This window comes from Calonectris borealis, chromosome 8 (assembly GCF_964195595.1).
Source record: "Calonectris borealis chromosome 8, bCalBor7.hap1.2, whole genome shotgun sequence".
Lineage (NCBI taxonomy): Eukaryota > Metazoa > Chordata > Aves > Procellariiformes > Procellariidae > Calonectris > Calonectris borealis.
Window position 1 is genome coordinate 23811631 of NC_134319.1, and position 72089 is coordinate 23883719.

General features: G+C 39.1%; 1 long non-coding RNA gene across 1 annotated transcript; it reads right to left on the minus strand.

The window, feature by feature from the left end:
* Positions 1 to 7988: 7988 nt before the first annotated feature.
* Positions 7989 to 38153, minus strand: LOC142085276 (uncharacterized). Its single transcript, XR_012674599.1, has 4 exons — positions 38043 to 38153; positions 35424 to 35505; positions 17071 to 17295; positions 7989 to 8046 (listed from the first exon to the last, which is right to left on the minus strand). It is a non-coding gene; the product is annotated as an uncharacterized LOC142085276 (long non-coding RNA).
* Positions 38154 to 72089: the final 33936 nt, after the last annotated feature.

Here is a 72089-nt window from a genome sequence, read left to right on the forward strand (position 1 = left end):
AATTAATAGATAACCAAGCAATTGATAGCATTATATCATAATTACTAAAATACTCTAAGGCAGAAAATGTTTACATTTTAGAACCCACTCTAATACCATCTTTCATATTATTTTAAACTCTCCCACTCAATAATAAGGAAATGTCCACAGCTCTTGAGTGGCACCTTTTACTGTTTCTGAACATTGAAAATGGTTGTTCTGTCCTTGAATACACTTAAAATCTACACAGAAGGGTAAATATTTAGTCCGGTGCATGGGGATTTAACTGTGTGATTTCCATTTACATTAATAAATACAAATATTTACAGTATATTTCTTCCAGAATGTTTATGCTGAGATCAGGTGGAATAAGAGAGTCATGGGGAATAAAGTACCGAAAAAGTACTCTTCCATAAGAATATCGTCCAATATCTAATGCAAATAAATGTCCCACATGAAAGATCTTAGCCTAAGAGTGCCCTACAGTGCTTTACAATAAAAATATTTCTCGGTATTAAACCAGTAATATCAGAGGAAATGCAAGGAGGAAAGTAGGACTTTTTGCTCCTTCGGAACCAACGCTTCTGTGCCATACAAGATCCTTATTCTATTCACTTTCAGACTAGACCAAAACTTTGCAGAAACTGCAATACAACTGACATAACTGAGCTAGTTTTAAACTAGCCAGCTCAGGTACCAATGGCAACATATCCATGACAACACAGAATTCAATAAGGATAAATTTGTCCTGTACAACCTAATATCATACTGGTAGTACCCAGCTTTCTTAGCAGTTTCTGTAGTCACATACATGACTGTACTGCAGCACAAGTTAAACCTCCTTAGCAGGAAATCTCCTTAGCACATTCTAGGTGTCCATGTTTCAAGAGTTGCCTTTTTGTTGGGAAAGCCAATAAAAAGCATCAGTAGAAAAACATGTATTACTTAACTAACTGCACAGTAGTGAAAAAGCTCAAGTACTTCAAAGATCAGTTCAACATTTTAACACAGCCAACAGTGATAACACTATCTGAATATGAGTACCTTGAGTGGTGGCTCTGGCGCTTCTTCATTGGTGGAGATCTCTAAAGCAGCAACACTTCCTGCCGCACCGTGTTGTGGTGTTGGGTTTGGTGCCAGCACGTTTATGTCTAGTGTCGAGCCATATAGGACTCAAATTTATGTAGAGTTACAAAGTCCTGGTGAGGATGGAACTCTATCTCAGAGACGAGAACTGCTCTTCCTTATACTAGTCAGGTGAACTTGGTTAGTTACCACCATGCCGTATATACTAACACCACAAGAAATGCTGTTTTGCTTCTCCAGACCATACCCTTTGAAAAGGTTCCCACCACAGCCTCCCATCAGCACTTGACAGAGTCGCCTTCAAAGTCACCCAGACCTACTTTAATCTGACATGCATTTTTCTTTTAAAGACTTCCCATGACAGAGACCCTTAGGGAATAATTTTTCTTTCTTCCCAGTGGAATTAATCTATTCAACGTATCACTATCATTTCTAACAGTTAGTTCCTTTTTCATTAAATTTTAAGGGTGGTGGGATTATTTTCACTTGCAATCTGAACTGAAATACTAACTTTTTAGTTAAGCTTATGGCAGAATCTCAATTCAGTGCTAGAAAAATTAACAGTAAGTTAAGAAATTCTCCAGATGACCCTAGTTCCATCCACCAGCCAGAGTTTCACAGTGTCTGCTGTATGTTGCCTCTCCCGCATGCTGTCCTGACATCAGAGGCACTCAGTGGCCATTAGAACTGCATTTAAAATAAAATGCTCACTTTGCCAGCTGTGAACAACACTCGCTGTCCAGCATCTCTCCTAATCCACCTTTCTCAAATCTCAATTCTCCACTAGGATCAAGGATCGTATAAAGCCAGCTGTACAGATAACACAGTTGTAGCCAGCATGAATTCCCACAAGTCTTAAAGCTAAATTTCCATTTAACAGTTTAACAGCAAAAATCTAGGATTACAAGGATAGAGCTAATAAGCAGCTCCAAAGCACTGTCTGGAAAAGAACCAATAAAAGATTAAAACTGAGCCCAGTGATTAAATAGAAATGTATATAATAAAACGAACACAGTCAAGCTATTGAACTCGCAGCAGACAGGCAGAGCAGCTCTTCTCTGAATGGAAGAACAGACCTTTTTTCATTGGTCATCTACATTCTGTTTCCCCTAAGGAGAAAACTAAAACCAAAAGCTACAACCTTAAACCAACAGATAATTCCCATCTAAATGGTGTTTTAAAATCAAACCCTTCCGGTGTCTATTCTACTGGGAAATGACATGCATGGGCAGACTGCAAATGCCTTAACAGTTTTTGTTTGCATTAACATAAGAATAAAAACAACTACAGTACTGATATAGATGTCCTTGATTTTGTTCGTTTGTCACCAATTTATACTTTATAGGAACAGAATTATCTCAACTTTTTCAAAACTAATATCGGAAGATCAGTTTTCACGCATACCAAGAGTAACCTTGACGCAGTACAACTTTATCATCAGCTTTTTTCTAAAAATCAGGCATCTCCCAAATCATTCTGTGCCCTCTCACTTCAGGGGATGTTTGAAATGCTAAGCTGCTCTTTCTTTCTTTTTTTTTGGTCAATCCTCAAACAGTCTGGGATGTAAAACTGCAGTTAGTCTGTAACATTTCTGCATTTATTGTAGAGATAGCACTTTTATTCAAAAACTCAGTAATAATTTTTCCACAGTTCATTAGTTAACCCATCCGGCCTGCTGTATAAAACAGATATTATGATGCCCATTTTACAGATTGGAAATTGAGGTACAGAGAATTATTGTCTTGCACAGTACCAAACTGAAACCACAGTATAGTATTATATATAAGTATTTCCAGGCCCATTCCTTTAAACTATATTATCAAAAAAGCAAGGAGACAGACCAAGTCAATCCAGTTTGAAACCTTGGCTGTTCTTCAAATGAGAATGGATCATGGAGCCACACATAGGGAGACCACATAAAAACTGCCTAAAGTAGGAAACGAAATGAAAATATAAAGAAAGATTTTTTCATTGTGTTCCCCTACTATCTGCCAGTATTGCCCCGACTCCTCAGTGGGAAATAAAGGACACTTCTGCCCACATGAATTAGAGGACAACTACTCTCAGATTTTAAAGCTGACCATTAGTAATGTGAAATTCTGAAGATGGAGTTGTCAGACAGAACAATTAATGGATGATTAGCATTAGCTGTTCAATATTAAGATTTGTTGTCTTTCCTCCAGAATTGGTTATTTAAAAAAAAGAAAATCAAACATATTTCAGCCACAGAACTTCTTTGGAATTTCCTTTTGGTAGCAGCAGTATTGCTGCCTCCAGTGCGGTTATAGATCAGCCTTGGAGCTGAACAGCTAGTGGGGAGTACTATTTGGTCTCTGTGGTCCCTGAAGTCCTAAACAAAACAGTTCATCAAGAAGTTATTGTACATGCATGGGCTCAAGTTGGGGAAGGAGAATAAGGAAATATGAAAACACGGGATTTAAAGCCCCTAAATTAAACCTTATGCTTTTGTTCCTAGCCATTATTTTTCGCTCTTTCTAGTGTTTTGCTGCTGCATACCCTCCAACAGAGGGTATGGACCCATCTTACTATACACATAATAATAATAATAAACAGCTTTTTCAACTAATGACGTTTGCAATACTAGAGATAGGAAAGTTAATATTTTCCTCCTAGCCAAGTAAAACAGACAAAGGGAGTGTCAGCAATTTGCCCACAATCAATCACTGGGAAATTATGAAATTATTTTTGCATCTTCTAGGTCCCGCTTTGCTACCAAGAGCAAAAGACCACGTCTTTCATTTTACATAAACATTAGTTCCAGAGGAGAACCTAGAAGAATCATCATTTCATTCAAGAAAAAAGAAATTCCTTCAAAAATAATGAAATCATTTTTCTAGCATCATTTTTCCTTCAATTTGAGCACAAAATACACAATGATTCTCACTTTGTTCCAATTATTCCAATAATTCCAATGTCTCCAATTATTTCAGTGTATCCAATTAAATGTGTCTGCAGTAAACATAAATAAACTGTCTATTGTACTGTACCCTTGTAGCCAACAATCTCCTAGCACACCAGGTTTCCTATCATCACAAAACACCCAGGAAAGTGTGATGTTTACAGCTGCTTCTGTACTTCAAACCTTCAAACCTTGACTTGTTGCACCTCCAACACATAACACACTTTTTGTGATTTTTCACATGAGGTGAAGGTGACTAATTGCTCAACACTTGGCATACAGCATTGGACATAATCCCTTAACAGATCATGGTACTGACACATGGGCTAATTAACCTAGAACAACAGTAACCAAGACAATGAAACAGAGGAGGTTTCAGTTTTGTTTTCTGATAGAATTCTATGAGAGAAAAAAGAATAATTTTTTTCTAGAGTGTCAAGAAGTCTTGGTCTGAGTACTAAAACCCCCAAACTGCCTATCTTGAGCTTTAGTGCAAGAAATGTTTGCCAGCTAGATTGATTATTCTCTTCAATAGAGTTTACTGATCATTAAGAATCCAAGTCCATGCTAATATATAGATTGTTTGCAACAAAGACTTCCCATGTTGGTACGGACTGCCTACCTAAAATATTCAACATTTTAAACAGATAAAAAAGAAAAGACAAGTATCATGCAGTGTACAAGGATGGATAAAAATCCTTAAGTACAGTAGACTCTCCCCTGTCTGATAGTGAAACTAATAATGTCACATAGTGATTCTCTATAAATATTTCAGTTAGTTTCTAATGATGAATGAAGGTCCAAATTCTGTGCATTGATTGCAGAAGTATGTACCAAAATTGTACTGCTGGTACAAAGTATATACCCAGAATTCAGTTCTAAATATTTGTAATTATTTTTGTGTGTGTTTTGCTGATAGCCTATTACTCTAAACCAAGAGCAGATTGCTGTCAAGTGACATCCCTGAAAATCAGCAAGCATTTTGTATTTGGCAGTCAAGGCCAGGAAGGCAGATTGATGAATAGTGTAGAACACTGTAATAAAAGAGCTTGATTCATATCAGGAGGAGTGTATTTGATGGGAAGTGTTGTGTTTATGTCACACTAACAAGTATGCAAATTGAGTAGATAATGTTAGCATCTTCATCATTCAGTCTTATCCACTCCAATAAACAATGCCATTTTGTGGTCAACAGGATTCTCTTATTGCAGTATCTCAAATGAGTATATAAACATTTATACATATAGCCACACTGCTTGCCTTTGTAAGAGGAAAATAGGTTCAATCCCATTATTTATTTGCCATGAACTTGCGCAAGGTCACTAAAAAGGCCTTTGGGAGATAGTGGAAGAGCCCAGGTTTGTTGCACGTAAATCTCCAAAACATTTAACCCTCAAAAAGTGCTGAGTAGAGCAATATAAAATATAAATAACTTGAAAAGATTTTCTCTGTACAAGCTGACAAACCACAGTCTTAGATTTGGCCTTTTTCAATTTTACCATTTAAATAGTTAAATCTTTCCTTCTAATAAATAATAAATATGTGTTGAGTAATTCTTACCGTATTTGGGCAGTCAGTATTCATTATCTATGACTAGATAAAAGATACACCAAAGATGATATTAAAATTATGAAAAAAGACTAAGTGACATAGGAACTCGACTTCTTTGGAATTCTCAGACAAATACCAAAACAGCTTTCTTCTTCAGCTATGTGTCTATCTTAAAACAAAGGTAGCGGTTCTGCTGTATTTCTCTGGAGTTCCAGACAGGTTATATTTGGCAGATCTGAAAGTAGCCCTCAATTTGCATAATTCTTGGAACTTCTTTTCCTCTTAATACTAGTGCAAATAAAACTATTGATGTCTACAAACACTGGAAATTAATGTAAAGAAATAAATTGTGTCAAAAGTAAACATGCAGGGGTAAGCACTGCTAAGGTTTGGCATTTCTACTTCTGTCCATTGGCATTTCCACTTCTGTCCGTCAGCATCCCCCCTTACACCTGTCGGCTTTCCCACTTCTGTCTGTCAGCATTTCCGCTTCTGCCCGACATCATCTCCCCTTATACGCGTCCGCGTCTCCACTTCTGTCCATTGTCATTTCCGATTCTCTCCGTCGGCATCTCCACTTATGACCATCAGCATTTCCACTTTTCTGTCGGCATTTCCACTTCTGTCTGTCAGCATTTTTACTTACGTCCATCAGCATTTCCACTTCTCTCCGTTGGCACCTCCACTTCTCTCCGTCGGCACTTCCACTTCTGTCCCTCGTCATTTGTCCTTATGTCTGTCGGCATTTCCAATTCTCTCTGTCGGCATCTCCACTTACACCCATTGGCATCTCCCCTTCCACCCGTTGGCATTTACAATTCTCTCCGTTAGCATCTCCCCTTCCACCCAGACCCCTCATTTGAAGAGTCTTGTCTGTAAGACTTTGAAGATACAAAGCACAACTGCACTCTGAAAAACTCAGCTGAAATCAGGTAAACCTGCAATAGTTAAAATGGTCCTACTTATTAATTAGGAATAAAAACCCCCAAAATAAAAGCTGGAGAGTGTGGGAAATCAGACAGCAGAGAGACTGGGAGCCAGAAGAGATGTTAATAATGGAAGGCTTAAATGGAAGTTTCAAGTGGTTAATATAAATCACTTTTAAAGAAATGAGAGGACATGCTGCTGGCATCAGTAGATGTCAGCTCTCCAGTAGGAGAATTTTCCTCTGCCTCTGTTTTATGGTGGAAAGTCAAACATGTTAGCTGAGATCTCCAGTGGAGTGGGACAGAGAAGAGCTCACAGAGGCTTAAGCTGGTGCTTTGTTAACAAAGCTAATAGTCTTGTGCCAAAGAGATTCCCTTAAATCACATAAGATTTGGGTAATCAATTAGATCAGGCCAGGGTGTGGAAGAAGGCCTGCAGAGGTGGCACTGGCCTTGGTGGCAACTGTGAACTGAGAGGTGTATCCAGCCCCTGCTATACCCCAAATTCAAACACTTCATTTGTTAGAAAGGTGACATGTCAGGAAATTTGCCTGGTCAAAGCCCAGATCTCAGTCTCACCTCATTCAGAGAAGACAGACTCCTAAGTCACACCCCTACTGCAAATGATTATTTTAATGATAATTTTGGATGAACGAGGAAATAATATACCAAGTTTTGCATGCAGATAACGGTTCTTATCTTATCGCACAAGGTTCCTTTTTGCGCTCTTGGTCTTTAGCTGCTACCTAGAGACTGTAAGAGTTGTATTTGAGTCTCAGCTGCTTTTGTTCACAGGACTGCATTTAGCCACCAGACTGAGGGTTTTGTTAATTGGTTATCTGCCTAGCAGTTGGCAGACCTAAAGGCAGCACATTGCACAGCTTGATATTGTCCTATAAAACAAAACTATGGACATTCATAGCTCCAAGCAAACTAATGTGTTGCACTCAGAATAGAAAGAAAACATCAACTGCTCCAGAGAAGCTGAAATCTATCTCAATGACTTTTGCAAAAGAGAAAATAAATATACATATTAGGCCCACGTAGCAAGTTTCTAGTTCATGCTGCAAAAAATGACATACAAAATACATATAAACTACCAGGCACACTGGCTGACTGCCCTGTGGCACCCAGAGCAAAATATTCCACATGGTTAACGGATAGTGTCTCAGGAAATGAACCAAGAGCAAGACATAAGGGAGCCATTCTCCAATCCACCTTCATTTGCTGTTTAATTACAGAGAGTTTTTCCCCTACCCTATTTTTAATGTTGCTGAAATAGAGCAGGAATTTCTTTTCATCAATGTAAGTACAGGTTGCTTTTTTAGACTAGATGTTTTCTTTAATAAATATGGTAACAAAAAAAAAAATAGAAGAGTGGCAGTTTGTAGGAAAAATGAACAGTTCAATCCAGAAAATGAGGATTGGCAGCAATATATTGAAACTCTGGGCCAATTTTTTTTTACACATAACATTACAGAGAACAAATAAATCAATTTTCCTAAACGTATAAAGTGTTAAACTTACCCTGTCTTAAGCAGTTTGTAGCAGTCTCAGAAACCAGGAGATAAAACCTCAGAAGATCTGCAAAGGATTGTAAAAGAGTAGTATGTATCAAAACCAACATCATTGTAAAATATTTCATGATAGGAAGAGGCAATATGATATTATAGCTGTATGATACTATAACTGTGTATCTGACAGCCTAAAAGACTAACGGAATATTGCCCATTTTGAAATGTCCTAGAGGACATACTAAGAGAATGAATGCTCTGTTAATAATGAGAGATTTCAAAGATGATTCCTGGCAAAAGCAAATTTAACATGGCCCAAAGCAGTAGAATTAACAAGAGCAATGGAAACAGCAGAGAAAAAAAATACCAGATCTGCTCTTAGAATGCAAATAGTCAAACTAACTCAAACAAAATGAGAAGCTAGGTGGAAGAGATCTAAACAGTTCATTTTCTTTAACTTTATACATTAAAAATGGTCCCATGATTTAAATATCTCACGATCAGATGCTTAGCAAAAAATATGCAAAGATTAAAAGCAGGCATTAGCCTTGAAAAAGCAGAGTCTCTAAAAGAATAGAGGAAAGGAGAGCAAATGCCTTGTGGTTAAAGAACAATAACTGTATTGCATCAAAAACGGAAGAAAATGAGACTTTACCACAGTAAGCAACAAGAAAGCACGACAGTATACTGGTGTGTCAGTTTCTCTTATCAACTAATGTATATATCAGCTGGACAAAACTAAAATTATAATATTCAAATCCTTTTCTTCCCTACTTTTAGTACTTCAGGGACCAAGAAAAAATACTGGCTATAAGAACAAGTCCTCATCTTACCTGAATTAAACTGTAGCTAATATGAATTAGTTATGACCTCAGCTATATTTCTCAGTTAAGATCTAGCAATTGGCAATCATTCTGGAGTACCCATCACTTTGCACTCACCCTTATTTAAAGAAAGCTTGGACACCTTAGAGGAGATAGTAATTAGTATTTATAATGGAGACCAGAAACAGAAGTGAAATGACGTATACGAGTTCTTATGCCCCGGGAGATAAGGCATAAGAAGTGGGGTCAGGTGACAGCAGGTGAACATGGTTTCACTATTGTCACTATTTTAGGAACACCACATATTAATGCTAAGGACATCTGCAGGAATTGTAAACCATGGTGAAGCAGGTCCCCAAGTTAGAAATTAACATGTCCCAAGAATAGACAAAATTAGGTGAGCCTGAACACGATAGTAAGCTAGACATCTTACAGTGCCAGAAAAATAGATAAATAAAGCCAAAAAAACCCCACCAAACTATAGAAAATGTGCTGCCATAAACATTCGCAAGGGGTCTGTATCAGTGTATTAGACTGCCATATGGAATATTGTCTTGAGTTTTTCACAGACACTGAAAATTTGTTAAAAGATACCCTACATCTTGGAGTCGGAATCGACAACTGTTTTGTCATTTTGACCTATGATACTAAATATCTGTCAATGCAAAGAATACATTTCACACACTGGAGGTGGTAGTCTTTGTTTAAGACAAAATGCATACTTCCATTGCTACTGGAAAAAAACAAAACTGAGCTAAATGACAGCAAAGGAGGAGATTCATCCTTCAGATGAACAAATCCAGTTCTTCAGAACTTGCTCAGACTGTAGGCATATCAGTTATGCTACTCATGCTATTAGCCCAGGAATTCTCCCAAGAGCGTCAGCAGCTCTTGAAGGATGATAACTGGCAGCCAGTTTCTGGTGGCACTCCTCAGTGGTCACCCCCAAGCTGGACACTCTATAATGTCTTTATAACCAACTGGACACTCAGACAGAATACACTCTGAGCAATTTCAAGGATGACACCAACTTGAGGGAGTGCTCAGTGTGGCAGAGGGCTGCCATTCACAGGATCCTCAATAGACTGGAGATGGGCTGACAGGACTCTCACGAAGTCCAGCAAAAGCAAATGTAAGGCCCTGCACTAAGGTCTAAATAACTCCATGCAACAGGATACACTGGGGAAGACAGGCATTTTTCAGGAAAGGATCTGGGGAATTTGGTGGACAACAAATTGAACGTGGGCTGGCAGCATGCCACTGTGGCAAAGGCGGCCGACCACATACTCTACTCATCTGCCTACAGCGACCAAGGCTGTAGGCAGATGATCAAGGGAAGTGACTATTGCCTTCTATTTAGCACTCATGAAACTGCATCTGGTGAACTGTGTTCAGTCTTGGCCTCCCCACTACAAAGTTGACATTGATGTACAGCAGCAAGACCAGCGGAGGCCCATCAAGATGATTAGGGGCTGGAATATGTGACACATGAGGAGAGGGTGAGACAAATGGGTTTGTGCAGTCTTAAGAAGAGGCTATGGGGAGATTTCATTTCTGTCTGCAACTAACCAATGAGAGATGTAGAAAAGATGGATCCAGACTCATCACAAAAGTGCACATTGCTAGGATGAGAGACAATGGACATAAGTTACAACACAGGAAATTTTGATTTATGTTATGAGAACATTTTCACAATGAGGTGGTCAAACACTGGGAACACGTAGCTTAGAAAGGCAGTGCAGCTTCCATGCAGTAAGTACCCAAGGCCTAGCTGGACAAAGCCTGGACCTGCTTTGAGCAGGAGGTTGGACTAGAGATGCCTGAAGGTCCCTTCCCACCTGCACAGCTCTGTGGTAAGGGACAGAGCTTTTCAGGAGTGTGAAAAGCCACTTCAGTTCTCAACACCTGTTTCCTCATTTTGATATAAGGAAAAATTAATAAATCATGACAACAGTTCAGCAGGGATGTCTCCAGATTAACATGGCTGAGAATATGTCCATTCACCCATAGTTATAGGTAGGAAGACAATTACATTTGGAATAAAATTCTCTCTCTACCCTTCTAAAAGCCTTTTACCATTGTGACAGATTACAAATCACTTACAGAACTCTTCAAAAGGCACACTGACCACAGCAGCTGTCTGGCTACAGTGCTGAGCCCAGTGACACGTGAATGTATAATAGTCTGTAAAGCAGGACCTTCATTAGATGTCTCAGTCAATTGTCCCATCGTGAATCTGCCTCTGCCTTCTCAAAAAAGGGCTGCAGAACATCTTTTCCATTCCTGCATGCAGCAGTAAATATCACAGAGCTGAACTAAAGATTAGAAATGGTAAGCAGTATTTCAGAACAATCTGATCTTATCAAAACAACTAGACCCTCTGTTAGGGGTCTAGGTCCAAGAAAATGGAAATTCCTTGACAGATCAGTGCAGAGAAGAAAATACAGTGTGGCAGCTATTGGTTTCACCGAGGTTTCACTAGTTTGGGTTGATGCCTCTACTGCATATAATAATGTGTGCATAACAATCCATGGCTGTAATGAGGATCCATCTAAATGACAGGGCTCTCTGCATGGAGCTTCTCTGCTTCTGTATGGCTTTTGGACCTTATTTTGACCTCCTGATTTCCAGGTTCTCTTTAAAGGGAAGGAAAGGATTCCTCAGCACTAGGTGGGACAAGATGAGATGAAAGTATAGTAACCAACAACAATTCAGTTTATTCTAGGGTCTCTGTTACCACAGACTCCAGAAAGTGGAGGACTGGTCATTCATCCATACAGAACAGGGTATTTTGTGAACTACTGATACTAGAAAGCCCAGGTCACAAAGGGATGAAAACATGGTGAGAGGTAAATTTTTTAATTATACTTTAATATGTATGGCTTAGGTTTTAGGAATGAATGAAGGCTTATTACCGTCCAGCCACATACAGCCACATCTGGGCAGCTATCCAGATGTACAGATTGAAGTTTGATTCTGAAACACAAATCTTAAATTCTATGTTATATGTAAGTAAATGTTTTTTTCAAGTTAGTTCCTTATGACTTACCTGATTCTTAAGTTAAACCATTGTCCTGGTTTCAGCTGGGATAGGGTTAAATTTCTTCCTAGTGCTGTGTTTTGGATTTAGTACGAGGAGAATGTTGATAACACACTGATGTTTTCAGTTGTTGCTAAGTGCCCTCCTAGTCCAAGGACAGCTCCCATGCCTACTCTGAGCTAGGTACACAAGATGGGAGGGAACATAATCAGGACAGCCAGCCCAGCTGGCCAATGGGGTATTCCATACCATGTGAGTCATGCTCAGTATATGAACGGTAGGTGTGATCCAGGAAGTACCGATTGCTACTTGGTTATCGGTCAGCGCGGGTGGTGAGCAATTGCATTGTGCATCACTCATTTTGTATATTTTATCATTATCATTATTATTTTCCCTTTCTGTTCTATTAAACTGTCTTTATCTCAACCCACGAGTTTTTCTCACTCTCACCCTTCCAATTCTCTCTCCGTCCCACTGGGGGGTGGGGGGAGTGAGTGAGCGGCTGCGTGGTGTTTGGCTGCGTGCCAGATTAAACCGCAACAACCATTTATAGGTTATGTATTTGCATTAAGTTAAAGAGATGCTTTGTAACTGTTTTCCTTACAATGACTCAGTAAAAACCAAGATGTAAAGTAAAAATTCACTTGTTAAATATGACCTTGCTCAGGCACTTGGAAGAGCACCTTACACCCTCTGCAGCAGCCAGCAGTTGTCTTCTCTAAAGTCCCCACTATTGATTTTAAATCTGTGGAAAGTAAGCTCTTTATCAATTCTATCCCACAGTTTCTAATGCATTGCAAAGAGACTGATGTTTTCTCAGTCTTCAGGTCTGGACATATTGCAAGAAGAAAAATCAACATTTCAGAAGCAGCCAAAATACTATTTTGATAACATTGTTTGGCTTAAATATTTTTCATTTATTCTTTTATTGTTTCTATCTATCATGCACAGCCATGTGTGATAAGCAATTACAAAAGATCCTTTATGAAATTGCATTATGTTGTGTTATGCTTTGTGCTATATGTAACCCAAGGCGTTTATCTCCAAAAAGTCAAATCAATTAAAATGTGCAATGGTTGGAGGATAATAAAACCTAGTCATACACCTATTTGACATTTAAACTGTTAGGCCTGATTTCCAAGGTAATATGAAATATAATATATTCTTTGCTTGCTTGCCTGCCTTTTTTTTTTTTTTTTGGTTCAAAACCCTAGAAAATCAATTGTGAAAAATAGGACAGTGGTGTTAATTACTTTCATCTAAATCTAGTCTAGAAGTGGCTAACTCACACACCAGTTATGCAGTGATTCTATGAGGTTTCCTTGAAGTGTGCCCCAATTAAATATATTTGATAGGTTTCTTGTTTATTATATTAACCATTGCTGCTAGCACAATGTATCATGCTGAATTTTGTAACCTGACAGTATGAAGTCAAAGCAGGAAGAGGGGAGGTCAAAGAGAATTCACTTAAATAAAATTGACATTTCCATTCCTGAGATTAATACACCACTAAAAATCCCAGCATTTTGCCTGAAAAATGACATAACTTTTCACATTATCCCAGTCATTTGAAAACTACAAATTCTAAGTAGAGTCTACAGTTCTAGAATTCAAGTAAGATAAACATCAAATGGCTCTAAGGTATATTTGAATACTTTGGGATATTTTCACAAGTGTGCTAGGACTGATGCATTTCTACACCACCTTCCTGCCTCAGCAAGAGAGAAATCAGCAGCTGGCCCATTTGCTTATATTTTTTGTAGATGACACCTCCCCTCCTCCTTAATAAATGTTTTCCAGGAATACCATAGCCTTTTACACAATGAAATACATAAAATACCTTTGCAATAGGCAAGAAACCCATCAGAACATTCATTTACAAGTATTTAGGGTCCGGTCCACTTATTCCCATAAGGCTCACAAATATTACTCATAGCATTCTCCCTAAGCAAACTTTTTCCTTGCTGTCATTCAGCTTGAGAGCCCTATCATGTGAATTATGTCTCAAGAGCCTCAGCCGTCCTCCACCTTCCAAATTTTTTGTGCAATTCTCTTTTTCATCCTTAAAACTGCACTATCCTCCCACGTAGGCAAGGTTACTTCATAATTCACTCAACATCACTACTGAACTGCCACTGTTTGAGAGGACTGGGAAATAATGAATACTGTGTTCTAGTTTTTAAAAACTGTGCAAATAATCCATAGAATTATGGAATTATATGTGACATATAACACACGTCAATATGACATATGAGAGTTTTACATATGAGCCTAGCAAACAGTTATGTGGCTAATTAAGAGAAATAAAATATCTGGCATATGATGATCAAATAAGGTACAACTAGTAAAATAGTTTCAGGAACCTTAGATTTCTTAGGACGTGAAATACAACATGAAAGAGAACCAGGTGATCTTCCAGATTAAGCCTTCCAGAAAATCTGTGAAAGGTTCAGAGGTTTTCTCAAAAAACTAGTTTTCCAACCAAGAAAAATGTTGACCTGCTTTTTTCAAGGGGCTAATTGTTTAGCACTTTGAAGTGGTTGGTCTCTTCTACTTCAAAATATCCCTTAGAAACCTGTCAGCAATTTACTGTGGAGATGGGAGAGAAAGGAGGGGTGAATTACCGGTATTGGAATATTGCTTGCCAGACACGCTGTAAGATGAAGTGTTTGGTGGGCACAGTGTCAGGCAACCCAGCAGCCACTCTCCACCATATGGCAGCATAAGATGCAGGTCCATAAGGGAACTGTCAGCTCAGCTTGCAGCTGGGACAGCCAAACTGGGCAACCTGGGAGAGTAGAACTTGCAACATCCAGTCTCCTAAAGGAAAGGTTCATAGGATCAAAACAGCCTGAAAACTCTGGGAAGAGCTACATGGCAGCTCACTAACCTGGCACTGTTGCAGCCGAAAAGGCTGGCTAGAAACTATGCAATCTGGCCAGATTTCCTGCCAGACCTGGTTTCCACCAAATGTTTTGATGTAATCTCTGTAATCTTGAGAAATGTTTTGATATCATAGACTCCTCATTTTGCAGGGAAAGGCCACACAATGGAAGTGGAAGTTGCAAGTCCAGACACGCAGAGTAAGAAAGAGAAAAATTTAAATACATTTTACAGAAAAATTTAAATCCATTTTACAGCAATTAGAATTGTCTAGTCACAAAAATCAATACAAGAAAGGGACAGAAGTATCACTGTGGACAACTCAGTGAAAATTTCTCTTCAATGTGTAAAGAAATCATAAAACAAAGAAATGTTAGGTTGACCAAAGAATAGGACAGAATATAATATCAAAACTTATGCTTATCTTTTAATACATCAGTGATTTTAGTAGTGCCTCAAACACTGTTCTGGTCACTTTAAGGAAGGTTATTGCAAAACTGAAGGGGCTCAGAGAATAATCAAAGGTTTGAAAAGACATTCACATAGTCATACATTAAGTATTTGAAATTATTTCCTATGGAAAGCAAAGGAAGCAGAAGGAGCAATAATCAATGCATGTAAAATATTGAGTTTTATAGAGAATACAGGTAACTTCTGTGTTCCAGGCCTTACCAAAACCACTTATTAAATGAAATTAAACAATGGTAAATTCTGGCAGAAGCAGATAAGTGGCAGATGAGGAAAGAGCAGCCTAAGCAAATACCACCAGAAGTTTGTTCTCTTTGTACTTCCACCTTCTTCAGACTGAAAGTTTTGGGGTTGCTATGAGAGGAATCATTTGGATCTGGGCCTCAAATCTAAAATTAAATCTAATCTTAAACAAACAAACAAATAAGTAAGCAAAAATCACCACCAACAGCCACCAGATAGAGGCATTTGGGAGTTAAAATTAGGTTTTCCAAAATCTCTAATGCTGCTTTTTGTTTGGTTTATGCCATCCTTTTGTCTTTATATAAGCTTGAGTTTCCCAAAGCCTGATTCAATGAAAAATCCCTAACAACTGGACAGGTAACAAAAATTGCATGGTTTCTTGAATGCAAGGTAAAATGGAAAAATTCACATGTAATCTTAAATACTCATCCAAATCCAATAAGTTATAAAAATAGAAAAGCTGATAAGAAACTAAACTGGCATTGGCCAGCTAGAGGAAGCCAAGATTGAATACTGACATTCACTACTACTGAAAATGATAGTAAAAGCAGTCTTTTAAAACTTTCAGTCTGGAAGTTTCCTATTTCCTATGGGTTATAGAGGATGCTCCAAAGACCATTTAAACCATATTTTCAGAAGAACCGAGCATGTATGAAAGCAGTAAAATAAGTAGTAAGATTTGTAAAATAACTCTGTTGCAGGGGACGAAGCCTGTCTTGAAATTTGACCCATTTATGGGTCATTGCTTCTGAAAATTTGTTCCTGTTCATTTTGCTGAACATTTAAAACTTTGAACTCGAGATGGTTTGCCCTTCCTCAATTTTTTTTACTTACATTGACATCAGCACCAAATCTTCTAACATGACTGTAGTCTGTACATCCAATATTCTATTTCATTAAAAATATTAAAAATATACTATGACCTCTCTTCTTTTTCTATGCTTGCACACATGTCTTTGGAAGCTGATGGCAGTTCAAAAAGCCTAACAGGTTAGAAACAGAGAACTCTAATACCTTACACATCTGGGTAGTGACAGTCAGCACCTGGCTGCTGTTCAGTTAGGGCTGTGGGCAGGTGACAGGGCTGCTGCCCATGCCCTGGGCTGAGGTGCACCTAGCTGAGCATAATGTGAGAAGATACTAGACATGCCATGAGAAGTTACTAGACATGACAGATAACAGGATGAGAAGCTGACAAAATTTAAAGATAGCGCCATGGGCATGGCAGCATTTCACTGGTGGTTTAGGTGGAGTTATGTATGAAATGGCCAAACTTTACAGGTAACTGAAAGGGAGTACTGGGGACCCTTTGAGGAGCAAAATCTTGCATGGCAAAAAGCACCTGCATAACTGTGTCGGTAATAGTGTATGAAGCCAAGATTACCTAGGTAATGGTATCAGAAGCACCAAACCTGGATACAGATGTAGCAAACTAAGACTAATAGGGAAGAAGTAATTAGGGCAGGTTGTTTATATGGGAGGAGATCAGGCCAGAGAAAGAGAGGGACAAAGGTGGCGAAAAATGTGTCAAGAAATAGGAAAAGAGATAGAAAGGTACATCAATGATATAATCAGCATTGCCCAGGAGTAGCTGTTGGACCAGGATAATAATCCCAAGCTGTTGTTGTGACCTTACCTCATGGCCAATCCTCCTTCTGTTACCAGGAGGATCAGGAAGGGAGGCATTTTTCCCTTGTGGGTATGGGCACATCTGAGATGGTGGGGTTGAGCATCCAGGTATCAGTGTGGCAGCACCCATTCCAGACCTGACAGCAACAGGGTCTTCCCGGGCACTTCCCAACATGCTCAGCTTGCTGGAATTTTCTGTAGAAGAATGGTTTTCACCAAAAAGATGAAATACCTGTAAAGTGAGAAATATTGAGTTATACCCAAAATGTTCTGATTCAGGGGAAAAAAAATACTGATGAACTTTGTAGTCTATGTGATTCTTATTTTCCTTAGACAATTCTCCTCTGAGGAGCAGTAACTATATTACATGAAGGAAAACACATCACGGAAAATAGTCCTCAGCTAGTGAACTCAATCTACAGGTGAAAACAGAGACACAAAGCCCAAATTGTCCCATAGAACACAGCAATGACACTTTTCAAAATTTTTTCTTTTCTTTTCCCTAATGGATGGTGTGGGGGAATGGGGAGGCAAAGAGTGGAAAAAAAAAAAAACCATACCCAACACTGGAAATAAATCCCATTTATATGATGACCATTGAACCAGATGATAAAAGAAAGACTGGCAGTGCTATTTGTTATCTCCTTATGCTTACACACAGATCTTGGTAAAGGATTTGAGAAAATAAGAAGTCTAATAGCAGCACCGGTATTAGCTGAGGCAGCTACAATGTACAGGATGGTGGGCTGACCTTCGCTGGCTGCCAGATGACCATCAAGCCACTCTCTCACTCCCCTTCCTCAACAGGACAGGAAGAAAATAAGATGAAAAAGCTCATGGGTCAAGACAAAAACAGGGAGATCACTTGCCAATTACTCTCATGGGCAAAACATGTTCAACTTGGGGAAAATTAATTTAATTTATTGACAATTAAAATAGATTTGGATGGTGAGAATCAAAGACCAAAATTAAAACAGCACCTCCCCACCCTGTTTCCCAGTCTCAACTTCTCTTCTTCATTCCTGACTCCTCTACCTGCTCCCCCGCCTCCCCGAGTGGTGCAGGGGTGTGGGAAATGGGCTTTATGGTCAGTTCATAACAGTTCCTCTCTTCCTCCTCACACTTTTCCCCTGCTCCAGTGTGGGTCCTCTGTGGGCCACAGTTCCTGTCAGGAGAACCTGCTCCTGTGCGGATTCTCCATGGGCTGCAGGGGAATCTGCTCCGACGCCCAGAGCGCCGCCGCCTCCTCCCCCTCCTCCTTCTCTGACCTTGGTGTTCACGGGGCTGATTCTCACACTTTTTTCCCTCACTCTTCACTGCCTATGCGGCATTTTTCCTTTTCTTACATACGCTCTCACAGAGGCGCCACAGTTTTCACTGAGGGGCTCAGCTGTGCCCTGTTGTGGGGCCGTTGTGGAACCGGCTGGAACCGGTCGCGCCCAGCACGGGGCAGCCTCTGGCCTTGCTCACGGAGGCCGCCCCTGCAGCCCCCCACTGCCAGCACCGGGGCACCTGCACCCTATGGCTATTTTCCGTCACAAGCACTGTGTCATGAATATAATGATTTATACAGGAAGAGTAAAAAGGTTGGTTTTAAGGAAAGCAGGAGAGTTCCCTGGACGTGTCATGGTAGGACTGGTCTGTCTGCTCTGATACCACAGAAAGATCAAGGGTGAAACATTGTCGCAGGGTTAAGTGAAGCTCTGTTAGCATAAAACCTCCTTACCTCATAAACTGTCACACATTAAACTGTTTGCTCTTGAACTGCTCAGTAGTTTCTGCCTTTAAGATGAAGAATTTCTGATTTTGTTTCTAAGTAATGAAGTACTGACTGCTACCATCACATCCTGCCAGTCTCTTTACATGACCGGGACTGCCCTCCTTGACACCATCCAATTAACCCATCATCAAAGTATGCAATCAGAGCAGACACACAGCAATACACATTATAAATGGCTCTCATGTATGCTCACTCAACTGTTGTAGAAGTAATAGGCAGACCTCACGTACTAAGGGCTCACATAAGGACTTTATTTTTTATTCTTTTCTCTGTGCTTAAAACCCTCTCTGTAATAACATTCATTATGCCCTCTCAGCTCTGGCAATTCCTCTTCAATCAAAGCAAGTGACCATAAGAAAGCATATTAGAGTTTTACACAACAGACAGCAGACACATTTGTTGCTATTGCTTCAAGGAAAACCTTGAAAATGATCCTTCAGTTAACATGAATAGAAATTGTTTATGTTCCCCTTTCTTACCATAAAAAGAATGTTTGCTAACCACTTTCTTCATATAGCATCATGCAGTTTACACATAAATTTCTAAATATTAATGAAATTGGATTTACCTACTGCGAGGGTACAATTTACAGTAATAAAACATTTGAACCTACTAATAATCTTGGCATTCAGTATCTCTCCAACTTGTAACTGTGAAAGGAAAAACTTTGTTCAGGTTAGATTTTAGGACTGTCAACCCTACCAGGTATCAAAATTATTTGCCAGATACAGACGGTTCAAAAAGAATGGGGACACAGTCCTCACTGGCTTCAGGGATGTTTGTGGGTCCATCTTCCTTGCTCAACAAGGGTGATATTAGAGATGACACCTCTCATGATGGCCTGTGCGTATTTGGAGCTAACAAAACCATTCATTAAGAGAGCATTAATAATCTAATTACAGAAAATGTCTACATCCTGAATTTGGAGAAACATGAATCTGTTTATGCTAATGAAAGGACCATACCTTTTCTTTCTCCCAAAAATGACACGCACCCCTGTGCAACAGCAAATATACTAGTATTTAGAAAGCTAAATTGATATCCAGGCAACACAGAAAACAATCAATTATATTACTGAGATTTCTTGAACATATGAATATTTTCCCACGTAATAGACTAAGATAACCGTTCCTGCCACGAGCCTCCTCATTTTTCTCTGCTACCCACTCAAAAATATGAAGTTCATCATTCCTTCCCTTTAGAAAATATTTAGACAGAACAATAGAGAGGACAAAAAAAAAAATGGATAATGAACTCTAGGTGCACTAGTCTCAAATGCCACCACAGTTTCCTATTTTGATGATGTTGATCTTTGACTCTGTAATGCTATTTTCACTACTTTCTTCTAAAGATACATTTAAATTTCTCAAATATCAGCACATAACAATTGCTTGTCCTTTAATAGAACACTGTACATCTTCATTTAAGTGTTATAGTTAGTTTTTCTTACGATCTTCTGTGAAACAAAAGGCTGTTCCTAACGGGATTTTACATGAAGGGAAGTAAGGCAGAGAGGAAGAGAGAGAAGGTTCACGCAGCACGATGGCATGGCTAATAGGAACTGGCCTAGCAACTAATATCTCAGATCATATCATAATCAAAGCAAATTTCTACAATTGCCCTTGAAGTTGATACTCTCTGATTGGGGTCCAAATCCTTCTAAAAGATTCACAGAAGGCTTGATGGTCACAAAAGAAAGCTCTGAAAGTCACTACCTCTACTCACGCTTGTCCTCTTTATTTCACAAGGTTAGACACAAACAATGCGAAAACTGTGTTCCCAAAGGTCATCATCAGTTTTGCAGAAACCTGTAGGCTGCTGAAATGATTTAGCCAAAAAATTCTCACAAGAACATTCCCCAAAAGTCTTTTTCCAAAGGAAAAAGATGGTCAACAAGAAAGTTGAAAAGTACAGTCTCCTATGCACTCAACTGAGATTCCACTAATTAATGCCAGTCTTCCAGTGGCCTGTAGGAGCCATTGCATACAGGCAGGAATGTGGAGCAGAGCTTCAGTAGCACACCCCATCAATGTCTTAACATGTGTCCCATGTCCAGACTTAAGAGCAAAGTTATTATAGATAGAAATTAGAAACCTACATTAGACCTCCCCCTCCCCCTGATTATCTTAGGAGATTAAATTGATACAATGCAACAATAAATCAAGATTCCTTTTTTCTCCTCCTTCTGTTTTCATGAGTATTATATCGCTTAATTAGGTTAACTTCTAATACAATCATTTTCATGCACATATGGTCCCATAAAACTGGCACAATATCCATATACATTTTATATCTATTATATTCAAAAGTGAGAATAGTTGAATTATTAACACAGTAAATCATAACTTTTTATTAAATAAGCTAAACTATTTTTAAAATATGTTAAAATTCCAAGATTCTAAAGAGTATATAATTTCTAATTTTTCATATTCTATTGCTATGTGGAGCCAACCGTCATTTCAGCCAGTAACACCTGTAGACTACAAATGGTGATTATTGCTGTTTCTTCTCTGTGATAGTCAACAGATAATACAATTGTTTCGTGCTCCTGATGGTAGAGCTTAACTGTAAGACTTTATTGTAGTAGTTTATGATTTTCAGTTCTGAGTTTGCGCAAGGTGGTTTCCACCAGATGATTACATAAAAAGTGTGATTACATAAAAAGTGCTCTGTGTGAGCAGAAAGAATATACTATGTTAAATCTCAAGGATTTTCAAGGATATAGAGCACCTAAATTAGGCAAGAGAGATCATTCATTGATGAATGGGGAAAAAAACCACACACATTGGATTTTTTTTTTTCCAATCACCATATGACAAGAATCACCAGCAACAAAAGCAAAGATACTCAAGGGCAAAGAGAAGTTTTGGACTAACAGAGCCTGACAGCTGCACATACCTATAAATATTTTTATAATTACCAAGACAGAGCTGTGAGTGTTACCTCACTCCGTCTAGAGAGGGCTATCAAGAAACACTGTTTTAGTATTAATAATCACAGACATATAATGATCAGAACTAGTTTGATACTCTGAAGTAAAACTTTGGTGAAATTCTGTCTAACCTGTAGCACACTTTCTACAAATTTATCATTTTCTTCTGAAATATTTTAATTCTGTCTAGTCAGCACTTTCTGGCAGAGAACAGTCCCACCTATCGGAAATTCCATAAGCCATTATATTCCTTCTGAATGCAATACAACATGGTTGTGTAAATTATGTTAATGTATTTATAATCATGCATCACAAATGTCCTCTACTACCTGATTAGGCTACAACCATTCTTCCAGCTATAGCAGACAGGAAACACTTTCATCATATTATTCCATTTGATGCAAAGAGGCTAGGAACAAAAGTCACCTGCAGAATTTTTAAAAATGCTTCAGATCTGTTATTACTGATGATCACTAAAATATTCCAGTTTAAGAGATTCATAGTTTTGACATACTTATATAAGTTCACACAATATTAGGAAGCTGACATTATTCAATGTGGACTAAAATCTGAGGCCCTATAAAAATCTGGTTTTGTATACTAAAAGGTTATGCAAATGCCTAAATGTATGTGGAAAACACATAAGGTTTACAGGAGAATTTTCAAGGAGAATGTCAGGATGTTAGGAATATTATTAATGTGGTAAGATGGATTCAGAAGTAAAATGTTGATGTCACTATGATGAGAAGGACATCTTGAGTGAGCCTGCAGGCAAAATGAGCTGATACTATAGTCACAATTGTTCAAATGAACGGTTTATTTGCTAAGAAAATACACTTGGTTCTTTTTATAAAAGTTTTTTTATTTTTTTTTATTAAAGTTATTCAACTAATTCAACAAATACTCAAATTCACGAATAAGTTTTATCAGGAAAAGGGAAAATTTTTAAGAAGTCTAATTTCAAAATATATAATTCTAAAAAGTTATTTCAGATCAAAATTCTGGTAATTTTATATTCAAATATGAAAGAGAGAAAACTCTTCCCTACTCCAGAAATTACACAATTTTATTTTATTTCATGGTTAAACCATGAAACCAAACCAATCATTATTCCTACAGGAATTATTCTATTATTTTATTCTATTATTTTACAGGAGAAAGAAAAAAACTATGGCAAGAATATAGGCTTGAATTCCATGCAACAAAACCAGAGAAAACCCCTAAAGTGATTCCAGACCTTTAATCTATTCTTTGAGGGCCACTGAAAACAGTAAGTCTTATATCATAGATTGCAGTTGAAACAAACTTTGTATTTGATCCATAACTTGTCCAAATTGAATTAGTATCAGAAAAACACTCTATGAAATGCATAGCAGCGCTACAACATTACATTTCTGATGCAGGACGTTGTAAACTTGTCATTTTTACCCTGAAATCCATGAAAACTCTACTTGTTCCTTGCAGCAAGTGACTAACAGGAGGAAACAAGGCAGAGAAATTAATGCCAATTAACACCGCCTATTGTGCAGAATGATCATTAATCTCAGCTGACACTAGCCAGAAATTCACGTTTACCAAAAGTGGAACAAGTCCCCAGGCACAGTAGAGAACCTACAGGCATTGCTGAAATTTTTAACTTCAAGCATTTTAATTAGAAAGTGGTGCCTTTACCATAAATATATAGAAACTTTGCACCAGAAATTACTTCCTGCTTAAAAACAAGCACATTTTAGTTATTAGCATTCATCCTTGAAATTTAACTGCCTTCATTTCACTGTCATTTCTATAATCCAAGCACTTTTGGTTTGTATCCAAATTCTCAAATAGATGGGAAAAGGTAAAGTTAGCTACAGTTGAAGTTATAATTTTAAATCCAATTCCATCTTGTTCCTAGGAAAAAATCTTCCCATGGCTTGCATTTGAACTGCATTTGACTCCTCAGTCCCAAACTGCATTGTACTACAACTGCGTTAACTAGGAGTAGCACAGAATTTGTTCCTTTGTCTTTTCTATAGCCTGAATAGATGTAGATGTTATAAAATACTACCAAATCATTTTAAAAAGAGATCAACTTATTTTTTACAGCTTCAATGTACAAATGCACTTATAGTCCATTACAGCGCTAAAGATAAAAGAAAAAAAATCTATATATACGTAACAACCAATATCACAAGTGCAAATTCAATCCATAAAACACACTTTTATCTTTGCATGGTATTTTATTTTCTATTCTTAAGTATTTTCACAGTGACTGCAGATCATTGGAAAAAATGAACATCAATTCACAGCCTCCAGGCTCCAAATGAAAGAAGGTCTCCTGCTATTTCCCTAGATGATTAATAAATTGTCCTATAGGTCTGCCAAGGTTTAGGAAGAAACATTAAAATGTGTAGAGTTACAACTTCGTAGACATGTAAAACTTATTCATCACAGCTGACGTGGGATTGGCCTGCTCTGAAATTCAGGAAAGAGATATTCGTCCTCTCTAAAAATTACCAAAGGATAAAGGTTGTCAGAAAGTTTTAGACCCTGAGCCATCAAAAAAGGTTTAAGATAAGGGCTTGGATTGCAAATGGTAATTTGTAAAAAGACTGAGCTGATAGGCACTGCTAAACATTTTACGAAGCATCGCTAGCAGCAGTGTGGCCTTCCAGAAAGCCTCAACTTAGGATTTCATCAGTCCTGTAGTTTTAATGCTGTGATTATGACCCACTTAAGGCATAATCCTCTTCCCCCATATACACACACTAAAATATCTGGCATGTGTATCTAATCCTCTGATGAATAAAAATAAAAGCATCTGAGATCACAATTTTTCATATTAGGCTGACAATTTGATGAAAAAAATGGATGCATGTTATTCTCTGAAATCTGTTCTAAAGTGATAACCTTGTAAATGCGATACTAGTGATACTATAGGTGATATGAAGGTTAGGAGATACGGACATACCATTGCCTTTTCTTGTTCTAGCCTCTTAAGCTTTAGGTGGATAGAGGTAGGATTATCCCATCTTAACTTTCATGTGATACAATTTCTCTTTATTAATAACATTTCATCTTCCCAGGAAAGACTTACTGAAGCACATTGTCTGATCCCATCTTCAGATCAATTCTGCAATTTTAAGATTGGGATTACCCTAATAACTGTCCTTTGAAATGGGTTTCTGCTATGGCAGATTTTACCCCAAAATAACGACAAGATCTAAAAATGCCTAAAAATATTTAACGAGATGCTGCTTAAGACTGAGTTAAAACTTGAATCCATCTGGAAACTGCCAAGTTCTAATGCTTGAAATATGCCAGTGCATTAAACAGCTTGCAGGAAAAAGGTACTATATTTTCATTAAATATATAATTTTATTAAATATATACTTTTATTTTGTTAGAAAAAAGCCTAAAAGATTTCAAAAGTTTTTCTAAATTAAGTACTCGACAAAATATTTAAGAAATACAGAGTTTGTAATAGGGCAGAGACTGTAATATATATGTAAATAACCAACCCAAAGGCAATCATCATTTGAAATAAAGAAAAGGAAAAAGATACAGGGGTGCTCCCTCTACTAACAGCACTGAGGTCCCAAGGAACTATTTCTCCTCCTCTTTCTCCTCCTCCTCGTGGCTGGGAGACTGAGCATGCCTGAGGCAGCAGAACACGTTCTTTGCTTTCCTTACTCTATGATCTGAGTGCCTCTGCATATAAAACACAACCACCAGAAACATGCTCCATTTTGATATAAGCAATGGCAATAACATTTTCTGCCCTGTATCATCACAGGGATTGGGAGCATTTGTGCATGAATCTCCCCCTCCTGCAGAGGGCAAAGAGGATCGTACCTGCCATGGTAAGAGGGGGAAAGTCAAAGGCAGATTGAAAAAGGAGGGAATGAAAGAGGCTGTGAGTACACTTTCAGCTGTTTTCAGGACCACAAGGGGTGTTCTGAAAACAGCATTTAGATTGAGACTGTGGGAGCTGTTGTGTAGCGGTACACAACAGACGCAACAGCTGCAGCTGCCAGTAAGTGATTTCCTTCGTACAACCTCGACATCAGGATTATTAGCATATCAGGCTAGCTAATACAGCGGTTAAAAATACCTGTTTTCTGGGGAGCTGCTATAACTATTTTTGGCCCTTTTTCCCCAGTTTTGCTGCAGCTTATGGTTTTGTGGTAGGAGATTTTGTTTGTCTGTTTGTTTGTTTGAGTTTCTTATATATTTCCAGTCACACCTCTAAATATCATTTACAATTTGAGATTGTTTTTCAGTCTGTGCCACCTGTACATACCTTTCTGTTTCTTACATTTAGTGTAGTCACACAGGCACTAATGAACTACAATTGTTTTCAGGACAAACTAATGCTCTGGTGTATCACTGCAACCCAAAAGAGTATTGAGGATAAAAAACCTTAGTGAGAGTATAATGACCATTATGCACAACATAAAATTAACTTCTTCACAAGCACAGAATCTCAGAACTACATTAACGGCCAGATTTTAAGTCAGAATATTGGCCTTTTGCACTATGCAGCTTACAATATGACTTTACCTAAGTCACCTATATAAAAATTCCCTGTAATATATAACACAGCTTCTTATTGCAATAGCATTTTGGGTGAAGCAGGGGCCTTGCCCTTCTCCCCATCCAATAGGGTTGACACACATAGCATTCAGGGGAATATAACGGTCATCGTGATGCTTTACTGTAGTGCAGCTGATATACCTGTATTAGATCAGCTAAACTATGGGCACAAATAAGAAACTCAAGCAAGGCTGGAGACTGATTTGACAAGAAGGGAACCAAAACCAGCTCCAAAACAACTCTCCTCCTGTATCAGAGAAGAGTAAAGATTTTGGTATTTTGTTGGGTCTTTCAAGGAAGAGAATTGCTAAACAAGCTACAAAGTTGCCTATAAAGTTTTCAACCTAATCAGACTAGCATGATGCAGAAGTAATCCAATGCAGTAGGAGGAGCATATAGTGTATTACTCTAAAACCACCCATAGACTCCTGCTAATCATGCCAGACTACTGCTCATAACCTAAATTATTCATTAGGGAAGAATAAAAGTTTAATCAATAAAACCAGGGTCAAGTCACCCATACCAGAGGTTCAGAAAAAGAAGATGCCTTGAAACTCAGCTGTAAAATATTATGTGTTTTCAATGAAACCTCAATATCTTCTCTTGTTCCTATATTCATTAATAAAACCACAACCTCACCTGACCTTTGCCTTCACAGATTTGAAAGACAGTTTATGAAAATCCTTAGCATTACTGGATTTCTTTACCACTCCTTCAGTACTTAAGGTACCTTCAAGAATACTTAATGTTACAAAGGCAGCTCTTGATCTTCCTGCAAAGCTATTTGTAAAAGCAGCTAAAGAGAAAAGCTTCAGAAGAGAGTAAGATATGCATAAAGCTGGTCACCATTGTTTACTTTTCGTCTTCTGTATTGATACTTAAATGGTACAGCATCAGGTTGCAATACGTATTGATACTACATCCTTCCATAATGGACAGAGCCATAGGCAAGTATTAAGTTATTCTGTGTTGCTGTAATTATAGTGCAGACCGATCACTCTCCAAGACTGCGGGAAAAGCTGGCAGTTAAAGTCACTGCATACAGCAATCATAACAGCACTGACAGGCTGCTGTCAAGCAGGCAGGGCATTCTGGAGATAGATAGCAGAAATGCCAAATCCAAGACAAATGCTCTTGGAATATGTGATAAATCATATTAGCTGTCTGATGCTTCTCCTTGGTGTATTGATCGTGATTAAAATAAACTAATTAGAATCGTAATCACGATGCTCTGAAACAGGAAACTAAGATATGAACTATGCCACATGATCATGAATTGGTTTTTAACAGTCAAGCCAGACCAAGTCCTGGCTTCTCCACCTATTAACCAATTACAGGAACTAGTACACTCTGCATCAGGTTATGGAAGTGTCAAACAGAAGCATGGATATATAGCCCTCATCTGCGCAACTGTACGTAGATGCTGTATTAAGATCTCCATTTATCAAGCGTTGGAACAGGCTGCCCAGGGAAGTGGTTGAGTTAGCATCCCGGGAAGTATCAGGGACATGGTTTAGTGGTGGACTTGGCAGCGTTAGGTTTACGGTTGGACTCTATGATCTTAAAGGTCTTTTCCAACCTAAATGATTCTGTGATTTGGGTTGCAGTTCCAGGGAGACACAGCAGCCATTTTGAGGTGAAGTGAAGAAAGTGGATTCCACCTGCAGCCCTGCCACAACACAGGCAGGAGACATGTACACAATTGTGGCCTCCCTGTGTCCCACAGACCAAGACCCAGAGATGAGGATGACCTATAACCAGCCTCACATGCAGGAGAGGCACAGGGGAGTCCTCTGCAGCAGGAGAAACCCGCAGGAAGTTAATGCCTCGCAACAGAGGTTTTGCTCCTGTGACTTGACCAGATATATATCTATATCTATCTCAAGCTAACCATTTCAAGCTAACCAGGATAAAAAAGCACCAATTACGCAGTTGGATATGCAGGAGCTTGTGCTTTCTTACCTTAAAAATCTATTAATTCATATCTTGCTATATTGAGATGCCAGTTTTGTGACTTCCTACATCCATTCACCACAACCTGAAAGATTTAACACTTTCCCATGCCATGTCATGCAGAGGACAACAGGGCATAGTCATATTAAATCACCATGTAGATTTGGCTAACTAAATGTACTTATGCATACTAGGACTACCATGATAAGTTTAGACAGCCTTTCCTCAGATAACTCCTAAGAACTTCTAACCCTTTTGAATTTTTAGCACTCAAATATTTTCAGTTGCCTGACATGAATATTCAAGATATGCAAAATACAAGGATGTCCCAATGGTTGGTTTGAACAGAACCAGAGGAATAACTTGCATCTGGAAGCAGGTGCCATGCAACAGCCATGAGAATTTTTGTATTTAACAGGGTTTGTATTTTGCTCTGAATCAGTGACTCAATATTACATCTTCATCTTCTTTTCATGCCAATTTTACACTGACTTAGCTCTATTAACATACCCCTTACCTTTAAATGGCTTATTTCAGATTTACATTAAAGTAGATGAGACAGAAATCAGTCCTTCCTGAGGCTGGTTCCTAATACCTTGTTGATGCTGTCACGAACAGCTTAGAAAAAAAATTTTATTATTTTATTTAACCTAACACTTCATTTTATCTACTAAAAGTAGAATATGAAAAACATCCAGATTAACACACAGATTTGCGAAAACAATTTAGAAGATATATCACAAATTTAATCTGTGCTAAACATACGTGCAGGGGAATGGTAGTATCAATGTTAATTCATTCATACAATTTTAGTTATGCAATTCTACAAAAATTTAATGTATGCTAATTTTCCAGCAACTGTAATTGCCTGTTTTTTAAAAGGTCACAGAATTTCATCTCCTGTCTCTCTCAGCTTAGGTGCACCACCAATGAAGACAATGTGACTTTGGGATTTTATATGCTTGGCCAAAATACTCTAACCCATCTGCCTTCAGGAAGGAAGATTCTATCTGCCATCCATATTCAGACACCCTGAAAAGATGCTGATTAGTTAAGTGATTAATGTTAATAGTCACTTCTTTAGGTAGCTAAATTAGATTTAAGTGACTAAGTGAAGATATTTGTATTTGAACTGATTGGGCCCAAATCTAACTACAAAGTAATTGACAACAAAGTGGAAGATAGCTGCAACTAAAGAAACTGGTGTACGGCAAAATTAAGATAGTGGTAGCATTTCAAATAACTTGTCTTCACACTATGTGCAGATGAAATTGAACCTTAAGGGTTCAGTTAGGGATCCTGAGACTGCAGAACACTAGGCAGGAGTATAGAATGAATTATAGAATAGTTTGGGTTGGAAAGGACCTTAAAGATCACCTAGTTCCAACCCCCCTGCCATGGAGACACCTTCCACAAGACCAGGTTGCTCAAAGCCCCATCCAACCCGGCCTTGAACACTTCCAGGGATGGGGCATGCACAACTTCTCTGGGCAACCTGTTCCAGTGCCTCACCACCCTCATAGTGAAGAATTTCTTCCTTATATCTAATCTAAATCTACCCTCTTTCAGTTTAAAGCCATTACCCCTTGTCCTATCACTACATGCCCTTGTAAAAAGTCCCTTTCCAGCTTTCTTCTAGGCCCCCTTCAGGTACTGGAAGGCTGCTATAAGGTTTCCCCGGAGTCTTCTCTTCTCGAGGCTGAACAACCCCAACTCTCTCAGCCTTTCTTCATAGGAGAGGCGCTCCAGCCCAGTACGAGTAAACCTACCTGATTAGAGGCACAGAAAGAGCCTGACAACCCTGAAGAAAGGATGCCCTTCACTATGCTTTCTATCTGCTACTGATCATAGTCTTCCTGGAATACAGCCTGGCAGGTTCATGGCTCCATCCTCACCCTTGTCTCTCTCGCCGAGTCCTTGTAGTGCAGCATATTTATGCTCCCCATGCTGAAAGGCTAGATGCTTTCGTGTGTCAGAGAGAGAATAAAGGAGTTTCCTATGTACATGTAATTTAGCCCTAAGAATATGGTACTGATGCTAATCTTTATGTTTGTGGTGGTTAGAGAGAGTTCAACTGACATAAGGAAAATGTGTGGCAAGGGTAATGAGGTTGATTAACTGAGTGGAAAATGAGTCTATATGAGATAAACATGGTTTTATCTATATTGCAAGTTTGCTCATTTCGTATCAAGATCATAAAATGAGCCGTTCTGCATGTCACAGGAAGCAGCATCCTAGAAATACTCTCCATGTTTTTATAATGGCATAGCTAGACATATAACACAACAATCAGTTCAGTATGGATAATTATTAGGATCATGTAATTAATTTAATTAAGGTAAAGACCTACACTTTGGCTTTCATCAGGAAATAAAGGAAACTGGGAAGAAAAGAAGACATGAGAAAATGAAATTAAATGTATACTGCTTATTTAGAATTTAAAAGGCTTTTTTCTTTTACTGGCATGCTTTCCTTTTGCAATTGCAAACTTTATATTTGGTAACAGATTCATAGGTGGCAAAGTTGAGGTCAATGAAGCTGTACTGATTTTTACCTACCAAATTGGTCAAGATGACCACAAATGCAGAACTACATAAACAATTAAAATGGAACTTAAACCTTGAACCTTCAAGGTTTGGGGTTTTGGTTTGTTTGTTTCTTTCCCCTGTCACCCTCCTGAACATATGAAAGGCCAGCATTCAACTAATTGATTTTAATGAACAGATCAAGTTTCCAAAATACAACAAAAAAAAACGTTCATAAGTCCAAAAATTTTCCAATCTATTTTGGAAATAGATGAACCAAAATACAGAAGATATTTCCCTTAATATAATGAACACTAATTTTGGGTTTCTTCAAGTCACATTATTTCACAGAAATGGAAAGCTGAGAAACTTGCTGTCTTCTTTCCTTTCCTCTCTTTTCTTCATATGGGCATAACCTTTTCTGGCAGTAACGGGAATGCCAACAGTATGTGTTTCTAATAAAAGAACGAACCTTTTTCAGATTGTACACCAGCTGCTGAGCAATTCTACAAAGTTTCATTTGAGAATGAATGTGCTTTCTTGAACGTATTCTATAGCTTTTTTTGCATAAGAGTCCTTTTAACATGATGAAACAGCAGTTTCAAAGAGTCATCAGGAAGATCTCTTTGAACTCTGCTAAGGCTTCTCCAATTACACATTGAAGTGGACTAGACCTCCTCTTGTGGTGAGGAGGACAACATCGCTTTGGAAAAACTCATGTCAGTGAAGCTCAGTGATTTTGTATGCAGACTGAAACACTGGTCACTATAAGAATACCAAAAAAAAACCCAAAAAACAAAACAACACCAAAATGTGTCCCTAAGGATGGCTTAAAAGCACAAGTGCCATACAAGTTACCTGGCTTTAAAAAAAGGTCTTGGCAGATGGTTTATTCGGGAGTGCAGAAGCAAACATGTCAGGTGGCAGAAATCAACTGCGAATTGGTACATATGTACAGCCAAAATATTGTTTTAATTTCTCACTTCCTTATGATCTTTATTTCCATTTGCTGAATTGTAAACCTAGTGTTTAATTTTCTGTTTCTTTTTTTTTGGAGTGTGTTAAGCACTAGTATTATAAGGCAGAAGGTGAATGGATTTCCTTTCAACTCAATCAATTATTTTATCTTGCTATTTTTTCCTCTTTTAATCCTTCCCTTCACCTTTCTTTCCTCAACCTTTAATATTCTATTAACACAACATTTTAAACAAGCCAATAATGTTACCCTCACCATTTTTTTTCTTTTCCTCTTATCATTTAGAAAACAGTTGTCTTAAAAATAAGTAACGCCCGTCGGTGCATGAGAAAAACACACCAGCTGGCAATGGCCATGCTCTAAAATGACTCTCAAGACTCAAGAGTCTTGATTGCCAGCTACATATTCCAGGTACCCCCAACTTCAAAATCACCATGAACTGTATCAGCTGGCTACAGAGACACTCTACTTCAAGGATTGGAGGTGGGGGAGGAAGAGCAAGCATTAAAAAAAAGTAATGATACAAACAGCAGCAAGGCAATACAAAATTTTCATTTCAAGGATCCCAGTAGAGTATGTTTCAAAATATTTGAACTAAAAATGTGACATGTGCATGAGCTCTCAGATCACACGTTCCAACTTCATACACAGCACCCAAATCAGATTTATTTAAGCATCAGCATTTTCAACTGAAAAAAAATACATAGCCATTTTGAGAACACTGTCCTCACTATAATTCATAGAATCATAGAATCATTAAGGTTGGAAAAAACCTCTAAGATCATCGAATCAACCGTCAACCCAACACCACCATGCCCACTACACCATGTCCCTAAGCACCTCATCTACACGTCTCTTAAATACGTCCAGGGATGGTGACTCCACCACTTCCCTGGGCAGCCTGTTCCAAGGTCTGACCACTCTGTCAGTAAAGAAATTTCTCCTAATATCCAATCTAAACCTCCCTTGGCGCAACTTGAGGCCATTTCCTCTTGTCCTATCGCTAGTTACTTGGCAGTAGAAACCAACACCCACCTCGCTACAACCTCCTTTCAGGTAGTTGTAGAGCGCGATGAGGTCTCCCCTCAGCCTCCTCTTCTCCAGACTAAACAACCCCAGTTCCCTCAGCCGCTTCTCATAAGACTTGTGCTCCAGGCCCTTCACCAGCTTCGTTGCCCTTCTCTGGACACGCTCCAGCACCTCAGTGTCCTTCTTGTAGTGAGGACAGTGAACTCAGTATTCGAGGTGCGGCCTCACTAGTGCCGAGTACAGGGGCACGATCACCTCCCTGCTCCTGCTGGCCACACTATTTCTGATACAAAATTGTTTACTACTGAATTATTATATAGTGACAATTTTACAAAAGAATCCTGGATTACACATGAAGATTTTTTTCCCCTCCCTCTTAGCAATTATGAGAGTTTCTGGCAGAGAAGCTGGATCAATGATCAGGCAGTGCATGGGCAAAAATATATCCCTACCCCTGACTCAACTTCCTGTCTCCCTACAAAAAATAAGCACAGTGGGAAAAGCCTCAGATGTGTACAACCACAACCACTGTATTTGGAGGCTTTTTGTCTAGAGTTTTTCTCCTGTTTCTTAGTGTGGAGGCTAGTGATTATTGCTCATTTCTTTTCCAATGGAAAACTGAAGAATTACAAGAATATTTATCAATAGAATGTACCAGGATCCAGGTAAATGCTGGTGGGAAATAAAATCTATATGGGAAAACACCCATTTTTGCCCATTAGTGGACTAATTGCATGGTCAAGGTAGTAAATTGTACAGGGCTGTTTTCAATAAAATATTAATATATTTTCATAAAAGTCCGTTCACAACTGAAAAAATTCAGTATAGAAGGGAGCTGACAAATGCTCTTCACGTATGCAATATTTCTCTTTTATCAGTGTAGATTTTTATCTATTTTTTCTTTTAAAGCATTTTGATAAACTTTCAAATAGAAAGATTTCGGGACAGAACGTAGTTTGCATGTAAAGGATAGGTGAAGTGGGTCATGTTCTTCAGCCAATCTCCAACAAGGACTCATAATAATGATAGTTTGCAAGTATAGATAATTACAGATGTAAATTTGCACCAACAATGATACATATGCATGATTTATGGCATTTAGGTGTCATACACTTTATGTGTAAATGACATGAATAGCATTCAAAATAGTTGCAGATGCAAAATGATGATAATGACAAGCACAAAAGGGAATATCTACTGATAGCTAAGCTCGTGTTTGTGAAGAAGTGGCACTTGCTGGCAGGAATACCTCATTTGAAAAAGATTGCTCTCTATAACATGGAAATTAGATAACATGGAAAAATACTTGGTGTCAAGTAAACTTAATCAACTAAAGTGACTAAATATTTATATCCAAATATTCAATATGGTGCACGTATGAGATCAACTTCAAAGACAAAGCATTTCAGAATGACCTAGATTTGCAGATTCCCACACTGTTCCCTTCGATTCTATAGCATTCTTCTGCATACAGTTATATTAACATCTATTTTAATGTTTTTTAAGACAATATTTTTATAAAAAGGAAGAGAGCAGAGAGAGACAGAGAACCTAGTTTGGCCCCTGGCTGGGATTTTCAAAGCCAGGTGACGAAGTTTCATTAATATTCCTTAGCAGTAGAGTATCCAGCTGTTCTTTGTGCCTCAAAATGTTAGTGGAAAGAACAGAAAGTTACTTTTATCAAGAGCATAGCTATTTATTTTAGTAAATACGTGTCTGAAGATAATCCTTAAAGATTAAAATGAGTTTGTAAATTCATAAACACAGGCTAACAAATTAGTCTGCCTTTTGCAGACTAATTTACATGGTCACAGCATAAGTAACACTTTAAAAAAGCATATATGAAAATCTGGTAGAACCAGTCATCTGATGCTTTTGTTTGCTTTCTTTTCAGTGGTTTCAATTGTCTTTTTTATGAAGAGCCATTTTCTTCTATCAGCAGGTCTGGAATCTACTACTTGTTGTGGCTGCAATGTAACCACCCTGCCCCTTGCCCCCTAAAAGATGGCAGAGCAAGAAAAATGCTGCTACTTTGCAGCATTACACCAATTATCTGAATACAGTAAAAATAAACTATGATTTTTTCCAGTCATCTCAAAAATACATCATTCTGGACTTTTTGAGAGTACAGAGAAATGTTAGCTTGCTGCAAATGAAAAGATCTGGCATTTTCACTCAGCCATGGAAATGTTATGTGAACAACCAGAAACATACGTTCTGAAAAAAGCAAGGCATTATGAATACTCTCTATGTTGCAATATGTCCATAAATAATATACCATTACATGAGTTACTATGGTAACTATTTGGATTTGAGATCATTGGGGTTTTTCTTCTACTACATAAAAAAAAAATATTCACATAAAATACTTTTTTTCCTCATTATCAGGTAAGCTTGATTCACACTTGACTACTGTTTTACGTTTTGTTCCCTTCTCATGAATGACACTGGGATAAAGCACTTTTGACTCAGCAGGCTTTTCTTAGGTCGCTCACTCCACAGTGTATAAACAAACAAATAACCTTTAGCAAAAAAAAAAAAAAAAAAAAAAAGCAGATAAATTTAGGAATCACTAAAGCAGATCCTTTACCTGGAAAATGCTCAAGTTGGGCAAGTCTTGTTGAATAAAACATTTCTTCAGGAACAGGTCTTGCTTCCATCCACAGTATATTCTGTAAAAATGTTACATATTTGCAAGTATAAAATGCAAGATGGTTCCCCTAATGTACTGGTTGAAGAGGCAGTAACAACAGTGTTCCAACATTAATTTGTGAGTGTGCAAAACATAGATAACATCATGTAACCTATTGCCTTAGCTAAAGAAAACAGCAAAGAAATTGCTAATTTGTTTTGAGCTTAAGGAAAGGAAAGGCAGCAGCAAAATTTTTAAATAAATAACTAACTTACATTTTCTCAATATGCAGTTATGATTTTTTATTGGTCCATATAATTGAAATTTACTTTTAGAGATTAGCCATAACAAGGAAGGGAATCTGCAACAATGACTTTTAAGAATCATTACTATTTAAATATTTTCAAGGTAATAGTCAACTGTGTTTGAAAACTTCTCTCAGACAGAACAGTAATTTAGCGAGGTGGTTTTAGTTACACAGTGCCACAAAAGCTAGACATTTCTGAAGGTACTTGTGGAGGGCAGAAATGATATGGATATGAGGAAATAATATTCTAAGGAAACCAATACAGAAATTGGTTGAAGTTAACAAACGGTACCTGCTCTACACTTGAATGCATTTGCATATACCAGGTACACACATATATATGTATGTGTATACACATAAAATAAAGTGACATTGAAGACAGGCAAACAACCCATGTTACTCAGAAAATATTTTTCTCCATCTTACTCTTAGCCAATTTTATAAAAAACCATTGTGTTCAAACAGAAAAAACTAACATTAAAATTAACTCCTCTCTCTATTCTCTGATTAATATCTTGAGTTTCACCTCCATCCTTTTAAGCTGACTAAATAAAAATATAAGTGACTGAATGAAAAAGATTATTAAAGCAGTGTGGTGGGGTTACAGTTCCCATGTGGTTTTAGTCCTTGTAAGCTACCTTTTTTTTTAAATAAAGCAAATAGTTAAACAGGGACTGGTTTTGTACAAAGCCTACTGGTAATTTCTGTAGTACGTTTTTTCTAGCTGTGTTTCTCACTCTTCTGCAACAGCCCAGGAATACACAGGCCCAGAAGCCATGATCATTTAGTGCATTACAGACATATTTTTCAAGGCAAAATTGACCAGGGCTCATGTACGTGAAAACAATAATTCACAACTCCACAATCCACAGCCTCAATGGTTTAGAGCATAAGTGGTGTGTCAAACCACCCCTCAGCACAAGGTGGAATTTTAACATATTTATGCACTGGATATTGATCAGTGAAACAGTTTGTATTCTGCCTTGTGCAGAATATACAAGACTTTTTTGATATTTTAATTGATCATTGATATGCACAATAGAGGGCAGTTATTCCTAAGATTTTTTAGGAGAATTATCAGAGAATGTGATGCCTCGTTTGCTAGATAATAAATGTTCCATCATGGTAATAACTGCAGGGAAGAGTATGTTTCTGAAACACTTTTCTAGCTGGAGAAATGGATTAGAGAGATTACCATTTCATCAAAGTGGCAGAACAGTTGAGAGGAAATATGGAAGGAAATTTTTGTATAATTTCTGTAGAGTTGCTATTTGTCAAACCCCACTGGCATCAATCATACTGTATCTTTTCTTCTGATGCAATCACATAAAAAAAAAAGTGAAGTTTCTCTTTAATATGCATGTGTTAGAGTTAAAGAAGAAGAGACATAGTATGGGAGGAAGTGGATGTTTCTTTGAATTGTACTATCATCTAGATAAGAAAGGTGCAGGTGATACTGTAATTTTAATTTCAGTTTATAAGCAAGTAGTGGGTGAGTCTTTGCCAACATTCAAGAGATTTCTTTATCTTTATTAAATTTTCTGTAGCAAATTTTTACGCTAACAATGTACCATAATTTCCAGCAAGGTACCTGATCCTGTATATAAATAAGGAACACATTGATTCTTAGACATGAAATTCACATATAGAAAACTTGAGCAGTCTGACATTCTTGAAGAATAATGGTGATTAACATGCCTGGACTGCATTCAGTCAAGAACCACGTTAATGGATTTTGGAGAAGGTATTCCTATCGACCCACGCAACCCTATGGTGAAGTCATTAAAGAATAAGAAATATTCAACAAAAAGATTTGCTGCACGTAAAAAGATAGTTGCTGAATTAGAACAGGGAAGCACAGAAGCCAGATCACAAGGTTTTTTGATAAGTGACTTTCCCTATATTTTATTATATTCTATTTCTCCTTATCTTCCCTCCCCCCAAGTTTCAAACAGAACACTTCATTTTCTTTAGAAATTCATATCCAAAAAATATAGCTAGTTGTAGGATGATTTCCATATGTTGTTCAAATGAGATTTGAGAGGCATCCAGAAGCTTAAACTGGTGGAAATGTTGCCGACAGTGGTGCTGTGTCTATTAGAACACGTGATGTTTGTGCTTGGGATATAGCATAAGTATAGTGGAGAAGATTAGTGTACCAGAGGGGAAAACTGAAGAGAACTGAAAAGAAAAAAAAAAAAAAAAAGACATATAGAAAATCAAATAGCTTATCACTAAAAGTTTTGAAAATCAACTTATGTAAAGTTTACCTGAATAATCACAGCTGTCGTGCATTTTGGATCGGCCATGTAGAAATTTATATGCTGGCTTCTGAAAACTAGACATCAGAGAACAAAGACTGCAGTTCCTTTGAAATTTTCCTAATAATAAAAAGGATTTTAAAAATTATAAGAGAGAGGCACAATCATTTCTAAATAGTGTTTGTCAAAATTTTCTATGAAGTGTCATAGGTCTTTAACTCCCCGTTAAAAGGCTACAGCAGGTTTGTATTTTGTTTAGTTATTTGCATAATTTAAAAATGTTACCTAGCAATTAACGTATGTAGATTATATCGTAGTGACATTTCTCTGCAGTGAATTCTGTGTTTCCCTGCAGATGTGTTTGTTATTGTGTCTATAATTAAGTAGTTATTCTTCCCACCGCAAAGTATCTAGGTGTCTCTGTAGACAGTGTTTAGATCTGTATTCTCTCCTTACAGAGCATGTTCCATATTCTGCAGCTGTAGTTTTCCAATTGTCTCCATGATTTGAAACATAAACCTGGAAGAATATAACCCAAACTGACCACACTGCAGTGAGTTGTCCCCGGGTAACGCTGTGGGATACTCACTTTCCCACATCCTCAGCAGGATTCCAGTGGAGATATCACATGCCATACAATATTATCATGCGGTACATGTTTAAGATTGAGGATTATGCCTGATATATGAACAGAATACACTCCCATCCTTAATCCATGCATCGCCTTCAATGCCAGACCTGCAGCAGTTATAAAATAGGGCTAGCTTGGAATGTGATATAACTTTGCCTGCTGGTAAAGTCAATCAGATGTTTAATTTTGTTAAATTAATATTTAACCAAAGTTAGGTGGTTAATAACAAAATTCATACCACTGTACCTGATCTCCCCCCAGAATTACCTGAGGATGCCAGAGATTAAACCCTGCAAACTTTCAGAAGGTCTTCTCTCTATGTCATAAGTACATGCTTTCTCACAAAACATTCCGTTTAGGTGAACTCATAAGAGGTCATTAATTCTTTCTTTCACATGTTATATAGGAGACTAGTATTACATCATAGTAATTTGATAGTGTGGTTGACCATACTATAAAATATACCTATATTTTTAACTATTTCACTTCCCCTTGAAAAAATACCCCAAAATGTGAAATTACGTTGTGTAACATCCTTGGGATAGTTTTACAATACTACACTCAACAACACAAAAACTTTGCATGGATGTGTGCTCAATTGGTCCCTTTGACCTATGAGACAGGAATGGAAAAGATGAAGCCTTTACTCCTGTGTGGAAAATTCAGTCTCAGTTCCTTGGTCAGACTGCTTTGTTTGGTGCCCAGGACTCTCAACCCAAATGGGGAGACCTGATTATTGAAATAATTGCTGCTTTTGGACTTTCAGTGCAGACTTTGCCGTGAAATCAGTTGTGATGTATCAGTGTTTTACATGCTCTTCTACGCCAGGAGCAGTGCACCTTGATGGTTCCAGTTTAATTGTTTAAGTTTGGGGTTTTTTTTTAGTCAAATCGCCTTAAGTTTTTAAACTACAAAACTCATAAACCATAATCTGAAATCAGAAAAAAGATTAGTTGAATATAATGTATCATTCAAGATTTTCATGTTCTAAGGAAGAACTTTTGTAATCATCTTTTTACACAGCTGTAGTAACAGCTACCAGGTTTTGAGATCTCTTTAAAAGGGAAACCAGCTCTAAGAAAATTGAGAGCGCTATTAGAAAAAAGTAGGTCAAAAATCAAGCTTTTTAGATAGTTTTGAGACTATAATTCTTCATAGCTTTTGAAAGTATGTTTCATTATTTAATTTTCATAACTTGCCAGCTTAATATATTTACTATCTTTTCAATTCTTCTGATGCCATAGAATTACACAAAAATGTCTGGAAAAACTGGCAGTTTTGTTCTTAATAAACCAATACTGTTTTTCATTGGCATTAATGTTTAGTTGGAAAAATACATTTCTGTCTTCATTAACCAGCTGTTTGTTCTAGTAAGATAAGTTTTACAGGCAGGGAACACACTGTGCCAGGCATATGTAGAAAGTGTTTCTGCACATGTAGAGCTTTTGGTAAGATATATTTACTGGGTTTTTTTTCTTGTGCTTTGCCTCCTATAGTGCTATCCAGAAAACTCAAACTGATTTCAGAGTGCGTTCAGTTGAAGCACTTCAGGTTTCTCTGCTGAATGCAGCATCTCCGGACCCCCAGTTGTTCAAAGTGCAAGAGACTTCTGCAGCACAATTGCAACACCATTTTATCAGATCACCTGAAGATTAGCTGTCAACGGGCTTGGAGTGAGAGAAACAGGGAGCACGCCTGGGCACTCTTAACATGTCCAAGCATAGCCCCTGTCAATGAAATCCTCTGCAATCACAGTTAGGGCTCACGATACTTTTCCAGGCAACAGCAAAACTCCATTGGGAGAATGGTCATGCAAAAACTGCCAGGCCTTCCCTTGGCTCCCTCCACTGTAGGTACGAGCTGCCTGCCTTGAGAACAGCATATCCGCACTGAACTACCGGAGTGGATTCAAACATCAATCTCATTTTCCAGCATGGTACCTATGAAACATGATTGTAGTGCAGAAAAAAAATATTTACTGTTGCTACATATCATTAGTCTATCACTGGTCCACCAAAGCATGAAAACACTTTTGAATTCTTTGCCAGGACAACAAAATTGCAATAAACATAACACTGCCAACAGCCCGCATGCTAGAAAAAGAAAAAAGAGCAAAGCTTGAAATTTTACAATGTATTCCCTGGAAAAAAGACTCTGGAGAGACCAACAGCACATGTCCTGGTAGCCGGCAGCTGTCTGTCAGGAGAGCTCCTGTCAGCTCCAATTCCTCCCTCTTGGCAGAAAATGACACTGATAAGGGCCTTCTATCTTGTCTGGCAGGGAGGCAGAGCTTCCAGCTAGTTTCTTAATGCAAAGTCACTGTTTGCCATGGAAAACGTTTCACATTTTCCTAGGTGAAATTTCTATTCCTTGGTAGGATATTTGCAGGCAGCATATTATTCAGCAGAGTTGCTCACTCCTTAAAATACTACTTTTAACATTTAATCCCTCCTCCAGAACCCATTAAAACAATGGCAGTCTCAAAAAGAGACATTGTTGAATGAAAGTATTTTTAATCAAGGGCCACAGATTTGGGAAAACCTTTGCTTCTTCAAATTTGCCTCTCTCAGAAGATAATTTTAGTAGACATTTGCCAAAAGAATGTCAGAGCACCCAAGGTGACAGTTACTCTGTCAGTGACAAACCTGGTGTAGAGGTTACTATATTCAACTCTTCATTCCTGTCCTCCCCCATCAGTGGTGGTGACAGAGCTATGCACATGGCAACACTTCAAAGGTATGAAACGATATATTTAAAAACAATCAAACCAAAGACAACTTTGCGCATATTAAGTTATATTTAAAGCCAGATAATTTCAAGATTTAGATTATAAAGCAGCTGAGAAGATATTATATTTTCTAAGAAGCTGGGGACTTATACTTAAATTGGATCTACTGCCAGCAAAGTAGTAATATGATATGTAAACATGGCCTCTTCTAAAATCCTCTAGTTCTGATATTTTGCTTTCTGTGTGTGAAGAGATTTCAAAGCCCTCGTTAAAGTTATAGATTGCCCTCCTTTAACCGGAAATGTAAGCATGTGGTTTATGGGACCAGTCACAACGAAGTCAGGCAGAATGACTTGTTGGGTTCATATTTACTGACAGAAAAAGTAAAATTTAAAGTGAAAAGTCCTTCAATTACTGCCTCTGTAATTAGCTAAAAATTCACCGTATTTTCATGGGTAGCAACCACTCAGGAAGGAAAGCAAATTTGCCCAAATGAATTATCAGGACCTCACTCTTTAACAGAAACTATGAATGGGATTAAAGGATTAGTTAAGCAAACTAACAATGGTGGCAGAATGGTTGAACCAGCTTTTAAACAGCACCATAAGGAAAGGTGGGTTAAATTGGCCAGAAATATCACAACTCTAAGCCCAAGGGCTGAAACCCAGAGCACTGCTGTGCACCAGAAGAGAGATCTGAGGGAAGGATAGCTACAAATGTTCCAGTCTTGTTTTTATGCACAAATAAAATGCTTGAATGATCAGTTGAGACTGTTTTAATAATGCGGTTACTGATTGTCGTCTCTTGCTGCATACACATACAGAGCTAATAAATGGTTAACTACCTGCTTCTCTCTTTTAGGGCATATCAGGTCATGGACATAATACTGTAAGAGTATCTATGAAGAACACCTCGATCTCATTACACGATCAAACGCATGGACTTTTCAAAAGAAATCATAATGGACAGTTTTTTCCATAGTACAGCCAGGGAGGCACATGCAGTTTTTTCCATAGTACAGCCAGGGAAACTGAGTATTCCCTGGAGCATCTATAGACCGAAGAAAACATAAAGGAGCTTGGTATTAGGGAGCTGGAAAAGAAGTTCACAAAATAACTAGAACAACATCTGAAATATCATCAGAAAACAAACCATCTCCTTCACAAAAATATAAAAGCACAAAGACTATACTGATTTTTAACATTTTTTTTTCCTTCTTTTCTTTAATATTTAATTATTGAGGAACACACCATGAATTCAGTAATTTTTCTGGTAGGTTTTCCTTTATGCATTAAAAGCTAAATAATTCTGCTTGTAGTTCCACCCATCTGGATGGTTGCACAACAAAATGTGACCCTAAAATACAGTAATAAAAAGAGCAACCCTAATATACAATACTAAAAACAGAATTCTAGCAGAAAGCCAGACTTAAAAAAAAAATAAGATTAAAAAATATCATAATTCATACCAATGTTAATGCTTCACACAAATTAATGCACTAAATTAGTAACATGGCTAGTTATCAGAGATGCCCTTGTTGTGCCAGCTAATTACACTCTGACCCCAGTGCCCTTTGATCCTGTCAGTGGTAGTTCAAAACCTGTCAGCATGTTTTCCATCTGGCTGATGATGACAGAATTAAATCATGCCCAACATGCTAAAAGCAAAGACATTCTTCCGATTTCACCTTCTGGCAGCCCGAATAGTACCTTGCTCATCTTCTCCAGGGGAATCTTCAGATCGCAGTCACCCTTTGTGTTCCTTTCCTATTCCTTCTCTTCCTGTCACAGTTTAATGACAAGGATGCTTAAAGATAATAATGTTGCAGGACTTTTGAAGAAGTAAAACGTAGGCTCTTGAAAGGTAACAATGCATTCAGTCAGATTTCCTGACATTCATTCCACAACAAAGTTGGAAAGCCACAAATTTTATGGAAATATCATCAAACAATACAGCTACAAAGCTCTTGTTAAGTTTTGCGGTTACCAAAGCTGAGAAGATTTGAGAGATGAAATATTCTTTGTTTCCACAAACATACTAACCACATCTTACACCGTAAGTTCTGACCATTGTCATGGTTTAACCTGGCAGGCAGCCAAATACCACGCAGCCGCTCACTCACTCCCCCCACCCCCAGCGGGACGGGGAGAGAATCGGAAGGGTAAGAGTGAGAAAAACTCATGGGTTGAGATAAAGACAGTTTAATAGAACAGGGAAAAAAAAAAGGGAAAATAATAATGATAATGATAAAATATACAAAATGAGTGATGCACAATGCAATTGCTCACCACCCGCGCTGACCGATAACCAAGTAGCAATCGGTACTTCCTGGATCACGCCTACCCTTCATATACTGAGCATGACGTCACATGGTATGGAATACCCCATTAGCCAGCTGGGCTGGCTGTCCTGATTATGTTCCCTCCCATCTTGTGTACCTAGCTCAGTCAGTAGGCACGGGAGCTGTCCTTGGACTAGGAGGGCACTTAGCAACAACTGAAAACATCAGTGTGTTATCAACATTCTCCTCGTACTAAATCCAAAACACAGCACTAGGAAGAAATTTAACCCTATCCCAGCCGAAACCAGGACAGTATCCACCCCTTATTCCATACCATTTACGTCGTGCTTAGGTCTCACATCTTTTTTTAATACATTTCAATTAACCACCACTATCTTTCTTTATATATACACACATATATATATATGCACGCACAGATATCATTCCCTCGGTCTATGGACTCTCCCTCTAAAATGTCCACTGAGTTCATTTAGTCCATGACTTTGGGCTCCATCTGTTATAACAGTCTTTCAGGGCCGAAGAGATGGTGTGCGGTGTTGGGCCGTTGCATCCTGAAGCCAGTTCTCATTTCGGTACTGCTGCGCTCGTCCAGTTCTATCATTGTTGCACTTCGCTCGGTTTCATCGGAGTTAGTTCATTCTTCACTAATCTGGGTGACTTTCACTGCTATACCACTGCTATATCATAGAAATAATGATATACAATATCATGTAACAGTTGACATCAAAATTCAGTTCATTGGCTATTTTCATCCAAAATCAAATCCCCTTGAGGTACACACCGGACCTCCCCATCCTTTCGCATCACCCACCAAGTGTACCCAGGTCCTTGAGCAAAAGCAATCCCACGGATGGGTTTTCCCTTGCCAGAGGCAGGAGTAACCCAGACTGTCTTCCCCAGCATATTTCTCATATGCACGACAGGGACTTTATCTCCATCTACAGTACGTAAAAGTCTTGATTGGGCAGGGCCAGCTTGATTGGCAGATCCCCTGGTATTGAATAACCAGGTGGCCTTTGCTAAATGTGTGTCCTAATGCTTGAATGTCCCACCACCCATTGCTCTCAGCGTAGTCTTTAGCAGTCCATTGTATCGTTCGATTTTCCCGGAGGCTGGTGCATGGTAGGGGTTGTGATAGACCCACTCAATGCCATGCTCTTTGGCCCAGGTGTCTATGAGAGCGTTTCGGAAGTGAGTCCCGTTATCTGACTCAATTCTTTCTGGGGTGCCATGTCGCCATAGGACTTGCTTTTCAAGGCCCAGGATGGTGTTCCGGGCAGTGGCATGGGGCACAGGGTATGTTTCCAGCCATCCGGTGGTTGCTTCCACCATGGTGAGCACATAGCGCTTACCGTGTCGGGTTTGTGGGAGTGTGATATAATCAATCTGCCAGGCCTCCCCATATTTATATTTCAACCATCGTCCTCCATACCAAAGAGGCTTTACTCGCTTGGCTTGTTTGATTGCAGCGCACGTTTCACATTCGTGGATAACCATGGACGCTATTGCACAGGTTAAGTCCACCCCTCGATCACAAGCCCATCTATATGTTGCATCTCTTCCTTGATGGCCTGACGCATCATGGGCCCACCGAGCTATAAATAATTCACCCTTATGTTGCCAGTCCAGATCCACGTGAGCCACTTCAATCTTAGCAGCCTGGTCCACCTGCTGGTTGTTTTGATGTTCCTCAATGGCCCGACTCTTGGGCACGTGAGCATCTACATGACGTACTTTTACAGTCAGGTTCTCTACCCGGGCAGCAATATCTTGCCACAATGCGGCAGCCCAGATGGGTTTACCTCTGCGCTGCCAGTTGTTCTGCTTCCACTGCTGCAGCCATCCCCACAGGGCATTTGCCACCATCCATGAGTCAGTATAGAGATAAAGTACTGGCCATTTTTCTCGTTCAGCAATGTCTAAGGCCAGCTGGATGGCTTTCACCTCTGCAAACTGGCTCGATTCACCTTCTCCTTCAGCAGTTTCTGCAACTTGGCGTATAGGACTCCATACAGCAGCTTTCCATCTCCGATGTTTTCCCACAAGGCGACAGGACCCATCAGTGAACAGGGCATATTGCTTCTCGTTTTCTGGTAGTTTATTATACAGTGGGGCTTCTTCAGCACGTGTCACCTCCTCCTCTAGGGATATGCCAAAATCTTTGCCTTCTGGCCAGTTTGTGATCACCTCCAAGATTCCTGGGCGACTGGGGTTTCCTATTCGGGCCTGTTGTGTGATCAGTGCGACCCACTTACTCCACGTAGCATCAGTTGCATGATGTGTAGAGGGGACCCTCCCCTTGAACATCCAGCCCAGCACCGGCAGTCGGGGTGCCAGGAGGAGCTGTGCTTCAGTACCAACCACTTCCGAAGCAGCTTGAACCCCTTCATATGCTGCCAATATCTCCTTCTCAGTTGGAGTGTAGTGGGCCTCCGATCCTCTGTATCCCCGACTCCAGAACCCTAAGGGTCGACCTCGAGTCTCCCCTGGTGCTTTCTGCCAGAAGCTCCAAGTAGGGCCATTCTCCCCGGCTGCGGTGTAGAGCACATTCTTTACATCTTGTCCTGCCCGGACTGGCCCAAGGGCTACTGCCTGAACTATCTCCTGTTTAATTTGTTCAAAGGCTTGTTGTTGCTCAGGGCCCCATTTGAAGTCGTTCTTCTTCCTGGTCACTTGATAGAGAGGGCTTACGATCTGACTGTAATTTGGAATATGCATTCTCCAAAAACCCACAACGCCTAAGAAAGCTTGTGTTTCCTTTTTGCTAGTTGGTGGGGACATGGCTGTTATTTTGTTGATCACATCTGTTGGGATCTGACGACGTCCATCTTGCCATTTTATTCCTAAAAACTGGATCTCCTGTGCAGGTCCCTTGACCTTACTTTGTTTTATAGCAAAGCCGGCCTTCAGAAGGATTTGAATTATTTTCTTCCCTTTCTCAAAAACTTCTTCTGCTGTGTTGCCCCATACGATGATGTCATCAATGTACTGCAGGTGTTCTGGAGCCTCACCCTGTTCCAGTGCAGTGTGGATCAGTCCATGGCAAATGGTAGGGCTGTGTTTCCACCTCTGGGGCAGTCGGTTCCAGGTGTACTGGACGCCCCTCCAAGTGAAAGCAAACTGTGGCCTGCACTCTGCTGCCAAAGGGATGGAGAAGAACGCATTAGCAATGTCAATTGTGGCGTACCACTTGGCTGCCTTCGACTCCAGTTCGTATTGAAGTTCTAGCATGTCCGGCACGGCAGCACTCAGTGGCGGCGTGACTTCGTTCAGGCCACGATAGTCTACTGTTAGTCTCCACTCTCCATTAGACTTTCGCACTGGCCACATGGGACTGTTAAAGGGTGAGCGAGTCTTGCTGATCACTCCTTGGCTCTCTAGTCGACGAATCAGCTCATGGATGGGGATCAGAGAGTCTCGGTTGGTGCGGTATTGCCACCGGTGCACTGTTGTGGTAGCGATTGGTACTTGTTGTTCTTCAACCCTCAGCAACCCCACAACAGAAGGGTCCTCCGAGAGACCGGGCAAGGTGGACAGCTGTTTAATTTCCTCCGTTTCCAGGGCAGCTATACCAAAAGCCCACCGGTACCCTTTTGGGTCCTTGAAATACCCTCTCCTGAGGTAGTCTATGCCAAGGATGCACGGAGCCTCTGGGCCAGTCACAATGGGGTGCTTCTGCCACTCATTCCCGGTCAGGCTCACTTCGGCCTCCAATACAGTTAACTCTTGGGATCCCCCTGTCACTCCAGAAATACAAATGGGTTCTGCCCCTTTATAGTTTGATGGCATCAGGGTACACTGTGCACCGGTGTCTACGAGAGCCTTATACTCCTATGGGTCTGATGTGCCAGGCCATCGAATCCACACAGTCCAGTAAACCCGGTTGTCCCTTTCCTCCACCTGGCTGGAGGCAGGGCCCCTCTAGTTCTGGTCATAGTATCCATCTCTCACTTCTTGCAAACGTGAGTCAAGAATTTCTTCATTGCAATTACAATCCAAAGTAAGATCAGCCCTTCTACTCTGTCTGGGGAACCGTTCACTGGAAACTGGACCGTCGTGAGACAGGTTTTTCCTGACAACTGGAGCAGCATTTTTCCTGGGAGAACCCCCTTGTGTGATTGTTTTTCCTTGCAACTCACGTACATGTGCCTCTAGAATGAAGGTAGGTTTTCCATCCCACTGCCTCATGTCCTCTCCGTGGTCACGCAGGTAAAACCACAGGGTGCCCCGTGGTGTGTACTTTCGATATCCTCTCTCTTGAGGAGAAAAACGCTGACTCCTAATGGCTGAGATACTGGTCCGTACAGGTGGGGAATAGGACATATCCTCTTTGAGTTGCTGGACCTCCCGGGACAGTTTCTCCACAGCCGAGACAAGGGAGGAGGAGATAGTTTCTTCAAAATCCCGAAGTCTGCTAACCACCTCATCCACCGTTGGTGCTTCTTCCTCTTTCCAGCACAGTACTGCCAACGAACTGGCATACGATGCTGGTGCGCTCCGTACCAACTTCCGCCACATGGGTCGGGTGCACTGGATGTCATCTGGATCTTTGGGTGTTCGGCCGTCGTCCAGGTCACTATAAACCACCTCCAGCACGCCTAGTTCTCTCAGGTACTGGATACCTCTCTCCATAGTGGTCCATTTGCCTAGGCGATATATAACATCTTCCTTGAAGGGATACCTTTCCTTTATGCCTGACAGCAGTCGCCACCAGAGGCTAAGGACCTGTGTCCCTTTTCCAATTGCTTTGTCAATACCCGCTTCCCTAGCAAGGGATCCCAGCTGTTTGGCCTCCTTCCCCTCTAATTCCAGGCTATTGGCCCCATTATCCCAGCATCGGAGCAGCCAGGTAACAATACGCTCGCCTGGACGACGGCCGAAATCTTTCCGCATATCTCGCAACTCATTCAGGGATAAGGATCGGGTGGTTTCCGTCTCATTTATGAGTTCTTCCTCTTCCTCCTCCCCTCCTCGTGATGTCCCTGCTTTTCCATCATCCTTTTCTACACGACCTGACTTCCGCTTCAAAGATTTCTTCTTCTGTACAGGGGCGACGGATACCAGCGACGGTTGGTCCTCTGGTTCAGCTGTAGTACCCGTCGCGAGGTTTTGGGTAGCTGCAGTGCCTGTCGCGGGGGTTGGAGTATTTGTAGTGACTGTTGCTGGGGTTTGAGTGGCTGCAGTGCTTGTCGCACCGGTTGGAGTAACTGCAGTGACTGTTGGCGGAGTTTGAGTAGCTGCAGTGCGTGTTGCGGAGGTTGGAGTAACTGTAGTGACTGTTGCCGGGGTCTGAGTAGCCATAGTGGTTGTTGTGGGGGTTGAAGTAGCCACGGTGGTTGTTGTGCGGGTTGAAGTAGCTACAGTGCCTGTCGTGGGGGTTTGAGTAGTCACTGTATCTGTTGCTGGGGTTGATCTCTGGACAGTATTCCTGAATAGTTGCTTAACTCTAAACAAGGCCTGAACCACATTCAGGAGACACAGCAGTATGATCATGCTTGTTTGAACATCCCAAGGATATTCAAAATTCTCAGGGAATATTGTGGACATCTTCATGAAGAGGATAGAAGAAAAAGGAGTTTCTGAAGATATGGAGGGGAAGGTGAACAAGTGGGAGAAAGTGTCCCATCCTGTCTCCCCACTAAATTCATCCTCTGAGGTGAAGACGTAAGAAGTGTAATTATTAATAGTTTCCAAAAGATAGCTCCCGAAGAACAGGAATGATGGCAGTGCTGAGTACAGGCTCCTGACCAATAATTTTATCATAACATAAAGCCAGGTCACACAGTATAGCAAAGCAATGACCTTAATCCATTTCCCAGAGATGACCAACCCCACATACAAACTGATAATCAGCAGTATAGACAGCCAGTAAGGTGCTACATACCAAAACTGCAAGAACAGATCCAAAAACTCTGAGAGCAAATAAATCAACATTGTGAACATCGAGTACTAAACTGATATAATGAATGCTTATAACAAATTTGTTTTAACCCGTTCGGGTCAGATGTGTCGTTATCTCAACCCTTCGGAGCCCCACGTTGGGCGCCAAAAAGGACTGTCATGGTTTAACCTGGCAGGCAGCCAAATACCATGCAGCCGCTCACTCACTCCCCCCACCCCCAGCGGGACGGGGAGAGAATCGGAAGGGTAAGAGTGAGAAAAACTCATGGGTTGAGATAAAGACAGTTTAATAGAACAGGGGAAAAAAAGGGAAAATAATAATGATAATGATAAAATATACAAAATGAGTGATGCACAATGCAATTGCTCACCACCCGCGCTGACCGATAACCAAGTAGCGATCGGTACTTCCTGGATCACGCCTACCCTTCATATACTGAGCATGACGTCACATGGTATGGAATACCCCATTGGCCAGCTGGGCTGGCTGTCCTGATTATGTTCCCTCCCATCTCGTGTACCTAGCTCAGTCAGTAGGCACAGGAGCTGTCCTTGGACTAGGAGGGCACTTAGCAACAACTGAAAACATCGGTGTGTTATCAACATTCTCCTTGTACTAAATGCAAAACACAGCACTAGGAAGAAATTTAACCCTATCCCAGCCGAAATCAGGGCAACCATCTTGCATAGGATCTCAAGCTATTAAAATAGTGATGAAAGACCCTTGAAGGAAGTAATCTTACTCTTTTTTAAACAGATATCATGCTGGTCTAATTTTCATTTCCCCAAATATTAATAACAGAAGAATTACAATGCAAATGTATACAGTATACTCAAACAGTACACCAGACTAGCTCACTGCCAGAGGATTTATGCTACTGCTCATCTCTAATATCTTAACACTTGCTGTCTAAACATGACAAGTATGTGAAACCTAAACTAGGCTGCATGAAGGAGTTCCTTTCTACAAAAATTTGTGAAGTCTAATTGCAAAACAAAGAGTGTAATAGGAAAACTTTTTGCTAGGGTGTAGCATGGATTTTTCTTAGGGTCAGTTGAATATCTCCACAAGTCAAACGAAGCACACATACAAAACATATGGCTCCAAAACCTATAGGCCAATGTCCATCAAAAATGAAGCGTCTTTATTTTATGCTGATGAGTGGTGGCTCAATTTCCCCTTTGCAATTACTTAAAGTTTCTGAAAGCTGTCTAGGACACTTGACAGACTCCAAACCCAGGTATGGGGAACTGTAGTCAGATCTGACTATATGAGACTTACTGTCCTGACCTCTGCCCTCTTCTCTTCTAATACTCTCCACTTTCAGAATTTCTTTTCTAAGCAGAGACAAGAAAATTACACTTTTAAAATAAAAACATATTAATTAGTATAATTATGTTACATAATTGGAAGTTTTGCTCTGCCTTGATTGGATTATTTGATATTTTCACATATAACTATAAAAATAGAAAAAGATATGCTTATATTTCAACTCCCTATTTTTTTTAATTGGGATGTGCAAATGGACTAAGTGCATTGGAAAAGTTACTTCCTTGTTATACAAGGGAACATCCCCATTCTTAAACCTAACATAATTACTCAGAAAACAAATGTATTTAATTCAGAGTCTTAAGAGAGAGCATAGAGTTTATAACTCCATCTTGCTTTTGAAAATACAGGTGAATACTGATTGCTGGAGTTTGTAACAATACAATTTGTCATTGTGTAACATATTTAACAAGTATCTCCAGTCCCGCGTTGTAAACATAGTACACATTGGAATTTGTCAGAGATGTAGTAAGCTGTTAAACAGCACATTTTATCTAAAAATCTTATATCAAGAAAATAGACATTATAATTTTTCTTGTCTTAAGAATAGCTCTGAATGTAGAAGAATATAGAGACGTTTTGAATTTAGTACTGTCGCAGTTTAACCCCAGCCGGCAACTGAGCCCCACACAGCCGCTCCCTCACTCGCCACCCCGGTGAGATGGGGGAGAGAATTGGAAGAGTAAAAGTGAAAAAACTTGTGGGTTGAGATAAGAAGAGTTTAATAATTGAAATAAAATATAATAATAATAGAATATATAAAACAAGTAATGCACAATGCAATTGCTTGCCACCTGCCGACCAATGCCCAGCCAGTTCCTGAGCAGCGGACACCCGGGCAGCTTCCCCGCTATATGCTGAGCATAACATCATATGGCATGGAATATTCCTTTGGCCAGTTTGGGTCAGCTGTCCTGGCTGTGCCCTCTCCCAGCTTCTTGTGCATCTCTAGCCTTCTCAGTAGAGCATGAGAAGCTGAAAAGTCCTTGATTTTGTGTAAGCACTACCTAGCAACAACTAAAACATCAGTGTGTTATCAACATTATTCTCATACTAAATCCAAAACACAGCTACAAGGAAGAAAATTAACTCTATCCCAGCCGAAACCAGGACAGGTACCTAAAATTATGGCTCAGAAGGTCCTATAAAGTAGGTCATAATGTTGACAGTTTCCCTTTTCCACTCCTTTAACAGGGAAGATATTCTAGCTTAAAGCTACTCTGAAAATGCTAAAGTTTTTCTTACTACAAACAAGTACTCTGGAGGTTATCAGGTAAAGAAAAACATTCCCAGCTGGTAAACAATAGCTTGTGCATCTTCCAACCGTATCACCTTTAGCCAAGCAGAATGACAATTCTATTAAGAGATACATTCAGTGCAAAAATTGCATACCCTTCACTCAAACTTTGAATGACAAAATATTCTATATGAGTAGAATTCATGTCTCCGAAACTACTTCAAGGTATGTATTTATTACAGTTTGGTCCATAATTTCTTTAACTTAAAAAAAATTGGAACTTTACTACTAAAATGAAATAACTCGTTGCACACTGGAAATACCTCTTTTCCACCGTTATTTGCATAGCACACAGGACTTTACATATCATTAAGCTTTCCTGTTTGTTTATAACCATAAAAGCAAACCTTTGTCTACTGAATTTTTGGGAATTTTTCATGTTGATTGAAAGACGGGAAAAAAATGATCTGAGGATTCACAGCTTATCAGGTGATGTCTACCTTTGAGGTGCAGCCATAAAGCCACAAGAAAGCATGAACAGAAGATACTTGGATTTACTGTGCACCACTCTTCTGTCAAACGCTGGGAATTTATTGCTCCCATTAGGCTCCAACAGGAGGTCTCATCAGTTTCATGGTGTTAGCCTACAAAACAGCGTTCAGATGCTGTTCACCTGAACAGCTGTTTCTATCAGCGTTTCAATCTTCTCTGGAGTAGGATGATTAATCCAATTCTGAGCATGTCTAGGGCTGTTATCTTTTCAGAAGTATTTCCTGTCCTCTGATTCACTCAGCCCAGGAGTTGTGGCTCTTATAAGGCTTCAGAACAATGACTGTTGTTGCTGGCCAAAGACATCAAAACTAAGTTCACATTTTCAGGTTTTTTTTTCATTAGATGAATCAGTAGAAAACCCTTTCTGATAGCTACCTTCCTAATTTTGCTATGTTCCCAATGGAATAGCTAGTTAGAGATTTCTGAAACACATGCAGAAGTCTGAGGGACATAGAGGAGCACATGAGCACTTTCTGAAAGGAAGACAGATGGGGACAAACGCACCCCAGTAACATGAGTGGCTCTAGTTCCACCTCTTTACTCTGCCTACAAAACACCTACTTTCTTGTCTTTATTTTTTCCTCCTTATCACTTTTGCAGGAAAAGATCTGAAAGTGGTGATACTGATTGGTTCCAACACATAAAAAAGATGATCCAAAACTTTTAACAAATAAAACAAAACTATAGTTAATATATGTTCAACTCCTGAAACACTTTGGATTAAACTTATTTCTTTAACTTAAGTCTTCCCATTTTTCAATGTTCTTTTTGAGTCTCTGCCCTGTAGAATCTCAAAGGACAACTAACACCCTTGCAGATATCTTCAAGTATTCTTGTTTAATCTTAGAGACAGAAGAAGCTTGACTCTGTCAGAATCAGAGACTATACTCTCTTCCAAAGAAATTTCAAGTTTTCAACACTTCAACATTTTCTTCAAGAGTCAAAAATTCATATATACAGAAAGCTCTTTGTTGAATCATTGAAACTTAGTAATATAAGGTTTAAAGGACAAGTTGGACAAGGGACTCTGTTCTCTATCTATGGTGATGTAGATCAAGAGAAACCCCAAATTTAAGTACCCCTCAGGTTTCATTCAGGCATAACTAAGTCAGCAAAACTTTAAGAAAAATTGAGACATGTCTATTGATCTATTTGATGAATCTCCTCTTCAGCTTGTTCTATTCCATAACAAAGATCAGGGAAGTCTCTGTACCACCCAGTTTCCTATGTGTCTAATAGCTATGTGTTTTTACAGCTATTGTCTAGGCTAAAACTAGTTTAGAGAAAAGCTGCTTCAACCACAGACTATTGATGCCCTAAGGCTTCATTTCCCTCTTTCTTTGGAAGTCAGACTGCTAATAGTTAGAGTGCATTTGACCTGAAGCAACTCTGTATTTAGAGTAGGCTTGCTCTACATTTATGTCCCTAAGCCCATTTAGCTGACTCTACAGTTACTTTATCAGTGAAATCAAAACTTCTGTTACTGACATTTAGCAATCATCACCTCAGCTCCATCTCTCCTCCGCTAACCAGGCTCCTCCTCTTAGGCTGATACCTCTATAGAGAGTGTCTGTATTCCCTGAGCTCATCTCACTCAGCAAGCACATACAAATTCTTAATTGTATTGCTAGTTCATCCTTCCCCTCTATTACATGCTTCAGTTTCAGAAAAGTGTTCATCAGTATCTCCAGTCCTTGGATCTTTTCTTTCCTGTTTCCATCAGGCAGCCCTGCTGGCGCACAAACACACCTTCTACCCTAAAATAATCATGCTCAACCACAGCTCCTACATCTAGTCACCTCCGTTATCTCCATCATTCCTTGGATTCTCTCCCTTATTTTCACAGTTGCCATCTTCCTTATTCTTGCCAAACTCCCTCTGAAAATCCTGAACAACTCCCTTGTTTGCTCCTTCCTGTTCCAACTCCCAGAGATTGGTGACTGCTTTTAAAGGATTTTACTGCAAGTCAGTCCTAATTGCCTAATTAATCTCTACTGTGATCAGAAGAAGGATGAGGCTCTCAGACTCTGAGCAGTAAAACTTTTCTTTCTCATGCAGACAAGAGTGACATACAGACACAAATTTACCAATCCCTAATACACAGAATTTTCCTTTCTCACTAGAGGACTGACAGATCTCAGTACTCAGCAAAAAAGAGTATCTTATACTTTCAGCTTTCACCACTGTCAGTTCAAGTTCAAAGTACAAATATGAAGGAATCCCAAAAAGTCACCTTCATTATTTTAAAATCACACAGACAAATCAGAAACTGTACATTAAAGAAAATAAATTAAAAGAAGCATCTGTTCCCACAGGAAAAAACAAGCTATATTTAATGCATATCATACAAGACATAATATGCTCCTTAATGGAAATATCATGAAAAAAAAAATCATATGTAAGGCATAAAGAGCAAATACATCAAAGCTTTTATTGTATTCACAATAAGAATAACATTAGTTGTACTGCAGGTACCTTAAAGAAAGGTCAAAAATAGGTAATAATTCTAAATACTAATCAGAACTATGTGTGTTAAGGACTACAGAAAAGAACAAGAACATATATTTTGTCTAGCTAAATGTTTTCTAATGAGAATAATAGAAAAAGCACAAGAAAATCAAATGCTTCGTGCTGCAAAGAGGCAATTAGTAGCCATCTCAACCCTAAAGAAATCTCTACCCTGCATCTGTATGTGACATCTTTGCTTCTCCAAGGCTGTGATGTTACAGTTTATGTTTTCTACATATTTATAAAGCCATTTGAGATAAGGTGAGATTTTGGAAGTTTCACTACTACATCATTATGGGGCATGGGAGTATCCCATCACCGTATGCCATACAAAAACATATTTCAAGAAATGGTGATTTGGCTTGCTTGTGGTTTTTGATGGGTTGGACTAGAAGACAACAAAAACATGAAATGTGTGGCGGGGAAGCTTTCTCAATACTTTTCAAATATTTTTAGCTTTGATAAAGCTATACTTTTATACTTGGAGGGATAGATTCTTAAGTGCTTGGCACATACAATCCCGGCCAGATTTTTGTTACAGCTCAGCATTAGATTGTTCCCATTTATGGAACATACAAAGAGATTTTCACATTTCAAAATAGCTCACATATTTGTTCTTCAATGAAAGCTGTTCAGATTTCTGACCCTAACAATCATCAAAATTCTGAATGAAAAATGTATTTGTGCTGTTTGAAAAACAATGGGGGAGGGAAACTGCAAGTTAGACACGTTTTCTGTTCCCTGGTTATTTACTGAAATTTAATTTTAGCTAGAAATTTCAGACCAGATCTCATTATTTTCAGTGGGGAAAGATATTACACTATTCTCCTGAGTTTCAAGTGTATTCCTTAGAGATAAGTTCTAATGGGACTGTTCATTCAAAATTATCATCCCATTCATTTTACTTTATACTGAAAGCATATCTACACTTTTAGAATGAAATATGTGACCACACTTTATTTGACATTTGTGGGCAATAGATGAAACCATAAACATGTGATGAGTACATGGGATAATAGCTAATAAAGTAATATTATAAGGTAGAGAAACTCTCTTAATATTTTCAATTTCAAACTGCTTCATGAAAAAAATTAGTTAAGTCACAGTGGCTAGAATACTGAAGGGTTGGGAAAAACATCCAACTATGGTCAGTGATATTTAAAGAGAATGTACTTAAAGGCACAGAATACAGTCCTAAAGTAATAATGTTAATTTCATTCTATCACAGTATAAATGAACTTCGCCTCTTTCATTTTTGGTCAATTTAATACCTGAGTCTCCTCAGTCAAAAAAATCAATTTTCATTGGTTACTTGGTTAATAAATAGAAAAATCATTCTATGACATCCTCCTATGACATAAAATCAAATAAAGATTCTGGTGGGATTTTATAGGTTCTGTTACATGCAAAGTAAGGCCTTAGATCCTAGAAACATTTATATCAACTATTGAACTTGCAAATGTTCCAGCTGAAGTTGGAAAGAGTGAGTTAAAGTTCATTCCTGTCTCTAGTGAAGCCAGTGCCAGAATTTTAAACTTTCTATAATGAAAGTAAGATCTGGAAGTGAATAAATGATAGGTTTTTGTTTGTTTGTTTTTAAATCAAAGAAAATCTAAATTTCTGTGTAGCAAGAAAAGTCAAGTGGCTCTGACAGAAAATTTTGAAGCAGTGGAGAAAAGGATTTAATCTGCCAAAAGGTTTGGCTGGAAACATTATTTAAGTCTTTTACAGTGCACTCCCTTTTTCAGTGTTCACCTATGCCTACTAAACTTTCATTGCATGGTATTTTCTTCTAATATTATTTGTCACTGTGGAATTTAAAAAGCATTTGTTACAAAAGTAAGAGAACAAAAATGCTAGACACTTTTCTTACTGTTTTGATTAGTTCACTAATCGTTGTTTTTGTTTTGACATTTTACTTCTACAGCACAAGCAGGGATTAGGTCTGAAAAGGAATTTAAAAATCTTTGCTGCAAGTTTGTCATTGGATCTAGACAATGTTGGAAATATTTTGCTCTTTTCTTGGATATCTCTGACTTCAAATACTGATTGCTAAAGTTCATCTTTATTACAAGTCACCTTCCTCTATCTGGTCGGATGTCTCAGCAGAATCCGTACCCTGATAATCTTCCCTACATTCCCTCACCAAAACCCTCAGTGCACTATGCACGTACATGTGTACCATAAAATATACGCTGACCGCCCAAGTGAAATTTCTGTTTGTCACCCCAAAACCCAATATACCAATAAAATTTACAAAACAGGATGCAGGTATTACTGAAAGTCATACATGCTTCTGCCAGACTTTTTTGCACATAGGTGAATTTCTCTTGTGCCTTTCATGGCCTCCCCCACCCCCCCATCCTTGATCTTAGCTATAGCCTGTCTAGCCTGCTTATATCTCGGCTTTTACCCACCCAGTCTATTCAAAAAGCTACTGCTAAAATTATCCCTTTCATGCTGCTCAGACCCTGCCAGACATTCATATTCAAATCAAACCCCTCGTCCTCTGCTTCAAGTTCACAGTTGTTCTTTTAAATCCAAGGCCCAGAAAAACACAACACATACCTACAGCTTTGCTCTCAATTTGCTCTGTTCATTTTAAAACTCCCTTTCTCCCCATTATGGTCTTCTCACTTTCATGTCTGTTTTATTTTCTGTACTGTCCCTTAAGTTTAGTAGTCTCTCTTGCCGTTTGGATATAAAACTCATCAGTTCCTAAATTTAGGTATTTGAAGGGGTGGAGGTAGGGTGGGGAGAAGGGGAGTTTAACCACCACCTCTCTTTGAGCCTACAACAAAATCCAGAGAATGAGTCACAATTGCGTTGTCTCAGACTTCATTACACTTCTGAACATTTTAACTTTATAAAAAGAGACTTTTACCTTCAATCAGGATAACAGCCACTTAGACACTCAAACCCCAAGTCATCTTACTTAAAACAAAAAATAGAGAAAATCCAAGCAACTTCAGTCTACTATGGTTCTCAAACTATTAATTTTCTAAAATACTGCAAAAAACAAAACAGGAGAGTGGCTCTTTGTTTTGCAGTGTGTGTTTTTTGTTTTACTTTCATTTCTAACTGACTGAAAGAGCTCCTGACTGTGGCAAATCTAAAGAGAGAGCTGATAAAAAGTAAAATAAAAATCCTCATCTTAGGCCTAATTTTATACTGCTCTGATTTCATCTCCTATATCACTGAATTCAATTAACTTGCATCTATTTTCATTTAATCTATTTAATCTCTCAGCGTTCAGCTGAGGCTGGCACAAAGGCACTGCTGCCATTACCCTGCAACTGCCACTTGCTCACCCACGCTTTTTATCGCCAAGAGAGTACATCCTTTCCATTTCGTACCTATCAACAGCCCAGACACCAAGACAGACATGGAAAAAAGAAAAAGACCAATTAAAAAATCAGTTTTATGAAACTCCCCACCTGCTAATGTTTGTTCTCAGGCAGAGACTTGTGTGTCACTGAAGTTCTCACTGCGGCTTCCATCACAACAGCGCTCAGAGTCCATAGGTGGTACCCAACATGATTTTCATGCTGAAAGCTGGAAGAATATCTGTTCCTTGACTATTCTTCAGTTTAATTATCAGGTCTCAGTTAACACCCTGCCACTCATTTCTGTTTGCTCTGCTTTGCTCCATTTCCTGCAAACCGATTAAAAAAAAAAAAAAAAAAAAAGGAGGGAGAAAAGACTCTCAGAACCTTAGTTTATCCAGTAACATGATTTTGGATCTGAAAGGACATTTTCACCTTTTAATTCTTTTTCTAATTATTTTCTGTGCCCTGCATTCAGCATTTCCTACAATTTGCCTATCAATAACAAAAAGATTATATTTTTCATTTTGTCAGCAGAGAGTCAGAGACCTCAGAGTTAAATCCAATCTCTGAAATGATGCTAAACCTCCATCTTATTTCCCCCACCCTTATTTCTTCCTCTTACTCCCTGGATTCCCAACTCTTCTGTGTTACAGTGTTGTTATTGAATGCCTAGGGTGAACAGTTAGCTGCAGACATTGAAAGAAGTTTAATACTTAAGTAAAATTATGACATATTATTAGGTTTTTACTGTAGAAAAAGAAAATCTTTAAAGATCTTAAGTTGAAATCTTTAAAGTATTAACAAATGTTTTATCTAAGGATCAAACATCTTTTGAAGAATGATAGGTAAAGCACAGCAGAAGCTCTGCTGGCTTAGGCTTGTGGAATTTCTCTTTACTTAATGTGTCTTTTTCTTTTTTTTTTTTTTTTGGTGTAGAATGAAAGCTTACAAACTCTCAAAACCACAGGCATCGGGGTAATTTAATTCACTAAGTTTCTACAGTAGGATTCAGTTTTCAGAAGTCTACAAATCCCCGGGAAGTGTTCCATAATTCTTAGCTTTATAGATCATAGGCAAGATGCAACAGACAGTTTGAAGAAGGTTGTTACACAGCAAAAAGTCCATATAAAAAAATACAAAAAACCCCAGAGGTATAAATGCATGCATGTACAGTAGATTAAATAAACAAATATTCTCTATATATGAGAAATTCTTATTTAATATTGATATATATTCTCTCTCTATAGAAGAACAGACTAGACTCCTTAAACTAGCATCATGCATCTGCTGACTCCCAGTATAGCAAGCCATATTTCCCAACAAGGTAGGGATTACACCCATGTATGGACAAGGGCACCCTGGTTCACTTCACACCTGTGTGGTCTGCTTCCTGGATATGGTCTAAAATTTGGTCCAGAATTACTCACCTTAAATGACAAAGCAAACAATGCTACTTCAAGCAGGCAGAAATAGTGCCCTCAGGATAAGAAACTAACAGATACAGGATGGAAGATGACGCCGGGGGAGCAGAATTGGTTTAGAAGGTTTTTTTGGCGTTTGCTTGGGTTTGTTTGTTTGTGGGGTTTTTTGACTGGTTGTTTTTGTTTGGGTTTTTTTTTTGGGGGGGGGGAGGGTGAGTTGGGGGGGGGGGGGAGAGTTAAAGGCTCTATTTGTAGCACTGAAACAGAGAAAAGATCTCATTCAGCTCCCCTTTTTCAGGTCAGTAATTCCTTCCCCGATACATTTAAAGACTTTATTGGATGTAAATAATCAGTCAATAACCAAAAGCATGGGCAGAAATTTCCACCCATAAAATATACGTTGTCTTTGAATGTGTTTTCAGAATCTAATTGTCTATACATATTTGACCAAAACTTGTAAGACTGAGCTTAATAGCCCTTAGTCTTTCAGCTACTTTTAGTGCTCAGACTGACTGAACAAGGCAGAGAGCCAGCAGCCCCCCAGCTTTTCACAGGCCAGGGTGCTGCTGAGACAGCAACCTTTGGGCTCAGGCGCCCAGGTGAGGATTCTTCCCATACACATCTCTAGTGAAATCCCTTCCTCAAGCACTGCACCCTCCCTGCACAGCAGCACATCCACCGGCTCCTCCCGCCAAGGCACCCTGTCCATCTTTCCCAGACCCTACAGAGCCCGGCCACCCCACAACAGGCATTGAGGGAAGCTCCTTAGGAGGCAAACAGCACTGGGAGAGGGGCTGGATCCCAGACCTTGTAAAAGCAAAACCTGTATTTGTAAGTCATTCTGGTTTTAAGGTATCTCATACTCCAGCTACAGGCTGTTCTACATGGGGGTTAAGACTAAAACCAGTCTGACAGCCCAAGTTACCGGTGTAATGCAGACATCCCCTGTGACTCAAGGTTCATTGCGTCATTTCCTCATCTCATCATTCCTATTCACTCAGAACTGATTTGTGACATGATTAACATTTTTTTTTTTGCATGTTTCTATGTACAATTTTGTTTGCACAGCATCTTATGAGAATTCTTGCCATTTAAAGAAAAGGTACTAATCATGTTTCTTTTGACAAGTCAGATTTTTATGACAACGAATAAAGTGAATAATTACTATACTATTCTCTTTAAAAATAACTAAGGGCAAGTTAGATGACCAGAAGGGGAAGTGGCACTTTTTTTAAGTGTGTGATTCATTTATAGAAGGAGGTACCAGGAGGGCATTTGCAACTGTAATCTTCAGAGAAATTATGGTGAAAGGACCACTAGCATAACAATACTTTTCATGTTCTCTGATTACAAGAAATAACAACAGGGAGACTGTCCTACAGCGTAATGGTGACACAACAGAAAGGGCAGGAAATAACTGCAAAGGCTAAATGAGGAAATAGTTTTTCTACGTCCTCCCTGGAGGAACACTACACCAAAGTATAATATGAAATTATAGTCATTATTTACAGAATTGCATGTTCTCAATCAAAATTAATTAATTAAAACCAACTATTGTTTTGAAGAGTATGTTTCACATTTAATCTATACCCATTAAGAATAAAAAAGTTATACAAGTTATTCAGCTGTTTGGAACAGTCAGTTACCCTCAGTTAAAAAAAGAAGGTGAAAATTTCTGTAAACACAAAATAAGTAATTCTGGAATGGCATCTCACTTACCTTTCCTGCTTCAGGATACATGGTCTGAAAAGCAATACATCCATGGAGAAAACACAGCATATTTTCCACATAGATTAGGTATTGCAGACTCAGATCTAAAGACCAGTGTCCAACATGATCATGCAGATGTTACTTAGCTACACTGGTTTATATGTCTCAGCAGAGGTAACCAAAACATCTGCCTTTCATGCACAAAATGCTTTTCTTGAATGTATCATTTCTTTAGGTAGCTTCCTGTGTGGCCTTTTCCTTGCTCTAAGCTGAAATAGAGAATTGTTTATTTTCTGAGATTTATTTTCTGAAGTGTTCGTTAATCATTACCCTCCAAATGCCCATTAGAAGCTCTTCATCAGCAGTTTACAACCTTTCCACACTGAATGGTTCAGAAAGAAAGTCATAGCAAGTAAGAAGAGCTGTGCCTGCCATGGGAAGTTGGGGAGAGCAGAGCTGGCCTCAGGAGACTGCAGGGCAATGATGGAGGTGACTCCTCTTGTGCCCCAGGGCTTGGCTGTGGAACCCACAGGGTCCCTGCTCTCCACCCCACTGCAGCTCTGCCTCCTGAATCAAGTTTCACTCTGCTTTGTCAGTTTGGAGGAACTTGTTGCTCTCTTGTGCCATCTCATCATGGCCTGGCCATGACGTATTGAAGGTGAAGACCTTCGCCATCATATATGAAGCATATGAAGAACCTTCATATATGAAACATCTTCATATATGGAAGCAGCATATACAGAAGACAGGGACACACACAAGATCCAAATTTTGATTTCTTTCATAAATCAGGCCAATAGTTTTCATCCCATGTTGTCAGATAGCTTCCCAATGTCCATACTCATAAACATGGAGCAGTTGGTATGCCCAAGCCTTGATGAACATGGTAATGTAATTTATGTTTCAGCTGATGAAAAAGCCTATCTTGCTGCTGAACTCCCAGAAACGTGCTGCACTGATGAGAGAGGTGGTATCAGAGCACTAGCAATAGAAACCTCGCAGGTTGCAGCAGTTGTACTATAAGTAGATGCCTTTCCAAATAGAGTCTTGGAGCACGAGGAAGCAAAAGTGGCCCCAGTCTCCATAAGTCACTGTATTGTAAATTGGAAAACTCCTACTTCACTTGACCATTGGACTTTCCCTCCTTCAGAACATGTCTCTAAATTAACTCATCTCTGCTGCTGCAATATTCAAGACGCACATTAAACAGGAAAAAAGCAGGAGTCATAGCGTTGTGTTTGATCTGCACTGTAATTTTTGTCACGTTAGGTGAAATGTGCTAATAGATCTTTTAAATTTTATATTAGAATGCCTTCTTCAGTAGTTTGTGACCTTTCCATGGTGAATAGTTCAGGTAAAATTCAGTTAATATACTTCATTACCAAGAATAAAGCTTTGGAAAAGAACATTTGTTTTGTCCATCCTCAGTTGAACTTTGAATAGCATCAGCTTCCCGCTGTTTTGGAATAGGAAATTATACACTGGGTGGGGAGGTAAAAGGCCTTCCCTTCCGCCACCTGTTGCCACGTCCATAAAAGTGCATCCAACTGCAGTCACACGACAAGCTTCCAAAAGCAATCCCATTTGCACAGAGCTGCTACAGCTCTGCACTCCAGCAAAAGCACAGCTCCTCCTGTCCTTCTTCCTCTCCATGCAGGCATGGGCACCTGTGCCAGTGCCCTGCGTTCCTCCAGCCACATTACTGATTCACAGCAGGGTAATAAGAGAAAGAGGAAGCTAACTGCCTGGAATAAGAGGATAAAGGTAATGGAGCAGAAACAGAATAGGAAATATGAGACATTTTAATGTTGTTGTAACTGCCTGCTCCTAGCATTTTTTGGCCCCATGATTGCCTCGCCTAAGATTCAAACCTTTTCTAAGTTAACAGAGCTGCATAACCCCCTGCAGGTTTCAGGGTGTTTGTTTCCTTCCCTCTGGGGAACACTGTTCTCTTTCTTCGAAAGAAAAAGATAACCTCATGTCAGTGTGACAGAAACTTGGGAACTCAGCTGCATCTTAGCCAAATGCCCAGCTGAGATTAGAACCAGGTTTGAACCTCAAAGCAAGGGTAAATCTGAATTTGTATCCTCAGCTTATGCTGAGGCAGTCAAAAATCAATGCACTAAAGCTAAAAGCTTCAGTATACTTAGTCCCCCAGCTAGCTTGCTCCTGATTTTTTTCACCTCTTTTCTTTGGCTCTGAGCAGTACTTTCCAATCAGTAACATACTGGTGTCACAGGAGGCTGTATATCCTCACAAACCCCGAGGACCCTCATTAACCCGAGGAATTCATTTTAGATCTTGTCCATTATGCAAATAAGAGGTACAATTGGTTCTCTTTTTCTGGGTAGAGTTATTGATTTATGCAACGCCAGGTTAGTCTCAACAACATACTTTTTAATTAGCAAAAAAAAAAAGTTTGCAGAGTTAAAAAAAGTAAAATGATCCATAGTTTTTAATAAATAAAAAAGTAGATGTAACTGCACCTAAAGGTGTAATATGGTAATTATATTGACCACACAATTTCTATTCCACGTTAATTACTAAAGTGAATTGGATGGAATGAATGACAAAGTATTTATCGTCCTAGGATTGATTATATAAGCAAAATATATTTATTTTGATATTCTAAAAATGGATTGCTCACTGGGGATTTTATTCAATGATGGAGTTTTTAAATACCTCAAACTCTATCCTTTCTAAAATCCGTAGCGACAGGTCCTTCCAAACAGATCAGTTCTCACCAGCCCGTTCATACGTCTCGGACCCAGCTGTGACTCAGCTGCCGCAGGGGAAAGGGAGGGCAGTCTCCAGCCGCCCCCACCAAGGCAGCCTGCCGCCGGGTCTGCCGGGGCAGCTCTGGGGCTTCGCACGTACCTCGGTACCTGCTGCTGTGCTTCTCGGTACTCATCCCATTTCCTTCAAATAACATGAACAATAAGCTGAGGAACATGTTAAAAATCACATATATAAAATCAGTTTTCCTTGCAGCTCATGGAAAAGCTTGGAGCAAGCCAAGAGCAAAAATAAATCCGTTGAGATGCCATTAGTGCAGCGATGGTAAACCTGCAGCACGCATGCTGGCATTTGAAAACGGTGCTTCATCAAGGGCACACAGGAGTTGGGACTTCTCCCTGCTGCTGCCCAAACAGCAGGATCTTCAGGTGGGGACAGGAGAGAGACCAGAAAATATGGGAAGATGGAAGAAGGAAGAATCCTTGAATATAAAAGAGTTGGGGGGCATCATCAAGGAGAGGACAGGGCTGAGTATTAGCAAGAAGCAAGTTTTTCCTTCACTAAACACAAAAAATGCATTCAAGCTTCCCCTTTGATTTTTACCCTCACAGAAATACAGTTCACAAGCGTGTGCTTTGTGTAAGCGATTACACAGATTTTACTCTACATTCTCATCAAGTTTTGATACTCTGGCTGTTAAGCGCAGAGTGCCCAGGATCACAGTTAGCATGAAGCTTCCTCAGAAACTAGACAGAAAAATAAGAAAGTAAGTTAAGGCCACCAACCAAAGCAGACAAAACCCACCTTCATTTAAGAGCCATGAAGGATTTCCTGTATTTTCTCTAACTAGTAGGAACGACTCCCCCTGAAAAGGCTAGGAGTAAGCAGAAAAAACTAATGTTTTGACAAAGATGATAGTTTAAAAAAAAAAATCTAATCATAAAAAAAGTTAGTAATTTTTTAAAAATCTGGTAGAAAAGATCACATTTCAGTTTGAATTTCAAGCAACATGTGAGTGTCTGTTGTCAACGTGGAAACCTGTCTCTCCCCTCCCACCCCAAGTAACGTTTCTTGCCTGCTTCCCTTGCACCACCGCTCCATGGAGCGCCCAGGATTGGCGTCCAGGGCAGATTGGCAGAGAGGGAGTGAAGACCACAGCCAGGGCTGCAGCTTTTCTTCAGCGCCAGGAGGGGACCATGGCAAGTCTGTGTCAGAGAGGCAGAGGAGGTTGCCAGAGAACAGAGTGGGCAAGGATATATCCAATAACAATCGGTACCATCCCGCCTGATGAACCCTTTTGTTACCAGCAGAAACAAACGCGATGGGCGTTGTTCCTGTGGTCAAATTAGCTGGTTCCTGTCTCCTTTGCTACGGACAGGAGAGGCAGTCTTCAACCCAAGACCACTGCCTACCTCCTTTAAAGGTTTCCAGACGAAACCCAATCAATGCTATTTCAGTCTTTCAGGAAAATCATCCAAATCTCTGCAAGTCTCTGCAGATCATCCATTTAGTTCAGCAAACAGAAAGGCCTGTATGCACAGTAACTCCAGTGAGTCTGTTGCAGGGGTTAACACCATTACTTTGATGCATGCTGTGTATTAATCCACCAAAATTCATAAATCCCAGGTGTGTTCCATTTCAGTTTGCCCAAAAGCCTCTAAATAGTCATACAAATGGCAATTGTGGGCACAAAAGTTAGACATTTGCATTCTCTCCTTCAGATTCTGGTTACCTTAAAAAAAAAAAAAAAAAGCTGCTTGTTTTCCAGATGGGACTTCAGATTCATTCGTAATTTCCGTATCTCATCACACACTTCAGTAAATGTGGGTGGCTTCCTTTTCAAGTACGTTAATTGATGTGAACACCGGGTTCACACAACTGGCTTGAAAATTATTACACGCTCACCGAGAGAGAGACAGTTGTCATCAGCAAGCCCCTATTTCTGACCAGAAATGAAAAATCTGGAAAAGACGTGTTTCATGTTTGCTTTTGCAACATTAAGTCAAATTTCCAGGCCTTTTAGTAATACGTAACAAATTCAAAGGTGTCACATTTTCTAGTGAGACAAATAACACTGTTCTGGGTTTTCATCCCTACAATCAATTCTTCCCCTCCCCAAAACCTGAACGTTCTCTGTAGACTTAAATACTTTATTTTTGACCCCTCAGGAGCAAGAAAGGAAACCTTGGCCTGGATAAGATAAAGCAGTAACACTTTGCATAATTAAGCTTTTCAGAAAATCATATAGTTGTTTCTTATAGTTAATTTATTCTGAACAATATTATTTTACTTAATCATTGCAGAAAGTGTTCGACACATCTATAACTATATAGAATTTTCATGTGGGTACATCAACCATCTTACTAGGAAAAAAGTCTTTAATTAACCTCATGTTAAGTTAAATAGATGAAATAAAAAAAGGGCTAAAACAACATAAATCATTTAAGACCTGGTCATATTTCCCATTATGATTTCAGCTATTCTACACGCTGTACTGCCTGTTCTGGAGTCATCCTATGCTTTCTGACAAAGGCATTCCAGCCCTTTAGCAAATAAATATGGTTGGAGTCATCCTGGTCACTTAAATTTAGCTGTTGATATTGCATTGCTCTAACCGAATGTTATGCAAATATTGTTGCATATATACATATGCAAGTTCTTCATTTTTTTAGTGTGCTTGCCAGATTCTCACCACTAAAAATTTGGCTTTCAAGACCTATTTTTTTAAAAAAGGTATATCAAATCCTTAATACTCATTAAGATATCTAAAAAGTAGTCACTTCAAAATCAAATTATTTTGCCTTCTTAAAAACTACTTTTTTTTTCCCTCCAATGCAGAATAGTTTTGGGGTTTTTTTTATGGAGAATTTAGGAATCTTGATGCAGGTATGAAAGATTCACTTACAGAGGCTTAAATAAGAAAATGCAAACACCTAATGTGGAGCTATATGAAATAAGAAATATCCTGTACTGAAATAAGAAAGATAGTGCATATGATCTAATATCCTCCTGAGTCCAAGTTACAGTCACGTTGCAAGGCTTCTTTACTCCCTATTAGCTTTCCTGCTTAACTTCTTGGGTGACAGGGAAGGGCACTAGAATGGATTAATGCGGGAATGCTGCACTTTTGTGGTAATGCAACTGCGGTTTAACTAAATTTTTCACAATAAGTTAAGCAATGGAAAAGCCCTGAGGGGTTGTGAAATATCCGTCTTTGGAGGTACTCAGAATTTGATTGGAAAATGAGCCAGGTGACTTCCAGAGACCCTTCCACACTAAATTATTCTGTGATTCTATGAACTTTGGGGTTTATGATCTAATAAAACAGTTGATTGAAAGATTAGTATTTGCCTTTGGACAATTATACTTTAAACCAAGCAAATCTGAATGTGATCAGCCACACTTAACTGGGAGCGCCTCTTGGACAGGGGCTGGCTCAAAGCAGAAGCTGCTTCACCGGCCAGCAAAAGGGCTCCCACCACCAATGTGAGTTTTGCCGAGGCATCCAGATCTGCTCTTCAAATGCTGCGGGCTGCCTGCTCTCTTTCTGCATGTTGTTTCAAGTTTAAACATCTCGTCAAGTATAATTTTTCACCACAAGAATACAAAAATATCATATTCCCCTTCAGTGCAGCTTTCAAAATGCATAGATTGCTTTTTAACTCATTGAGGCTCTGAAATGTTTTCCAAAGGATTTTTCATATAACATCAGTGGGAGTTCACGCAACCTACCAGTTTAACAGTTCCTTTTAGAGGGGGTTCACATGTTAAGTGGTTGCTGTTGGATCAGCTAATGCTAGCTAATGAGCATGTCAGCCCAGAGGGATGACATGCAAGACGCTGCTACCCACCCATCTGGAAATTATTTGGACAAATAAAACTGCCCTACACGTGTGCTTCCATCCACGCTGGGCACAGAGATGTATGTATCGCTTGGGCTGATCTCCAGCAGTGGTCTCAGAAAGCACCAGCCAGAGAGGAGGAAAAGGGCCAAATGCATGAAGCAGTTCCCTTTGGCAGCATCCCCAGAAATGTTTTACTGACATTTCATGCACTAAGATGCTGGCAGATACTGAAGGACACACCATTGCGATACAGTGTGATAGCAAAGAGTTGGACTAATAGGCTCCCAAGCACCATCTGATTACCTTGGCTATCAGAGTTATCTCCATGGATCACAAGCTCTAAGAATGCAAATCTCAGCTTCTCAAAATGTGCATGTCAAACTATTTTAAATAAATAAATAAAAATAATAAACCCACTAAAACCAAGCCTTTCCTTTAACTGATGAAAGGGATGAAGACAGTCTTTGTTGAAGAAGATTGCCTAGCTCTTGAGCACTTTGAATATCAGGAATATTGCTGACCTATGTTGGAGGCATACTGTTCTCTAACATGTAAATCTCCTATCACAAGATTCTTACTAGGGAAAGCTATTCAATCACAGCAAGAAACTGCTTGTGTTTAAAGAAGGCAGCTGAAAGTTCAAAAATAGTTATAAGGTACGTCAAACACAGCCAATGCATTAACCAGTCACTTGCCTTACTCTCTTGAGGGCTGTGAAATATTCAGTTTTACTGCAGGAAGAAGACTAGCGATACAATCTTTTCATCTGCCTGTGCTTTCTGTCTGGGATTTAATCCTGCATACAGATACACAATATTATTCCCAACCAAGCTATCTGTTTTACATCACAAAATGAACCATTCCCTATTTGAAGGGGCTGTCAGTTATCTGTGTTTTGTTAAGCATAAAGCAATACTTGCTCTTTCAAATCCCAGACTGCTGACAGTCACTTCTCAGGAATCTGAATAAAGTGACTTGAATTATTTAGAATAGCGAGTAGATTGGATTATCCCATTGTTCCACTTCTACAATTAAATCAAGATAAGAAATGAGCTTTCGGTTAAGTAGATGCTAACATTTGACCCTGATTGACATTCAGGTAGACTCAACCCTTGCTTCTTTAAGGAATGAATTATGATACTCCAAAATAAGGGAGGTGAAAAATAGGGTAATCTGAAAAGCATTTTAGGAACAAGAGGTGAGATACTCCAAGCAGATGGGACATGTTTAAGCAGAATATAAAACTTAGTTGAAGGAGAGTTTTATTGGTACAGGCCCACCTGAGAATACATCTGTTGGATAAAACTGACTGTGAATGCTAATAACTGCTGCTTACATAGCCCAGAATTAATATAAGTGTTTCCAGAAAACAATTCAGTAGGCTGAGAGATATACTGGCTTTTTTAATCAGGTGTTTACTCTTTTCATTCAGAAATTAAGAGACATAAGATATCCCTGTATTCTTCTTCAACATACTGTATTTCATGTTAAATTTCTCATTTCCCCTTAATCAGTGTGGCTGATTCACAGCACTATGGCTAGTCTACATGTGCTCCAAGTACAAGTAATCATTTATAAACATTTTTTTCTCCAGCCTTTGAATCTTATTCTTTAAAAGCGCAATATATTGCCTTTTTTCAGAGAAAAAAAATTTCCTGCAGACATCTGCCCCATCATAAACATATGATAAAATTAGTAATTCAATATAAAGAGAATAAGCAAGTTGGAGTAAGACCTGTCCATACCTGCCCAGAGATGCACAGTAACAATGCCTTAAGAGAGAACATCATGGCACTAGAAAAAGAAACTTTAAAGCAGTTCTGAAATTCTCCATCATAAATTGAGATTCTGTTTAAAAGAAATGATACTGTGAACAAGAAAGCTGTGTACAACTTGTACTTTATGAAACTGTTAATATTTGAGACACATTTATCTCTAAAGCACCCTTTTTTTCTAAAAACAAAAAGCAGTTTTGCTTTATGTGTTACCATCAAAGATGAGGAAAATATGTAACACAACTGTCTCAAAAGCTAGAATACAGATTTCAAAAAACAAACATGGCACCTGGAGTCAAGTTTGATGGGCAACTTTTCATTAGTTGTTTTGATGTGTTCAAAGGATTACACTGATATATCTCAAGTTTGCTGAAGCCACTTCTACTAAGTAACTTAACTGACTTTTTTGACTGCCTTTAGACAATTACATTACGAGTCAAGACCAGTCTTTAACTTGTCATTTACTATTGTCCACGGACTATTGTGTGTGGTGTTCCAGCTAAGATCCATGGAAACACCGAACTATCCAAAAGTTGTCAGACCTTATCTTGAAAACACCCATTGGACCTGGATCTTAAAACACATTTTAAAAAAAAAAAAAAAATCTCTCTAAAAGCACAAACAACTGTATTCTGTAATGTCAGTAACTATGTTCAGTAATAAAGGTTACTTGGGCAGCAAATGGGGTTCCTCAGAGGATAACAATAGTAGCCCTGGAATGAATTCCCAAAACAACCAAGGAAGCAAACCAGCTCTCTTCTCAAAGCCACCTTCTCTAACACACCCATGAATAAGAAACATTCACAAACATAAACAACGTCTTGCCACAGGAGAGCATTGCAATGTTTATACAAATTTCCCGTGGGGAAAACATGATAGAACAAACTATACGTAATAGATTAGTCACGTTGCTAAGTGCTCTGCTGGGGAACACTCTGGGCCACTGGTAGAACTAGATGAAACAGTCCAGGTTCAACGCTTATCTAATGAAAGAGAGTCTCATGATTTTTACAACACAACTTTCCTGAATGCAAAACAAAAAAATCCCTTTTAGACAAAAAAAAAGGATATAGAGAGAGTGTAAGTAAATATAGTACAATAACAGCCAATGAAGTAAGTCTTTACCACTAGGGAGTTGAGGAGGAAGCTGAGTGGCAATGAATACCAAATTTCCCTAACTTACCCCAATTACAGAGATAAAAATAAAGTCCACCAGTCCAGAAGACTGCAGTGTGTCCTGTGTTATTACTTTTTGTACACCAGTTGTGACAGTTTGGAGACTATGCCTATGTCAACTTCTCAATTCCACAACTGCATTTGATTTGGAAAATAATCTTTAGTATGGATGGGAACATTCATTCTCTAGCAGCAGCTTGACACTTAGGCAGAGACCATGTCTGGAAAACCCTGACAGAGAGATCAGTGCCCACAGTTACTGAATGGCTTAATCCTGGAGAAAGAATGGATTTACTACCAGAAAAGCCATTAGCTTTTCAGTGAGTTTCTTCATAGAAAGAATGAGTAGGAGTCTGGGACTCCTGCTGCACATGCACAAATATAAGAACTGTAGTTTCTCTTGCTGCCAGTCCAAAACCAACACTGTAGAGTCAGTTTTAAAGGTAATTCCTTTTGAGCCAATGAATTCAGTTCACCACTAAAAACAAAAGCCCAGCAGGAGGAAATGCGGAGAGACCAGACCCAGGAACCAGCTTCTGGGACACCTGCAGCTCTCCTGAGAGCACAGACAGCAAAGTCAGTGCTCAACACAACTCGGGACATCACAACCAAGCAGGCAGAGAGGTCTCTTGGCATGCCTCAGGATGCCTCTGAGGGAGCCATCCCAGCTGCAAGGAAACCCAGAGTGCCAGCAGCCGCGTGCCAAGGCCAAGAAAGTAACAGCAGATACGAAAGGCTGGTTGGACCACGCATAGTGTGTCTTGGAGATCCAGACCTGGAAACAGTGACTGGGAGCATGTGCTTGGATACTGGATCTGCCCACTGCTGTCTGGACAATGCCATGGCTGCTCTTGAAAAAAACATCCTGATGGTTA